The sequence below is a fragment of the Schistocerca americana genome, chromosome 2 (genome assembly GCF_021461395.2).
Source record: "Schistocerca americana isolate TAMUIC-IGC-003095 chromosome 2, iqSchAmer2.1, whole genome shotgun sequence".
In the NCBI taxonomy this organism is placed as follows: domain Eukaryota; kingdom Metazoa; phylum Arthropoda; class Insecta; order Orthoptera; family Acrididae; genus Schistocerca; species Schistocerca americana.
Window position 1 is genome coordinate 872,435,290 of NC_060120.1, and position 72,089 is coordinate 872,507,378.

Sequence of the window (72,089 nt, forward strand, 5' to 3'; positions counted from 1 at the left end):
TGTGACAGTTATGTAAAGTAGGCTTGTTTATGAATACCACATGCAAAATTCCAAATTCCCTGTATCCACCAGGCGGCGTCATCTGACACTGACTATTGTTGTTTCTCTGATAGTTATGTGAGTGTGCGTACAGTGCAGACGTGAGATGACAAAATCGCTACTTCTTACGAACAACATGCGTCTGTAAAATTTTGTTTTTTATTCGGCAGGAAAACAAAGGAACAGCACTATAAAGAACATGCTCCTAGTTAAACTCAAGTGTACGAAGGCAAGTCGGAGGGAGTCAACTTTAAAATTTCAAATGGGAACCCGTAATGAAAAATTTAGAAGCGAATTCCTGTACGATTAAGGGACTTCTGTATCCCCCATCCATGAAAGTTACCGTTTTTACCTGAAGGCCGTGCCGTTGAAGATATAAGGGCTGGGAAGTTTCGGCCTCTAGAAATTTGTAGAACATTCCAGAGTATTCTAGAATATTCCAGAACATTAAAAAAGTATTCTAGAACATTCCACAATGATCCTGGATGTTCTGGAATGGTCAGGAGGAGTCTTGAACATTCGGGAAGTTTCCAGAATGTTCGGAAACATCTCGGAACATCCCAGATGATTGTGGAACATTCCATGACACTCTTGAATGTAGTGGAATGTTTTAGAACGCTGTGCACCACTCGAAGCCTTTTGGTATGTTCTGAAATTCGCCACTGGTGGGGCTACTCATTCGTAGAGGTATATGAAGCAAGACCCATAGTGGTTTGGAACGTCAGTATCTTGTCAGTGATGAAGGGAGGAACCAAAAAAATAGTGCAAGCAGTGAATCTAAAAAAGACAGTGAAGTGTTAGTAGTTAAAACGATGCTGTGACTGAATATAAATCGAAAACGAAGTGTGTAAAGTGTCCTTAGCGTATTTGCTAATATAAGGTTGATCTGATTTATATTTTAGACAACGCACAAACGTAAAAGAGGGCGAGATTTTGCCAGTGCTAATTGAAAACGGCGAAAACTTAAAGAACAGCAAAAAAAACGAACCACGTTTAAGTTCCCAATAAACGAGAATGAGCACCGTAAGAAGCAGAGAAACCGAAGAGCAACGAAATGAACGTATTGAAGGATCAAGAATTGAGACTCAGTCTTATAATAAAAGATTGCGAACCCAAGCTTGCTATGAAAATATCACCCTACGAGAAGTGCGGACGAGGACAAGTAAACAGCACAATCTGAGGAACGCAGGGCACCCTAGCTAGTTACGAATAAGTTTTTCACAGGAGAGAAGGGGAAAACCGATTTTGATTGGTCCAATAGCGTTACCATAGGTTAAATTAAGTACGCACCTCTGTAATAGCCTAATTATTTGTTTGCACCTCTTTAACGTTAGAATTGGAGCCGTTATCTGGAGACTGATAGAACTTTGGGGTTGCAATTATTTCGGTATTTCACAAGACAGCTGAGATGTAAACAGAATTACATTACATTAAAATCACTGCATAAAAATACTCTTGGATTTGCCTGTGTCGCCCAAATCAAAGAGAATATCGTCCAAACATCGATGACAGCATTTCTTTAAAAAATTTGCTCAAAATTCTATCACTAGTAGCCGAAATGGCAAAATATCGGCCAACTTGATCACCTGGGAGCTCAGTTATGAAAAACATTTTCGATACGGAACGATGGGAAGGATTTGTGGAGAGCAGAAGGGCTATGTGATGATAGCACATTACATAGTTCGTTCGTTTGTAAAAAAAAAAAAAAAAAAAAATTTCAACGGACTGCTTCAGTTCATCCGAGCCGACTGCGCCCTGCATCTCTCCCTCTGTTAAACAGGTGTATATTCGTCTTTTTGTGCTCTGTTAGAAACATTTTTCCGCTGGTAAACAATAACCCGATTTCCCCTCATTCAGGCTCATGCTTTTATCGGTGGAAAATGATCTTCCTCCATCTCAAGAAGTGGCAGTCGAATACTTGAATGAGAAACGTTGGGGAATAGTAAAGTCGAATAATTCGGGATCCTTTGCATTTTCACCACCGAAAATTGTTCTAGGTTCTCTGTCGAACAAAATAATATCAGATCCGTTTATTTCAACAACCATGTCGGTAATAATCATTGTATCCCAAAGAATTCGTGTTCGTTGATTCCAGATCACTCCCTAAGCTCAGATCTAGACTAAAAGAAGATGAGTGTATAATAGCCTTGGAGGGTGAACGGAGATTAGGGCATTACAGCTTTTATGGTTTGCCATAATACAGCACTACAAAGTAACAAGATTATATCTCTGCTTCGTGCAATCTCAGGAATCGTTGTCGAAGAAAAAGGTTTCTCGTTTTTTGTGGAAATTCCATATTTTATGGAGTACAATTGAGAAAACGCGCTATTACGCACTAAAGGCAGGAAAATATTATTAAATGCGGGATTAACTTGTAAAACATGTCATATTAAGTATAAAAAAACGAAAATATGCAGTACGTATGAATTTAATTCTTTTAAGATCAAAATATGCAACATGCACCAGAAAACTCTGAGGCTGCCTCTTGCAGTGAGATGATACGAATGGTGCTGGTTTGCTTAGAATGAGTGAAATTTTATCCGACCCACATCTATGACTCCGCCCGATACCGTGCCATTTACGATGTTCGGGGAAGTGGTAGTGAACATTATATTAGAAGAATGAAATGTGTTTTGACAGGAAAGAGGCAATACTTTATATCAGAATTATAATTCGTTTGGCTACAGAATAAAATAAAGAAATATATAATTGTGCATTTGGGCATTTCTTACGTATCGTTGAGATTATATGTTATACTTTTTTCAGAAAAGCTTTCCTTGCTTAATTTTGTAGACCAAACACTGTTTGTATGAAGGCAGTCCGAAAGCAAATTATATACACAAAATTAAGAAATATATAAATGTGTTTTCAGAATAAAAGAAAAACGTGAGAGAGACTTTTTAAGGTCCTCTTTAACAAATCGGACCCCCTCCCTCTGACAATATCCTGGCGACGTCCTTGATGCAGAGGACAAAGTAATGAATGAACACAGGTTAGGTTGCATCTCTTATGCCCGTGCCTTCTTCCGACCTTAGAAATGATTTAATTTATAGACGGCTTCGTACGTGGGCGCAGTTTGGTCTTTTCCACACCAACAAATCGTCGCCAGAGGTGTTTGAAGCGATAAGTGGAAAACAAAAGCTTACAACCGTTGCAAATTTTGATTGGGAAGCAGGCAGTTTCTGACAGCCACAGAGCCATGAGAGTTGCAGTTATTTAAACATCACAACACATCCGTTTGCTAGTGGGCAGCTAATAGTTACCATAGATTTTATGATACGTATGTGGAACCCGTGTTGGAAGGCCGACACTAAGGAACCAGAAATAGTTTCCAAAACTGTAACTGAGGTAGCACTTGACGATGCATTGAGTTGCTGCTTTACTTCATTGATGGTAGGGCTATCTAGTACCTATGTGTGGGAATACAGTAACATCGTGCAAACAATACCGTGTCCGTAGAGACATCTATCGGTACCGTCAGTAATCCAGGAGGCTCGTGACTGCTAGCCCAGATCACGTAAGAAACAGATTGCCCGATCGCTTGGTCTAGCAGGCAACCCTTGTCAGGGAACGGCCACCAGGCAGCAACAGCGTCACACCCTTACTTCTGGAATCAACCACTAGATGGCACTCCGTTCTGTGAAATATGTGGCAACATCGGCCGAACGCGTGCAGCTTTCCACTATTTGGCGTCCGTGAAGTACAGCTGTTTCTGACATACCGGTGGTAGAGGATCGAGTCGTCATACCGAGGACCTACGAGTATATCAACTGTGGAAGGAGTAGACGAACAAATCCTGAACTAAAAATGTTCAGATTTCCCGTCAAAGATAAAGAAAGGTTACGCGAGTGAATTTTAAATTCAGGCAAATCAATAAATTAGTTACGAGTAAGAATTAATTAAGAGCCATAAGCATTCGATCCTATTTAAATTTTGTCGATGTTATATTCGATATAACGTGGCAGCCCTTCCTGTACAAGAATCATATAATATAATTTTTTAATTAAATCTTTGCTGCGATGTGGACTTTTTAAAACTATTTATTCACTTCACGATCGTAATTTTGGGTGTAGAGGCATTTTTGTGTGCAATGTGAAAACTGAAACCAATATAACATATGGATAAAAAAATGCAAAGCATAGTGTGATAACATTTGGTAAACAATTTAAGAAGCATTATCTTACAAGACCTTTCCCTTGGTACTTGAAAATGGCTCTAGAGCTGAAATCGCAACAGTGAAATAAATGAATAATAGTCGTCATCTAACCGCTAGATCATCGGTCCCTCTAAATCCTGGTATATACTAGAGCGAACGAAGGGAACGAGTGTAAAACCTCGTTTACACTGCTGCAAAGGAGTATTCATAGATAATTCGCCAATGTTCACTGCCATTCGTTTATACTTGTGAACAAGCGTTCATACTGGAATGAAGGGAGGAGAATAGAAGAGAACGAGCATAGTATGCAAACTATAGACGCTGCATATTTTAATTTTTTTTTATCTGTGCGCTAATAATCCTCACACAGCTTTCACTTGAAAACAACACCTCTTATAGTAACAGGTCTGCGCGAGTGCGGATATCCCCAGTAATAACTGTGTTGCAGATAAAAGCGTACGTCTGTTGCGAATATTTGCGGGTTATCTTTAAACCGTACAAAGTAAATTTTTAACATAATTGTGGTTTGCCGTCTGTGGCTCTTCAAAGTTGACACCGCCAAAATATGCTCGAAAAACAAGCTTTCACTTGTATATTACCGCGTTTGCAGCCCCCTTTCAACAACAGTTCAAAATTCATCGTTTTGTGCCACTCTTATATCATTTACGATAAGTTACATGCAAAGTAAAAGAATTTAAATTTGAAATGACTGTCACTGAAACATGTTAAGCCTTAATTCGCATCATAACCGAGTGCGCATTTTGAAAACTTTCTAGTGTTAACCTGCACGTGGAGATCTTTTTTACCACCATAATCCGTATCAGAAGACGTGTATAGCAAAGAGGAAATGACGGCATGGAAGGCGAGTGTAAAACCCTTGCGACTGCAATACAGTCTGCATTTAAACAGTAACTCGCGAGAAATGTTTGTGTGTTACTTTTCATTTATTTCATTTCGCATATGATTGTGAGAAATAAACTTGGTTTGTAGAATTACAGGAGCTAATCTACATTCTCAGATTGAAAACTCGGGAAAAACCACGGCCGATCATGAGCTACAGTCAGCAGTGTGACGAATGCATTTCGCGCGCAGCGCTCTAGCCGAACGCAAATCAGCGTCAATGACGTCACCGAAGATGCAGCGTTGCCAATTCCGCGACATGGACAGGTCAGTTAGCATTGTAGCGTCGCCTGTGACATCTGTTGACCGACGGGAAAACTATTTTTACGGTTGCCTGTTCCGCCGTAAGGACGGTCAATCTGTTTCTTACGTGATCTGGGCTGCTAGTAACACTGGACCACTTCCCGCCAAAGACCTTGACGGTACGTCGTCACAGAAATCCCACACTTAGCGGATGAAGTAGTGTTACGAGTCGTCAAAAGATGGCAGACCAGTACAGTTTTACCAAAGAGAGTGAGCGTAGGAAGGGAGTGGTGAAATCTACGGTGATATGCTGAGAGCTTTTACCTTTGCTTGTAGTTACTACGGATGGAATAGTGTGTGCGGTGTTGTTGTAGGCTGATTTTAAGGCTCTCAGTACGTATTCTGTTTGATAATCATTTGCAAGTAGAAAAACAGTAGGTCTTGGTATACTTCTACATCTTCCGTCGGTCATTATGTGCAATGTACTGGTAACCCAGATGAAATATCGCATTGTAAGTCGAATCTATAATTTTAAAGACAACAGAAGCAACTCCAGATTGTTCTGCTATTAACTATGAAAGTCGTGGTGACGATAGCTTTTTCCTACCATTAAATGAAGAGAAACGTTAACAGTAGGTAGTTAAAGACCATTTACTCCTTCCCGTGTGAAGTAGGCCTTCTGTGCTGTGGTACGGCATTAGCAATGTCTGATAACAGTTCGTTTTATCTACTATTCGTCCAAGACTATTTGGTTGTGCAGTGTGCAAATAGTATGTCGTTAGCACAAGAGCGAATAAAATTAGCCGCCTTGTCGTACGATGATATTAGTACCCATGTCCGCCCCAGTAGCTGAGTGGTCAGCGTGACGGATTGCCGTCCTCTGGGCCCGGGTTCGATTCCCGGCTGGGTCGGAGATTTTCTCCGCTCAGGGACTGGGTGTTGTGTTGTGTTCATCATCATTTCATCCCCATCCGGCGTGCAGGTCGCCCAATGTGGCGCCGAATGTAATAAGACCTGCGGTATGGCGGCCGGACCTGCCCCGCGAGGGGCCTCCCGGCCAATGACGCCAAACGCTCATCATCATCATCAGTACCCATACCAACACTAACAGTCAATTAATGCATAACACACACAGTCTCAAACGTACTTATTGCCAAATTCTTATTTGTGTGTACCGCTATGGTGCCTGGATCCTGATGGTCTCGAGTTCGGATCGTGGTCCATTCACTCTTATTTTTCAGTTACTGCTTCGTTCATCTCCGGTAGTGGTTTGTTAATGTGAAAAAATCGTTTTGCGTTTCGTCAGAAATGTCTGTACAGTAGTAATTCATCCACTTCAGATGCCGCCTAATTTTTTAATTTATAGATTGATTTCCAACTGCTATTTATTGACGTTTCACAGAGCAAATTTTAGTTATGAAAAAATATAAGGCAATAAAAACCTTACTCTGTTTTTTCCCTAGAGTATATAACGTGGGTGAACAATTACGTGATTACTACTTCTGTGTCAGTATAGGAAGTATACTCTAAATATTTCGTTCTCGAAAATCAGCTAAAGTGAAATTATCTTTCCGAGATTTATGATTTAGTGTTTGTAAGAGTGAGTGAAAAATATGTGTTCTGGATTTGCCATCACGGTAGAGAGTTATCTGGTCCACAGAGACTGACTGAAAAAATATTTTACGGCGACGAAAAAATATATTCAAAGCTTAGAACTTCAACAATGGCTATTCTAGCAGTGAAAACTGAAAGGGCTTCAGAACATAACGAAATGAAGCAAAGAAACTTTATCCGACCGATTCACATTACTTTCAAAACTTCAAGAAAACCTACCTATAAGACGCACCTAAAGTTTTAAGCAATTTCTTTTTAAGATGACATTTTTAGCATTTTTGTTATTAGACTGCAAAGCCAGACGAAAAAAAAATCTTAGTTTACAAAACCGAACTGGCCCTTAAAATCCCTGTTCGTCTGTTCTTCTTCTTCTACTTCTTCTTCTTCTTCTTCGTCATCGTAGCCCTCTTCATGTACCCTGAAGAGCCAAACAAACTGGTACACCTGCCTAATATCGTGTAGAGCCCCTGCGAGCACACAGAAGTGCCGCAACACACGTGGCATGGACTCGACTTACGTCTGAAGCAGTGCTGGAGGGAACTCAAACCATGAATCTTGCAGGGCTGTCCATAAGTCTGTAGGAGCCTCTCCGTAGCAGTTCTGGACGTGTGGGGTGTCGCATTGTCCTGCTGGAATTACCAAAGTCCGTCGGAATGCACAATGGGCATGAATGGATACTATATTGGTGGTCTTGCAGCTCTCGAAGAACGAAATTAAAATGAAATCCATACCCTTAGCTGCTTCCAGGCGTTGATAAATATCAACGGGAACAGATGAAAAAGGGTGCCTCGGCCAGAACCGGACCCAGGGATCTCCTGGTTACGTTGCAGACACTATATCCATCTGAGCCACCAAGGACACAGAAGATAGTGTGACTGCAGTAACTTATCTCTGGCACACTACCTGTGAGACCCACATTCCCAACTTACTGTCCACACTACATTTGTAGTGCCCCTGCCCACTATACTCATTACTCGCGGCAGTCAGTCTACCGATTCCGAAAAGAGTTCGGGCAATGTGAGTGCATTCGCACTGAAGAAGCTCACCGACCGATAAGCCTTACCTATATGAAGATGGTATCTGTTCTTTCGGACAGTTCAAGTTCACTGGCACCATAGACTGCAATGACGTAACGTATGATACACAGTGTTCTGGGTTTGAGGTGGCGGGGCGGGAGGGAGAGACTGTTATCAAGCTTGTGGATCACCACCAACGTATGTACGCCGCACGCATCGGTGCGCTGGTGCTGCCAGTTGAATCCAGGGTCGCCAGATACAGGTTTTCTGCGGCATAGAATATATGGCCATTCTAAAGAATGGCGGGAACTTTGTATCAAACACTAGACACTTTTATATTAATTTCGAGTATAAGACGTGCCTGAATTTTGGAGGCAGTTTTTCTATACGGTAATAAATGACTAATATTTCGTTTTCCATCGTTCGTCCGTCGTACACAGCTTCACGCCAGACTGTTCAGAATACAGTACATGAAATGAGTAGTCATTCAAGAACGGTATTCGCTTTAGCCACGAGCAAAATAACAAGGTAGATGTGCTGTTTTGGAGCCGCTTGTCGGACTGATGCCTTGTTTATAGCCTGTAGACGACTAAGCACGCACGCAGTCTGGGAAATACATGCCGGTTACCCTCCCTCATACAGCGAGATTCTTATTAACGTTTAAAAGTATCCAACGCTGAGAAGTAATTTAATGTAAGAAATTATGTGTAATGTGTAATGGGGCCGAAAATATCGGGAAATACCTCAAAAGTGGTTCAACATGTGACGTCAACAGATGACGTACATCGCTACACGTGCAGCAGTTGAGCTTGTCGGTCTGCCGCACCTGATCATCGCAACCGAAGGCTAGCATTCATGTAGGCGCGTCTCTGGGCCCACGTGTGTGACTTGAGTGCGTGGATCGCGGGGTTCGTGTCTTGCGTCTGGCAAGTAGTATTTTTTTGCATTAGAAAGTTATGTGTTTACATTGATATAAGAATTATTATTTTATTTACCGCTCTCGCTGTCCGCTGGTTTATTGCAAAGTACAGTACAACAAAAACCCACCGTGTACGTCACAAGTAAAAGAGTACAAGCTTCCGAATTGTGTATTTACCTGAAGATGACCTACGTTTTCGTTACTGCGTAAAGTCTGTAAACAAAAAAAAGAAGGTACAAAAGGAAAGAAACAATGAAACAAAATAAAAACAGCTTTTGATTTGTTACAACGAGGACAATAATTTTGTAGCTTCTACTTTTACTACAGTTCATATTTCGAAAGGTATTCGAAATCTGCGCCGTTTGTTCGATTGCAATTATTGTATCGCTGTGATCCCTTCACACCCACCCCCAACCGCTGCACGTGCGACGAGATGCACCTGCTGGTGACGTCTCATTGCCATTTCTCATCCATTTTTTGGCTGTTCCAGACATTTACGACTCCACCTGTCTTAAATTACTACATCACATTGGGTTTTTTAAACGACGTTAATAAGAATCAGCCTGTGTCGTCACTCTACTCTCTACATAGCAGTGGCGTCATCAGCTGGCGCCACTACGAACGACAAGCGTTTTGAGTTTCCACATTAATAATGTAGCTGTATATGGGCGGAAGAAAAAAGCGTTAATCGTGCAATTTTGGTACATACGCTCGTAGAACAAATAGATTTTCCACTGTATCAAACAGGCTTGATACAATGGAGCGAACATTTAAAACTGAAATGTATGCTTCTTTGTCTTTGAAGTAAGGCAATAGATAGGAACACGAGTTGGAAATTTTCAAGAATTTGGAGCCAGCTAGTAAGGTTTTCTCTTTTACGCGTATATTGTGGCGTCATGATGTCTATGTCATTGGTGACAATGACGCAGCTCCTTCAGCGGTATAAAGAAAGCGGCCGTAGCCTATCAAGAAAGAGGCACCGTGGAATTCCACAACACTCTGCAACCAGACGCCATGTATGTAAGGTAATGTTCGAACACTCACTCTCCTAATTAGCGACACTAAATCTCCTTAGTGCATGACAAGTATAATTAAGGGTTTCAACGATAGTAAACAGTCACAAACTTGCTTTAAAACTCCTGGTTAAGGAATATATATACTGGTTCAGAAAGCAAAAATCCGTTATCAGCTGGTGAACTCATGACGAGGTCTTTAGACACAAATCTGTTGACGCACTATACTTTGATGTTACGATGAGTGTTGGCTTGAATATAACAGAAAGTTTGTTGTTAAAGTGGAATCACCAAACGCAGTTGGATTGCAGTCTGTAACAGGTTTATAGGCCTATAACATACTTGACGGGAAATAGATTCCCTGGCGACAAAATCTTTTTTCAGTTTCCAATTGTGGAAAAGGAAGTTCTCAAGCATATCGAGATATGTGCTTCCTGTAACAGTGTAATGGGCAAAGAAAAATGGACCGTACACCTTCTTCCATGTACAGAACAAATTCAATTTTGGAGAGTCTCTCTCATGTTGTACAACTTCATATGGTTTTTTCGTACCCCATATTCTCACATCATGACTGTTCACCTTTCCATTTAAATGTTGCTTCGTCACTAAACACTAAGTGTGGAGCCCCGCGGGATTAGCCGAGCGGTCTAAGGCGCTGCAGTCATGGACTGTGCGGTTGGTGCCGGCGGAGGTTCGAGTCCTCCCTCGGGCATGGGTTTGTGTGTTTGTCCTTAGGATAATTTAGGTTAAGTAGTGTGTAAGCTTAGGGACTGATGACCTTAGCAGTTAAGTCCCATAAGATTTCACACACGTTTTTGAACTAAGTGTGGAAGAAAACGGTCATCCTCCATTTTGCCAAGAACGAAATTACAGAACTCCACATGCTGTTGTTTGTCACCGTCACTAAGAGCTTGCAATAGCTTAATTACCTTTGGTTTCATGTGCAAACGTTGACGCAACACACGCCAGACTGACATCAAGGGCATGTTGAGCTATTAAGCTGCACGACGAAAGGATTTCTGCGGACTCTTTGTAAAAATATGGCGGATGTGCACCGACGTCTGTGTTAGGCACTTGGGAACGGCCCAGCGATTTGCCTTTACTCAAACAATCTGTTTCAAGGAATTGTTCGTACCATCGTCAAATGCTCTGCGCTATAGGATGACCCACACCATACCTAGTACGAAAGTCACGATGAGCAGTTATTACTGACCCTTACTGTGTAAAACGTAGAACAAAAAACCCTTTCTATTGTCCCGACACAATTTTTACTAGAACTGAATTGGGCGCACACTGATCCCACCACTGGAAACGTTGTAAAACTCGAGAGTTCGCTATTTCCAACAGTACGTTTTTCGCTCACATATATCAAATAATATAATAGTTATGATTTTTTGTAAATCGGATGATTCTTTTTGATACACCCTGTATATTGGTGTGCAAAGCTTAAGGATGGAAGTGACTTTTGCTTGATGTGTCACTATAATGAAGCATAGCTCAATGAAACTTGAGCAGTCAGAATTAACTGCTCACTATAGCATAGATGATAACTGAAAGAAGTACGCAATGAGACGTGGAGAAATGACACTTATATTCGAAGACAATAATTACACAGAAATTACTGCGATTCATGATGGTTCCCTGTGGGACGTGGTTCCTAACGTGATGTGTGATCACCGAGGACGGCAATGCACGCTCTGCAAACTTGCTCCCATGTGGGCCAAGAGTTCTTGTGCTGGGCCGTTCCAGTCTTCCACCAGCACCGAGCATGCTGTTATACGTCTCCCCAATGCATCTCACAAGTGATCCATTGAATTTAAGTAGGGAGAGGGGGGGGCAGATTAATCCATTCGCTGAATACCCTCTCGTTTCAAAAGCTCCTCCACCTACACTATTCGATGCCGTCACGCATTTTCATTCGTAAAGGTAAAGTCATGGTCAAATTCGCCCCTCAAAAAACGCATGTGGGGAAGAATCAGAGTGTCACAATAACGTTGACCACTGAGTGCACTTTGTAAAAAGATTTAGAGTTCAGTACGCTCATGTAACATTATGCCTCCCCTGGATAACCAAAACGATCATGCTCGACAATTATGGATGTACTCTCATACGACGAGAGATGGGAACATTGTCGAACACGATCGTTTTCGTGGTCCAGATATTAAGGTGTGGTGAGGCATGTTGTTGCACAGGCGTTGAAACCTCCCAACAGTAAAATTATATAATTATATTTTTTATATTTATATCATTCACATTTAGTGTAACCTCCCAATAGTTTATTAATTCCATAACCTCGCAATAATACCGTGACTAACCTCCCAATAAAAAATGTGACTCATACATAACCTTTCAATAATTAACTGACTGTGAATCTAAACTGGTAAATTTGGACGTCAGCAGTGCTGCATCATGGCCCTGAAAGATAATTCTGAATAAATTGAAAATTCTTACCTCAATGAAGTCGCCGGATAACGTGTACATATGTGTTCCTATAAGAAATTTTTCTGGCACAGCTCATTGCAATGCTGGCCGCTAGATTTGTCATGTAAAAAAGAAACAACTGATTTTTCTTTACGCTAATCAGGATGACCATGGACTGGAGAAATTAGTAAATTCTTTAAATTCAGATGAATGATTGTCAAAAGTTACTTTATAAGAAAGCTTATTATCAAAAGATTTTTAAAAACATTTATATGGAACTTCATATGACACTAGTACAAATTTAGTTGTAACAAATTGGATATGCGCGCGGCTATTCTACATCGCTGAGGCACAACCGACCCAACCGCCCGACTGCGACCTACCACTACTACTGCCGACACTGCTCCTACTGCAGCCGACTCTGATCTCTGGTCTGCGATTCTATTATAGCTTACATATCGCAGGCAGCGCGTGAGCAATCCATCGAAATTACATCTGCTCGAGTGCGCTAGCAATAAATTCCTTACTCATGGACATCTTACAGCGTACTGACCTCCAAATCTTTATACACTGTACACTCAACGATTAACGTTATTCTGACACACTACTCCTTCTCAGTGTGTTTCTTTTTAGGGATTCATTCGGCCCTCACTTCGTTTTTATGGATGACAATGCGCGACCGCATCGTACAGCGCAATTGGAGAAGCGCTGGGAACAGGAGGAAACTCGACGAATGGACTGGCCTGGCCGTTCCCTCGACTTAAGTCCCATGGAGCAAGTGTAGGATATGTTGGGGCGACGTACCACAGTACGTTCACATTCACCAGCGACCATCCAACATCTGTCATCCGCGCTGTTAGAGGAATGGAACGCCCCACAAGAACTCCTTACCAACCAAGCGCGCAGCATGGGAGCACGTCGCTCAGCGTGCCTTGCTGTCTGTGGTGATAACACACCGTATTAATTACCGTTTCGCGCCGTTTTTAATGTTCAGGGGCCCGTCATCAATCACGATGACTTCAGTATAATTATTGCCTTTGAATAAATGTGTCATTTCTGTTTGTCTCACTGTGCATTTCTTTCAGTTCAAAAAATGTTCAAATGTGTGTGAAATCTAATGGGACTTAACTGCTAAGGTCATCAGTCCCTAAGCTTACACACTACTTAACCTAAATTATGCTACGGACAAACACACACACCCATGCCCTAGGGAGGACTCGAACCTCAGCCGGGACCAGCCACACAGTCCGTGACTGCAGCGCCTTAGACCGCTCGGCTAATCCTCTTTCAGTTGATTTCTGTACTGTAGTGTAGCAGTTGTTTTTATTTATGCTCAAAGACTCATCAAGTTATGTTACGTGGCAGTCACACGAGATGGGACGCACCAATTTAGTTATTCTCTACTTTGCCTCTATAAAATACGCTGATTATTCAACTGTAGCTTTTGCATTATAACTAGGATATTTATGGACCCCATTTAATTTTAAATATAAAGAAAAGACAATATTTATATCCATCACTCAGTCCTTCTTTCATATTGTATAGCCGCGAGGGGTAGCCGCGCTGTCTATGGTGTCTTGCCACGGTTCGCGCGGCTCCCCCCGCCGGAGGTTCGAGTCCTCCCTCGTGCATGGGTGTGTGTGTTGTCCTTAGCGTAAGTTAGTTTAAGTTAGATTAAGTAGCGTGTAAGCCTAGGGACCAATGACCTCAGCAGTTTGGTCCCATAGGAACTTACCACAAATTTCCGTATTTCATAGTGTTTCAAAGTGTTTCAAACAAATAGAACGTATACAATTAACTAGAGGAAATGATGCAAATTACTTATATTATTGCTGACATTAGCAGCATAAAGGACCATTATGAAAGAACTGAACTGTAAAGAAGCCATAGGTATGACGTTCATTCCTAAAATTTTAAGAGTTAAAATAGCCAAATACTTTGGTATACATGACTGGCTGTCGTAATGGATCACGTAATGCCTTAGTGATTTTGAAGTTCGTAGCTACAGTAATCATGGTCACCAAAAATCAAATTGCATTCACTGCCCAGCTCTTCTAGCACTCGTCCGCAACTCGTGGTCTCGCGGTAGCGTTCTCGCTTCCCGAGCACGAGGTCCCGGGTTCGATTCCCGGCGGGGTCAGGGATTTTCTCTGCCTCGTGATGACTGGGTGTTGTGTGTTGTCCTTAGGTTAGTTAGGTTTAAGTAGCCCTAAGTTCTAGGGGACTGATGACCATAGCTGTTAAGTCCCATAGTGCTCAGAGCCATTTGAACCATTTCTTCTAACACTCACTGTCTTACGTCACACCTACCTACGATTGAGTGTGTGTTCACTAGTGTAAGATCGTATCGCTTTTCTTTTTCATGTTGGTATTCCGGTTGCTATGGGTTTATTTCTCAATTGTCATTTTTCATTTGTAGTTCACTGTTGCTTTTTCAGTACACATTTTGCCATTTTGTCATCTGGAGATAGTGAGTTGACGTGTGGACGCTAGAAAATGGAGTGCCAAGTGGAGAAAAAGGAAATTTACTATTTGTTATTCCGTTTGTGTTCAATAGTGGAGTGACAGCAGCGGCGGCAGCCAGAAACATTTGCGTCTTGCATGGGGATAATGCCATTGGACAGAGCACGGAAAGAAAATGTTTGTATCGTGTTAAGAACGATCGTTTTGACAGTAGTGACACTCCACATTCAGGAAGACCTTCGGGTTTTGATTGTTTAAACGTATTAATCCACAATGACCCACGTCATTGTGCTCGAGAACTGGCAAATGGGATGAACTGTGATCATTCCACCACCGTCTGACAGCTGCGTGCTATGGAAATCGGGTGTATGGGGGTACCGCATGCTCTAAGCCAAAATCACAAAAATCAGCAAGTGGCCATATGTGCATCTGTGCTTGCTCGTAATCAGTCGGCTCGTGAACGACATCAACCATTCCTATCCTGTATTGTTAACGGTGACGAGCAAACTTAAGAAAAAGAGAGCCACCGTATTCACCTGATCTTGAGCCCTCAGATTTCCACTTTCTCCACTCTGTCTCGAGCAAGCTTCAGGGAACTTCCTTTATAGATGAAAATGCGTTCCGAACATAGCTCGGCAAGTTATTCACCTCAAAACCATGTGATTTTTTTCAGTTGCGTTGGCAAACTGTTGTAAACAGTAAAGGAGAATATATTCTTGATGATTAAAATCTCCAGTTGTGTTTGTTAAACTTATGGATGCTGCGAGCTTATGCACCAACATTATACATCTGAAAATATACCTACGGATCTTATATAATGACGAGCCAAACATTACCATCACCTGCTTACTTATGTATTGCTCGTCTTTTGGAACCCAATAGTGCATAGATTCGAAAACTCCTTGGTAAGATTCCGTAGATGGCACCAGACGTCCACTCACACTGTATGCGATTTTCATAAATTACGGGCCAGAAGTTTCTGGGCACGTATCTGGTGCCCAGTAAAGTTTTAGATGTCTTCCATTGGGCGCATGTTTCGAGGACCCATTCATCTGTATGACAACATACCCTAGCATGACTGTCTACCTGATGTAACAAGGAAAGTGATTCCTCTAACCGGTGACATACTTCCATCGATCCATGGTACAGTCTCGATGTGTATTGCCAACGATTACGTTTAATCAACATGGGAAGACACAGGGGTCATCTACTCTTGAGCCCCACGTTCAACAATGTGCGCTGAACAGTTTGCCCCGAACCCCTTGTACTTGCACCAGCACTGTACTCTCTCATCAGATACTGTTTTGCAGAGTCGACAACCTTCCGACCACAATGTTCCGAGATGAGGCATGGAGGTTCAACATCTTGTTGTTTCACCGTCATAAACTCACTTTCCATAGATGCTCATGGTGCAATTTCTGTGATGCTGTGGCCCGTGTTTTTGCTGGAATGATAACCTATTCGTCTGTGTTATGTTTGCATAAGCATTTTCCTTACCTTGTCAGGTGCCCGCAACCAACAGGTGACAAGTCTCGCAGTGGGTAGTGGTCACAATATTTTGGATCTTTGGTGTATTTACAAGATGACTGTACTTTGTACTGCCATATCATGAAAACAAATTGTGCACACATCAAATTCTAGTGTTGTCACATGCATTAGATGCATCAAAAGGAACGTCAGTGGGACATAAACTCACTGAAGCAGACCTTAGTTTCTCAACAATATTTGCAGTATTCTCTGGATGCACAATAATGTTGACCGTCTAGGAGTGAGACTGAGAGATTGCTCTGTAATACTGAGAACATCAAAAACTGTGGAAAAATATTGCGCTGCCTGGAATTCTTCTGCAGTCTGTGGGCAGTGTTCACAATATCGCTAACACTCTCGTGTGCTGCACACGCCAAGGAGGTTCGGTTAGGTTACGTTTTTTTTTGTGTAGAAAATGAGTTCAAAACAGGACTAAAGATAATAACCAGCAGAGCATATCGAAATGTATAAATAATTGCGGTATTTTGGAATGTTGGGGCAGATGAATACAAAAAATACGAGTAATCGTATTATTTGTTGCTAAGGAAATATAAGAAAAGTCAACAACGGAAGATTTTTTCAAAAAATTTTATTAATGCGTAGTTACGAATAAAAGTGTATACAGACATTTATCTCTGTATGTACATGATTGATCCAAATGTAATTCTCAAGTGCACTTATTATTGCATGACACGTTTCCGTAATTGTCTGAAACAATGTAAAGTGGAAGTGCATGTGTAAATTTAAAGTCATCGAAAGAATTACAAGTGGCAAGGTGTCGTAGCGTAACAGATAAACGCTGACTTGATGGAACGTTTTACTGTTTCATTTGTTGCTGCTGGGAAACCATTTACAGTCTTTTATCAAATGTTGGACCATCAACACATAAAAAATCACGATCTTTTTTTCGTTCAACCTCAATTCTTTCAGCAAGTTTTCGTGAGTAACCTCCTTGAACCAGTTTTTCATCTACGTTTTTCCTCTGCTTGCAGTGAAGTAGAGCAATTATCACAGCAGCGTCTCTATTATCCAACATTCCGAACCAAAGTATTATTACACAATTTATTGACAATATTATTGAGCAGTCTAAGGAAACCATCAAAAAACATCACAGTATTATTGTGGAATATTATTGACCGTCTAGGTGCCGCTTAACAATTTTTTTCATTGAACATTCTGTGCAGGGTCATTGCTTGTTAATCCACACGCATCTTCTGAAACATTTGATATACCTTGGGGAAGCACTTAGAAGTAAGAGAATAATACTGCTCTCGCACAGTGTGGTGTTAATATATAACCAAGGTCATTATCTTGTCGCAGACAGTTAAACTGAAGGTATGTTGACATAAATTAAACGTAAAATTTATGTACAATTACCAACTAGTTGTGATGTTTCTTCAGGATAATTTGCGCCACATCTACTCGTATATTTCGTGTTTTGTTAATAAAGTCGTTAGGGTAAGAAAAGTTTCTTTTATTCTTATGTTTATGCACAGCCCACCAAGTTGCAAATTGCGTTGGGGAGGGGCTGCTTCTTCAAAAGTTAATTATTTAATGCTCAGTTTATTTTTCAGAAGGCAATATGGCTCCACTGACTCTTTACAACTTTCACGTGCGCCCTCCATGTCGCCTTGTGCGACTAATTGCTGTTGTAATCGGTGTTGATCTCAGGATAGAGGATGTAAAGAATGTGTTTAAGGATATGAAGACGCCTGAAATGTTGAAGGTAATGATGCGTTAATTATTACATAAGTTTCCTAATTTGGTGTTTATAGGGTGCAAGAAAATACATTTGCATACCGTCAAGGACAACAGTGCATGTAGAAGGAAGCTACTGAAATTACTTTTTATGAAAAAAGGAAGACTCAAAGTCTTTGGTGTGAAGTCTAGTTAAATCGACGATTCCATTTAATAGGAACCACCAGTTTGAGTTGGGAATTCATGGAAAACCTATACTGACATGACACTCGATGAATTTGCAACTTTATTTAGAGATGTCTGGGATCATTCGCAGTGTAGCTTTCTAGTTCTCGGTAAAATGAGGCAGTAGAATGTTGGTTGATACCGTCGGAACATTCAAGATCTTTTTAAAAGATTCTGGTATGCCTATGTACAGTGAAACAACAGAGTTTTTACGTGATTTTACTTTATAGTACGGACAATTTCGCGAGATCATTCGCTCACAATCAGTCTCAGAGGGGGAGGTAGAACATTCGTCTATACCTTGACGTGTAAATTCAGATAAGCTGTGCAATTAACTCTTGTCTACTTTTCAATTACATCAATGCTTGCTATCAACTTGTTGATTAACCTTAGAATGGTTTGAAAATAAGTGTTTATTGCCTTGATACTTTTGCTGAGGGCTTCAAGTCGGGTAGTATGATGTTTAATACTGTCGTTGAGCATCTGAATTGTCACGGCAACGTACGGACGAACCTGTAACAATCACAACTAACAATGAGATGACCTCAGCGGTGTCCTCGTTTAAAAGTAATTGATGAAAAAAGATTCGAAATTTTGTGTGACAGTCAGTAGCATTAAAAAGTTCCATTTGGTGGTGTTTTTGCGCGGTACAATGAATAGTATAACAACTTGACATGTACAGGGTTGAGAGTTCAAACCTCGGCAGGTCCACTATTTTTTTTAAGTTTAAAATCTTCATCTAAATTACTTCAGTCATTATTTTAATTCAATTAATTGGTTTAAATGTACTTTTTAATTTCTATTCCTTTGTTGTATCATTATAATCACCGTATGAACTTTTTCATTTGTTTCATTTTTTCTTTATAACATTCTTTCTCCTATCGTAATTTTTGTGTATATTAGTTTAAATATATTTATCTACATAATATTCAATTAATTGAAAATTCCGATCAATCAATTGAAAAAGATGTGTAACTTTTGCATGGTAATCGTCATACAAACATTTAAAACATAACCTAAAAACCCCTTGCACTGTTTACAAAATAACGCAGATGAAAATTTAAACGAAAGACGGATTTATAAGTAAAACGTAATTCAAGCAAAATGAGAAATAGATAACTAAGAAATGAAATAATGTGGACGAAAAAAGAGAGTAATAAAACAAAAGAAATTACATCGAAAGTAATGCATAGAATTATGTAAAACACAAGAACAAAGATTTCAAGTGGGGAAAGAATAATAGGAAGAAAAAAGACAGCAAATGAAGAAGTTAATATTATGACTAAAATTATATGACAAGGAATTAAAAAATTATGTGATGCGGTTCAAACACATGACCTCTTGCATATGAAGTTGTTATCCTATACATTACATCACGCAGTCAGGCAACATAACGCAACCTTTTAACGCTACCGAGTGTCACACAAAATTCCGAATTTTTTTCGTCAAGTACTCGCAAACGTGGGCCCAATAGGATGAATGGCTGCAGTTTGTGGTACCTGAGATCTAAGCCTACATCACCGTATAGATAGCTTCCAAAAGTTGATTGCACCGTTGCCGATCTCTCCTTGTAAGGTGTTTCAAGTCACTCCCAATTCACTAACAAAATACAGAAAGCTGTTTGGCTAGTGTATCTACCGCAATATGTATACACGATTCTGCTACCTGTAAGAATGCAAAATTCTTTTTACGAGCTAATCACTGGATTGGTGTTACTTATCCTCTTTGTATTGTTGTGCACTTTTTTTTTTGCTCAAAAGCTATTATTCATAAGAAAAGGGAGAAAAAGAAGCAATGAAACGTGTAAAAGGATGTGTGATAAATATTTTAATGTCAAAAATACCCACAATATTGGCACCATCTGGAAGAGCATTGAGTGGGAAACTGAATTATAAACATCACCATAACAGCACGTAACACACACATATAGTGAGGACTCCACGTGGTTCTAGGTGAATTGAGGAACTAGCAAACCACATGACCACACAACAGCTGCCAACTTCGCGGAGAATATGTAGAGCAGGATCCAAAGCAACTACAATCCTCTCGGCAAGCACTGCAGATGAACTGAGGAAACTAACTAGCACTGACACTAGGAAATCACAAGGATCTAGAATTCGCCTTTATTATCCTGGAGCAATCGTCGAATTTCATTGATAAAATTCGGAAAAAAAACTGATGTGTCATTGGCTTACTGAACGTATTGTCCCCGAAAGTGAAGCTGGAGACAACAGATACACGTAATCCACCAGTAAATTTCTGTACTGTCACGTAAGTAGATGCACGAATCATTGTTTCTATCCATATGTTGACTGTTTCGACTGCACTACATATGATGAGCAAAACACCACCTACAAAACTTCGGAGGCTGTTCAGGGCGACTTTTCCTAGATGTTTCGTACACAGGTAGAGAGGCGTTAGTACACATTCCGTTTAGCCCTTACAAAGAAGGCTATAAAATCCAATCACAGATTGATACAGAACAGAATTAGGAATCTAATGACGGCAGTCACGGGTTGATTGCGTGCACGTTAAATGATCTGGAAAACTTACTATGCAAAATCAGTTTTGAAGTGTTTCTGTACCCATAGATGTGTTACTGAAGTATAAGAGTGTCGGATGATAAAGTGAGTAAAATCTTAATACGAGCATGATATTAAAAGAAGTCCCAAGAGAGCAGGGATGACTGAAGGATAAACTGGCTTCGTGGCCACGCTGGCACAAAGGGAGACCTTTTTTCTCGGTGTGCTCGAGTGGTACCGTTTCATATCGGACTACCTAAGAGCCTGAAAGTCGCCCCATCATATAAAAAGCAGTAGGAGAGGTCAGCACAGCCTTTCCTTTAAAGTTAGCTTCACGGTGCACAATTTTACTGGAAAGCTATTACTCATAAGAAAAGGGAGAAAAAGAAACACTGGAACGTGGAAAAGGATGTGCGATAAATAATGGAACCACACAACCTGTCCCAGTAGTTCCCAAGGCTTCTGAGACCATTACCCCTCAGTGCAGTCAGATATTAGCTGGTAACCCTAGGCCCTGTCTCTCCCCCTCACCCTCCCTCCCATAACCATCCTCAACAATAGCTCCTAACAAAACGTTAGAAGGAAAAAATCTTTCCTTGAACAATGACATTTTTTAAATAACAGTAAATAAAAGCTATCCAGTTTTACTAAACAACCAACTATTGAACTCTCATCCATTATGGATGTGGAACACTGCGACGCTGATGAATAAAGTTTTCCAGAAACAACTAGCACCAGTCGCTTTTTCTTATTTTTCAATTTTGATTTATCAGGGCTAGTATCGAATCGCCTGGTGCTTCATCAGCTGGTACACATTTAATGCATATCTGGAGCATTGTGGGGGTCGTGTAGCTCTGTAAATGTATAAAAACAATACAACAATACAAATAAGCACTGAATGTGGCTGTAATTATTTATGTCATGAGATTAGCTTAAAGGCATTACTTACAGTTGTTAGCATCCACTGTTTTATTTCTACTGCACACATTACTCTGGAAAACAGAACGCATATTTTCTAGTAATGCTAATTCTATACTACTACACAAATTTTGACGCTGGTAGCATCTCTCAAGTGCTCCACAGAAAGTAAATAAACCACAGAGCATAAAGTTATTTCCAAAGAATCTGTGTCAGGGCAGAGACTTTCTGTGCTCAATATTAATACTGCACACATTCATTGTTATAAAGGTAGCATGTATTCAGATCGCAAAATTAATACGTGCTGTTCATAAATTTTATGATACTAGCAGTCCGGAATGACATTTAGTCTACAAGTTTAGTACTTAAATTATGTTTGACATGTTCCTTTTTTCTTATCAGACCTTTTTATTGCTGATGAATTATGCATCTGAACTTAGCACGTGGAGTAATTTTTTTGCGTGTTTAGCTTCAGTGTGATTTTAGATTTAGTAGTTTAAAGATTCTTCAAAATTTTGAAAAAAATGCGTTATTTGCTAAACCAGTTTGTTCATTTAACGTGATGTTGAAGTGATTGATTGTTATGAGTGAAATCCTCTAAATGTTTCGGAGATCCATCTTTATTTCTTTGTTCACAGTGTGTAGAACAACGCTGTTGATTTTTTGTCCGTATTTGAGTGACTATTTTGTGCTGGATTTATTTGAAATTTTTAAACAGAATGCGTCGGTATACTCTGTACCGAATTTCAAAGTTTCTTCCTGTTTGCCCTATGTAGTAGCAGGAGTAGTTGACACAAGTTAATTTCCATGTAGCCAATTTGTGAAAAGTTATATTGGCTCTTTTAGTGTTATGATCTATATCATTTTGTATTTTGTCATTTTTATGGAACCATATTTTGACTCTGTGTAGTCTAAACTGTTTTTCCAGCTGATATGAGATGTTACCGAGGAAAGGTATAGAGACATATGTAGTCTTTACTGTTGCTGAGGACTTGTTTATTGGTGGGTTAGTTGATAGCTTTTCGTTCTTGAATCTAATTTGTCAGTTATGGGTACATCGTAAGCATTATTGTAGGTCATTGTTTTTAAAATATGCTGTTCTTTGGTTTTTACGGCAAATTCAGTATGACCACTCTCTCTCTCTTTTTGCACATGCACAGCACCACAACCAGTCCACCTGTGGAAAAATAGCATTGGCATTTTTAGTTCAGCTTGCATCATGTAGTGTCATAGGCGTTTGTATGAGTGTACACATGTGTGTGTGTGTGTGTGTGTGTGTGTGTGTGTGTGTGTGTGTGTGTGTGTGTGTGTGTGTGTGTTTTACTCTGTCTCGTTAAAGGAGCAAGTTTTCTTTCTTTTGTGTATGCTTATCGACAACTCAACGTTTCTGCTTTTCGGCTAGCGGCTCTTTCAATGGAAAAGTAATTACGTTGTACATGAACTTTCCTACAACAAATAATAATTTAAAATGTATAGTAAACAACTCCCTTACTCCAGAAATGAAATACGTTCAACTGACTTTTGATCCCATATAAACAAATGGTCGAACTAAGATGTTCAGGAGATTGGTCGCCCAGACTTACTCGTAGCCAGCCATCTCTTGGTACCAACGAGTAATTCGTTTATCTAGCAGACCTTTCTCGTGTTCTAGCAGCCAGTGGTGATGATCCTGCGCAGTATTGATTGTTGCGTTCAGTAATTAACACGTAAGCAAAGTATGAGGTGGAGAATCCATAATGAGGATATGGCTCTTGCTCACTGGAAACGAATTGTTGAGGGACTCGTTTCTCAGCAACACATATAACACCTGTTCCAATCTTTGTTAGGTAGTGACATCGGATTGATGCTGACAGCAGCGATTTCTCTCAGGTCTAGGTATTCACTGCCTACCAGTCACTCACTGTCCGTGAAATACTCACATGCTGTGTAAGGTGAAAGTGGCATTCGCCTGGTTCCGATGATAAAGTCACTATAAAATGCGCTAAAAGACAGGATTCGTTCGGACTTCAGTGTGAGTCTCACACAAATGAGTTCATGGTCACTAGCTGTGCTAGAACTCTTTCATTGACCTGTGTTTTACCTGAAATTCCGTTGGCCTTCCATCTTTACATGTACTGTAAAAATGATCGAAATATGAACGACGAAGTTCATATTTACGGTAGCGTCTGTAGACCAATATAATATTCTAGTCATTAATGAAAGTTACGCAGTTCTGAGTGAATTCGAAAATAGCTAGTTGTTATTGTTGTATTAAAGAATTTGACTTGTTTTCATATTTTGAAGCATTCGTTTACTATAAAACAATGGAACATCCACGATGGAATAATGATAGTATTATGGGAAGGATAGTTGCTACTCGCCATATAGCGGAGAGCTGAGTTGCAAATAGGCGCAACAAAAAGATGCTGTCAAACAAGTGAGCTTTCGACCACAAAGGCCTTCATTGACTTTAGACAACAAACAAACTCACGCAGACGCAACTCACACTCGCGTAACCAATCTCTCACTGCCATTCCGGTGAAGGCCTTTTTGGCCGAAAGCTTATTTGTTTGACAGTCCGATACATGGTGAATAGCAACTATGCTTTCCATAACGTTGTCGTTTTATATAAAGATATATACATTAATAACCAAACAGACTGCTTTCTTTGTTAGTTCCTGTCTTCCTCGTTTCAGACATTACAAACACGTACACTTAACTCCATGTTTGATGTATTTTGTATTTCTCGATCGTTTCAGAAAAATCCGCAACATACTGTTCCTACACTGGAAGATAATGGTCTCTGCATTACTGAAAGGTAAGCATTAACTATGAGTTACAAAATACGCATCAAATCTCTGTTCACCGTTATCAAATAACTGATGCAGATGAACAAAAAACAAAAGCACTATTTCGGAAGAGAATCAGATGTTATAAAAAAAATTCTGAGTTATGAAATATATTGAGATATTATTTGACATTCCAGCATTAGCGTTAAAAAAAGAATCTTTGGTCAGGTAGGCAGATACATCGCAAGACGAGGTACTGACAGACGTAAAGCTGTGAGGACGGGGCGTGAGTCGTGCTTGGGTAGCTCAGTTGGTAGAGCACTTGCCCGCGAAAGGCAAAGGTCCCGAGTTCGAGTCTCGGTCCGGCACACAGTTTTAAACTGCCAGGAAATTTCAAATACATCTCAAGTAATGACATATGGTTGTAGGAGATCGCGAGATTTTAGATGAATTATGGTCTGACGATCAGAGAAGAAATTAGATTCGTATACCACAAAATAATGAAATGAAAACAGTATCAGTAAATTGGCAGACTAGCTATAAACTCTTTTCTTTTAAATATTTCTGAAAACAATCTAGTACACAACTGGAAAGGGCAAGCTTCGTCTGTGATTTCTTAGTAGTATATTTCTTAAACTCGCGAGTGTTTTTTCCTCTATGTAAGAGGTTTAGTCTCGCGTTTTGTAGGTGTAAAGTGTTTTCAGGCAGTCTGTAGCGCGTTCTTATTTCTGCTGAACAACCTGCTTCACAGTTCGTAAGGTGTGAGCTTCCAGCCGGCCGGTGTGGCCGAGCGGTTTTAGGCGCTTCAGTCTGGAACCGCGTGACCGCTACGGTCGCAGGTTCGAATCCTGCCTCGGGCATGGATGTATGTGCTGTCCTTAGGTTAGTTAGGTTTAATTAGTTCTAAGTTCTAGGCGACTGATGACCTCAGAAGTTAAGTCGCATAGTGCTCAGAGCCATTTTTTTGTCAGCTTCCATTGGTGACTCAACAGGAAGTTAGCAGGTTTCACGTGTAGGTCTCTGTGATTTTATAGTCAATTCTCAAGTTAGTAATGCTGGGATGGACAGGATGTGTGCACACTTTGTGCAGAAGCAGGAGGGGGGTGGCCTCAGGTCGCTAACAGCTGAATGTGCTTTTAGATGCGGTCAGTCGTCCTCAGGCTGCCTTGGGACACAGTGGTGGCGGAGAATCTGACCCAAGGGTTCTGCTGCCGAGGTACCTCCCTGTGTATGGTAGATCCGACCTCAGAAGTGCGAGTGATGGGTGGTAAAGCATTTGTGTCGCTCGAGGCGGAGGGCCAATGTGGAGGCTGGCCGTCTGGCCTCGCCCATTCACCTTGTGAGTGAGCGGGTGGCCGTTCCTTCAGCAGGGTGTGAGGAGGCACAGCCTTCATGGTCGGGAAGAAAGCCAATGTGAACTTGGTATAACTGCGGGGGAGCTTCACCCAATGTGTGGACGAGACATCTCCTGTGGCTGCAAGTTGCGGCTCACGCCGGTGCCAATGACGCCTGTTGTTTGGGTTCTGAGGCCATCCTCAATACATACAGGCAGCTGGTGGAGGTGGTGAAGGCTGCTGGTCTCGCATGTGGAGTGCAAACGGAGCTCTTATTGGCAGCATTGTCCCCATAGTCGATCCTGGTCCTTTGCTGCCACGTCGTTAAATGTCAGGCGTAACGTTGCAAAGTGACGTGAAATGGAATGAGCGTGTAAGGATTGTAGCAGGGAAGGTGCGCGGTCAACTTCGGTTTATTCGGAGAATTTTGGGAAATGTGGTTCAGCTGTAAATGAGACCGCATGAAGGACACAAGCGTGACCTATTGTTGAGTACTGTTCGAATGTTTGGGATCGGCACTAGATCAGATTAAAGGAAGGTATCGAAGCAGTTCAGAGAGAGGCTACTAGATTTGTTACCCGTAGTTTTGAACAACACGCAACTATTACGGAGCTGCCCTGGGCACTGAAATGGTTATCACTAGAGGGAGGACTATTTTCTTTTCGAGGAGCACTAGTGGGAAAAATAAGAGAACCGGCATTTCAGGCTGAGTGGAGAATGATTCTGCTAGCGCCAACGTACATTTCGTGAAAGGACCATGAAGATAATATTAGCGAGATTAGGGTTTATACGGGTGCATAAAGAAAGTTGTTTTTCCCTCGCTCTATTTGTGGAACAGGAAAGGAAATGACTAGTAATGGACCGGGGTACCCTCCGTCACGCCCTTATACGTTGGTTCGCGGTGTATGTATATAGATGCAGGTGTAGAAGCTATGAGATTAGAATACTTTTTTTCCAAGTACGGAACAAAGAGAACGTTGTAAATAGAATACCCTATGCACTAGAGAGAAAGCAAGGTGATAATAATTTCGTTCTACTCTGTCAATATGTAAACTACTATCGTTTCAACTGAAACGTTAAAAGGAACATGAAGATGCCGTACATGTTAAATGCTAAAATTAAATTGAATTTAGATTAATTACAATAAAAATTAGGTTAAATATCCAAATATTTAACATGTATACTTATGGAAGTGTCTATGTAACAATACCTTCGTAATTCTGCCGACAATGTACCCCATGTGTTAATTTCAGAATTAAAACAAGCTCTGGAAGCATGGTTTTAATATTATGATTTTACTGTTAACAGAATCTTCCGTCGGTTCTTGGTGGAACCACATTATAGTAAATGAAAAGCACCAATTTGCTTTTGTTCTACAATATTACTTTGATTGTTAACCGGTTTTCGGCTTACAAGGCCATCTTCAGACATTTACTGAGAAAGATGTCCTTGTAAGCCGAAAACCGGTTAACAATATAAGTGATATTGTAGAACAAAAGCAAACTGGTGCTCTTCATTTATTATGATTATTCTTTTATGGTAGACGAAATCGTTACATTGTTAAATCTTAATGAAAACCTAGTTTAGATACCGTCAGTAGGTCACAAAATAATTCAGGACAATCACTACACCAGTTAACAGAAACCAAATAGACATAACATTAAAATAATTTTATTGCGCGACGCTAATACTAGTTTCCAACTAAGGCGGGTAATAAGAAGACTTCTGTAGTACATTTATTTTGCTTCAAACAATATTTACTGTCTTGATGGCATTCGTGAAGACACTTTCTGTAATATAATACCGTTACTGGGCTAAAGATTTCTGTAGAAACATGATTCAGTGCAATTTGGACATTTAGAAAGTTTGTCCAAATTATTTCAGTACTCAGTAGGGGACCTCATACTCATAACAAACGGTCACCTTGATCTCAAAAAGTGCCAGAATCTACACTGATAGCGTTAAATACGTGTTTGAGCTTGTTTGTCGCTAACGTTTTGGTCTCTTGTTAACAGCCGTGCCATCGCCATGTACCTCGTCTCAAAGTATGCAAAGGATGATTCTCTCTACCCGAAGGATGTAAACAAACGTGTTCTCGTCGACCGAAGACTATTTTTTGATCAAGATTTGTATCAGAGAATTGCGAGTATTCTTGTAAGTATTACGTCATTAACTTTCTTACAAATGAAAAAAAATCTCTGTGCATATTTTAATTCTGCTTGTGAGAAAACTGAAAGCAGTTGTTGGAACCACGCTGTTTGCGTTAGCGTAGATGGAGTCAAGTTTTGCTTCCTTCATGATTTCTCGTCGATACATTCCCACAGTGTTAGAAAGAAACGCTTTTCCCGTCAACAATGTTTGCTTGAAGATGCTAACCAGGTTACTTTGCTTGTACACTTGAGTACATGAGTATTTGTTAAGATGTTTATATTCGGGATTTCTAAGACAATGTAAACGTGGCTTTCAGTTGCCACTAATTCTCACTCTCGATTTCTCAGCATTAAGAGGACAGTCGCCACCGGGATTAAATCAGAAATTTGTGTTTAGAGATGAGCGATGTCCGTAAACAAATTCTCCAATCATCCACCGTCTTAATTGATCACTCCTTAACAATGAGCACTCACAGGCATGTCAAATATCCATGAGTAATTAGTAAACAATCCTGGATCCTGGAAAAACATTCGGGCATTTTTTTTTGTTGGGTGTTGTGCAAGGAAGAAGTTCATTAAGTTCTTATAGCCTTCGAGGCGTAATTAGTGTCACGTAAATCTAAGTGGAAGAATCAGCAAAGATCAGCGGAATGAGGACACAAAAGACAATGGAAACCTCTGCATTAAAGACACAAAATGCCCTGTTTGAGTTGTGTGTCACAACTTACATGAACAATATTGTTTATATGTTCAGAATTTTAAAACGATGTATACATCATGTTCATAATTTTTAAATGTGCTTTGGTGCTATTTAGTGATGAGAAGGTATGTGGGCCCAGAGTATAGCAAGACATCATCTATCCCAGGACAAGCCTGTGTGATGTGGCCTATATTATGTTTTCATGCCTTTGATGTCTTCCTCTTTTATATGCCATGTTCTTGCCAGTTCGTTGCAATTATTTACATCTGAATCGATTTTAATCTCACGCCAATAGCTGCCAAAATTGCATGGCAAACAGCCAATATTGCATGGCAAACAGCCAATATTGAAAAAGTGAACGACAACTTGGAAATGTTGAATCGAATGTTGGCTGGCAAACAGTGGCTAGCAGGAGACAATATTACACTTGCTGATTATGCTGTCGCAGTTTCCTTGTCAGCATTGGAGGTGAAGTGGAATTATAAAAATGACTTTCAGAAACTGAAAAAAATATGAACGACCCCTAAACTTTTTAATTGTAATGTCGAAAGGCTATTTTGTTCTGACGACTTATTGGAAATATTCCATTTTTGCTTTCCTAATCATATCAACTAAGTATAATTTATGTTCCTTCAGGTAGTCCATTACATTTATATAGCTCTTCTTAATGTTTCCGGTTTTAAAAATTGAGACTTTTCCAACACTGGATATCTTACAAAGACTCTGAAGTGCTGGGTTGTAAGAGGCTCAGCTAAATTATCGTCATGGTAGATTGTCACGATCAGATACAATGCCTGAGAAATTCAGAAACAAAAATTAGTTAATTTATTCAATCCATTTGATAATATTCATGAGTTCTTTTCTTTTCGAAGTTGTTACCGTTATCTCTTTTTCTAGTTTGATCTCACGCAAAATACGGAGAGAACCTGAAAGAACTTCGCGAAGCGTTGCAGAAAATGAGGCAGAAATAATTGCATTTAATATGTACGAATTTTGTGTATGTGCGAAAATAGTAAAAATGTTAAAACAATTCTGTCTAGTAACGTCATTATTTCATTAACATGCACCATTACATCTAAACAGTGATTCTCATCTCTTCCTTATTTCTGTCAGCTATGGCAACGTCCAAAACAAAATCTGACAAATTCTGTGTGCGATTAAATACAGAGAAGTTAGCATTACTTTCTTATTCATTGAAGGGGCCCTTTGAATGTGAAAGTCTCTTGTAATTGTTCACTTCAATAATTTTCAAATACAGTTCCGTGTTAGATAGTTCATATCCATATTTTATCAAGTAATAAACAAACGTAGAATGGCTTTCATACTTCCTGCTTCTTATGTGTTCTTTATATCTAGTTTTGCAGGCATTATAAGATACACTGATTTGCATGTTTAACATTCTAACTGTATGTACGAGCTACTTGATGTTTGTATGGTTTTGCCTGTAGATGTTTGTAAATACGACGACAGTGCGTTTTTTGTTGTGTCGGCTATGTGTAAGACCTTTTTCATCAGTATAACCGCTGTTATGTGAGTTGATTGGTCTTAGCATATTAAATTTCATCATTTCTTTTTGTTAATCATGTCATGGGCGTTACTGTTTTTATGTTTGTATGCACTGCACTATCTGTCTTGTTTGTGGTGTTTTTAGTATTTGTTTTCTCTGGTTGTTTTCATTTTTCTTTAGTTGCGTTTTGATTTGGGATTGATGTTTGATTACAAATTTGCGTAGTAACTGAAATAAAAATTTATGGTTCTTTTATCCCAAATCAAAAACAGTGTTCTTACAAAGCTAAATATTCGTTACTAGTCTAGAAAATTTCATATAGTCTAAAATGTTTCTAATTCATAGTTTTCGGAATAATGGTACGTCTAGGACAAAAATAGCAAGTTCATAGATGAGTGTTCAGCCTGTCTGACTGCCACGCGAAAGACCAGGGCTCATTCCCCGAACATTGCCAGGGATTTGTCCTTTCCTGAGGAATGAGATGTGTTTCTATCTAAAGAGTTACGTAACTGTTATGTATCAGCTCCAAGATCTTGAAAGCTGACCAAGACCAGGAGACTGGTGTACCGTTCCCATTCCTCCCCCCCCCCCCCCCCCCTCCCGCACATCACATACAAATGACACCACATGTATGGCAGAATGGCCGGTCGGTATTGTGTGGTCCTCAGAGCGTGACCGCGGAATTACTTTTGACATGAAAACGCCTGTCCGCTCGGTGGTCGAGTATTCTTGTGTGACGAAATACCGTCAGATTTGAATCGTTTATAACTATAAGACTAATAAAGGGTAAAGAACAGTTGAGCCTATACGGATACATCATGTCTGCATGTGTTTGTAGTGCAGCATTTGTTTCGCCTGTGACGTCATCCTACAAAAGCGCGTGATTGGTATGAGTCAGATTTGTGTAAAGTTATAAACTGCTGCAGTGTGGAAGTCATTTAGCTAGGAAAGCGATTAGGTTGTGGTTGTGAGGAGCTTTCGGATCACTGCTAGGATACAAAGTGAGATAATAAAAACATTTGCCACAATGTAAGTGGAAATCGATATTGAACTGAAAATTACAGAATAACGAACGTTAACGCCTGATAAGACTCGTAAATGTGCTCGGAATTATAGAAACACAAGTCAGAAGAAAGCTTGCGTCGAAAGGAATCCAAGAATCCTAAAACGTCCAGTGCCGATACTGCAGTGTCGAAAAATTAATGAAGAAACGGCGCAAATCGATTACGTAGCTGGCCGGCCCATCGGGCACAGCGGCCAGCGACAGCTCAACGGTCTTTGGATCATGAAGAGGCCACATTCGACGGCAATACAGAAACAGTGAAATACAGGCGTAGACTGAAACGTGACAGCGCCAGAATAATATGTATCATTACCATTAAATAACGTCGTGGTGCCATCCGACGCTGACATCTCGGGCATCAATCGCGCTCATCGATGTAGGGTGCTTCGGCAGACTTTGCTGTTATCGAAACCCAGCCGGCTAGGGTGGCCGAGCGGTTCTAGGCGCTAGAGTATGGATCCGCGCGACCGCTACGATCGCAGGTTCGAATCCTGCCTTGGGAATGGATGTGTATGATGTCCTTAGGTTAGTTAGGTTTAAGTAGTTCTAAGTCATAGGGGACTGATGACCTCAGAAGTTAAGTCCCATAGTACTCAGAGCCATTTGAACCATTTTTTTAAACCCACCACATATACACAGATAGATAATTGCTGGAAAGCGGCGGGTATTCGCTTCGCTAAGGCTTTCATCGTAAACGAGTTCAGTAGTCATATGGATGATGATTACTGAATTAACGTGAATATTAAGAAGTGGCTTACACACAGGTCATGATATCTCAGCAGAGTGGGTCGTGAAAATGCTGTGAAGAAATGGCTACAGTATCCCACCCTGTCGACATTACATCACGAACTACTGCGCTGCTTTGGAAGAGCTTAATGAGCAGGCGCCAACAAGGAGTGATGCGCCATTAGAGACGCTAAACAACGTAGTCAAGTCTGCGTGCTAACTGACCAGACGAAGGACACTTCTATGGAACGAGGAAACCATGACGGACGATGAACGTGAAGCTGTGCCCACTTAGGCTTCCTGTTCCTCGTTTGTGACAGTACATCAGCCAATCAGCGCAGCGGTCACAAATGTCTGTAGGAGGCATTGTTTTATATAAAGTATCAAATCTGCGGACAGTTGTCAAATAGTGCATAGACGTGACAAGTCAGTACTCATCCACAAAGGAGTCTTCAATACCGACGGCGGTAAAGCAGTGCTGAATGACTTGAGGCTGGCTGAGTTCAGTATGTTGCCCATGAGATTCCTGCCCCTGACATTCACGTTATGTTTCTCGCATTAGCAATGGCCAGTTTATCTGCAGTGCCTCAGGAAATCGTTGTAGCACCTTATGATAGTATTGCTGGTCATATGTGGTACCTAGGGGAACAAAATTACTGCACACCAATCCGTCCATGGTGAGTAAACGTCACTTCAACATTCGTCCTCACCTTTATTGCCTTTCCCGTTGTGACTGAGCAGTTCTCCAATGGCACCATTGTGGCTCTGTTTCTGTGTCATGTCCATATGGTTCCCGCCACAGGAAGCAAAATGTTATATCTCTGCGTTATTCTACCACGTTTGTAGCCGTGGGTTGGTCGATCACATGAAACAGAACTAAAATACCGTGAACCAGCTGAAACTTTCTAACAGATTACGGTTGCATTGACTGAGTCGGAAGAAAGAGTTACAGAGGCCTGTAACGGGAAAACGCAGCGGTCGCCGTCCAAGATCGAGCAGCAACAGGGAAGTAGGCAATTTTGTGACATTTTACGAGTTCCTAACCCGGAGCGAATAACATACTTTCATCCGTGTGCTTTGGTAGTGTAGCTTTTGAATTTCTGCAGTTCTCACGGTTTCGTTCATGTTGGAAATAAAACCAATTTTTATGGCATTTACAAGTTGCCAATCAGGACCGAATTATTTAGTCTAAACTGTGTACTTTGGTATCTTAGTTTTCGAATCTGTGAGTGTTAATCTAATCTATTAGACACAGTTCTTTCGTCAGCGTCTACAGTAGAATTAAGCAGCTTGCGTTGACAGTCCTTTCTGCTCTGTAGTGTAGTTTTCCACCGTCTTTACTATGGATAGGGACTGTGAATGTTGTATGTGGATGCGAGCTGAATAGGTAAGACTCCACTCTCAGCTCCAGGCTGTGTTGGCTTCCATTACCCACAGCTTGAGGCTGCAGTGGATCGGTATCACTATTGGGGGGGGGGGGGCAAACTGGCGTCCAGCAGCACGACCCACGAGTCCGCCGATCGGTCCGCACCAGTGGCCAGCCCAGTTACTGCTCACATGGAGGCTGATCCCTCACCTGCGGTCGAATGGGAGGTCGCCTCGGGGCGTGGCAGACTGCAAAAGACTTCCCGGGGGCCGAATGTTAGGCTTTCCCGTTTAGTCTGCCAGGTTCTAGGTGCTGTCTGCGGCTGGCGCTATCCCTTTGCCGGATGCAGTCGCTTGCCCTGTTTCAGAGGAAACCTCTCGGCCTGCAAGATCAAGGCAGTCACAGAAGGTGGGACTGTTGGTAGTTGGGACCTCCAACGTTAGGCGCCTCTTATGGAATTGGCTGCCAAGGAGGCGAGGTAAGGCGATGTGAACTCTTTGTGCATACTGGGTGGAGTCATTCCAGTCGTGGAATGGATCCTTCTGGCTGCCATGAAAGGCACAGGGTGCAGCAGACTGCAGGTGGTGGCTTACGTCGAAACAATGATGTTCGTCGCTATGAGTTGGAAGAGATACTCTCTGGGTTTGAGAAGGCTATCTTAAGTGGCTAAGGCTGCCACTTTTACTTGCAAAATGAAAGAAGAGCTCACCATTTGCAGCATAGGCGACACGACTGGTTACGGACTTCCGCTACCAAGTCGAGTGGAGGGTCTGAATCAGACGTTCAGACGGTTCTACGGCCGTGTAGACTGCAGATTCCACGACTTACGCCATAAGGTGGTGGGTTTTCAGGTTCCGCTAAATAAGTCAGGAGTCCATTTCACGCAGAAGGCGACTAAACGGTTATCGCGGGCTGTGAGATGGGAACTGGGCTGTTTTTGTAGGTTAGAGGGTCTCGGGGAAACATAAAAAGAGCGTCAGTGTCAATGGGCTCAGGTCGAACATGGGAAGAACGTAGATGTAGTAGCCATCGGTATAACAGTTGTAAAGTGTGGTTATTTGTGTTGCAAAAGTACCAGAGCTCCAAGCGCTAATAGAAAACATTGATGCTTAAATCGTTAAAGGCATTGAAAGCTGGCTAAGTCGGAGATAAGTACAGCCGAAATTTTTGCGAAGGACCTAATGGCGTTCAGAAAGAATAGGCTAAATACAGTTAGCGATGGCGTGTTTGATGCTGTTAGGATTAGTTTATCTTGTAGCGAAATTTAAGTAGATAGTTCCTGTGAGTTAGTATGAGTAAGAGTCATTCTTGGCAACCGGCATAAAATAATAACTGGATCCTTTTACCGACCACCTAACTCAGATGACTCAATTGCTGAGAGGTTCAAAGAAAACTTGAGTCTGATTTCAAACACCTACAGTTACAGTTGGTGGTGAGTTAAGGTAAGTGTACCCTCGATATGTTGACGAAAATACATGTTTAACTCCGGGGATACGCATAAAACATCACTAGAAATTGAGCTAAATGCATTCTCTCAAAATTATTTGGAGCACTTAGTTCATGGGCCCACACGAATAGTAAACTTTTGTGAAAACACACTTGATCTCTCAGAAACATATAACCCTGAACTAACAACGAGCATCAAAACGGGTACAGGAATTAGTGTACATAGAGTTGTCGTAGCAAGACTGAATACTGTAACTCCCAAATCCTCCAAAAATAAAATGAAAAATATATCTATTCAAAAAAGCAGATAAAAATTCGCTTGACATCTTCCTAAGACGCACTCTCCACTCCTTCCAAATTAACAATGTAAGTGTAGACCACATGTGACTTGAATTCAAAGAAATAGTATCAACAGCAATTGAGAGATTTATGCCAAAAAAATTAACAAGCGACATAGTTGATGCCACGTGGTGCACAAAACATGTCACAGCACTGTTGCAGAAACAACTGAGATGCATGCCAAATTTAAACTAATGCAAAACCCCCGCTCGATATTTAGCACGGACTTCAATGAGAGATGGTTATAATAGTTTCTACAATGAAACTTTGTCTCTCAACCTGGCAAAAATTCGAAAGAGATTCTGATGGTACGTAAAGTATGCTAGCGGCAAGACACAATCAGTGCCCTCTCTGTGTGATAGCAATGGAAATACTATCGATGAATGTGCTGCTAAAGCAGAGTCACTAAACACAGCCTACCGAAATTCCTCCATCAAAGAAGCCAAAGTAAATATTTCAGAATTCGAATCAAGGACAGCTGCCAACATGACGAACTTAGAACTAGATATCCTCGGAGTAATGAAGCAGCATAGACCACTTAATAAAAGCAAATCTTCTTTCAGAGCATGCTGATGTAATAGCTCCATACGTAGCAATCATATACAACCGCTCTCGACGAAAAATTCGCACCAAAAGACTGGAAAGTTGCACAGGTCGCATCAGTATTCAAGAAAGGCAATAGGAATAATCCAATAAATTATAGGCCCATATCATTAACTTTGATATGCAGTAGAGTTTTATAACGTATATTGCGTTCGACCATTATGAATTACCTCTAAGTGAACGGTCTATTGACACAAAGTCAACATGGATTTGGAAAAGATTGCTGTTGTGAAACACAACTAGCTCTTTACCGTCAAAAAGTGTTGAGTGCTATCAACAAGGGATCTCAGATTGATTCAGAAGGCCTTTGACACTGTATCTCACATGCAGCTTGTAATGAAATTGCGTGTTTATGGAATATCGTCTCAGTTATGCGACTAGAGTTGGTATTTCCAATCAGGGAGGTCACAGTTCGCAGTAACTGACGGAAAATCATCGAATAAAACACAAGTGATTTCTCGAGTTGCCCAAGGTAGCGTTATAGGCCCTCTGCTGTTCTTTACATATATATAAACGATTTAGGGGACAATCTGAGCAGCCGTCTTGGGTTGTTTGTGAATGATGCTTTCGTTTATCGTCCAGTATATTCATCAGAATATCAAAACTAATTCCAAAATGATTCATATAAAGATATCTGTGTGATGCGAAAATTGGCAGTTAACCCTACATAATGAAAAGTGCGAGTTAATCCACATGGGTGGTAAAAGAAATGCATTAAATTTTGGTTACACGAAAAATCCACCGAATCTAAGAGGTGTAAATTCAACTAAATACCTAGGAATTACAATTACGAACAGCTTAAATTGGAAAGAACACACATAAAATTTTGTGGGGAAGGCGAACCAAAGACTGCGTTTTGTTGGCAGAACACGTAGGAGATGCAACAGATCTACTAAGGAGACTTCCTACACTACACTTGTCTGCTCTCTTTTGGAGTACAGCTGCACGGTGTGGGATCCTTATTAGATAAGATTAACGGAACACATTCAGAAGTTCTTAGAAGAGTAGCACGTTTTGCATTATCGAGAAAGAGGAGAGAGGGTACCACGGACATGATGCAAGTTTTGAGGTGGACATTATTAAAACAGAGGTATTTCTCGTTGCGTCGGGATCTTCTCGCAAAATTTCAATCACCAGCCTTATCCTCCGAATGCAAAATATTTTGTTGACGCCGATCTACATCGGGACGTTCAGTCATCATAATAACATAAGTGAAGTCAGAGCTCGTTCGGAAACATATAGGTGTTCGTTTTTACGCGCGCTGTACGAGATTGGGATACTAGAGAATTATTGTAAAGGTGGTCCGATGAATCCCCCGTCAGGCACTTAAGTGTGATTTGCAGAGTATCCATGTAGATGTAGATTAAGTGTAGATGTTTACATTTGCTGTTGGATGTTTCAAATGGTTCAAATGGCTCTGAGCACTGTGGGACTTAACTTCTAAGGTCATCAGTCCCCTAGAACTTAGAACTACTTAAACCTAACATAACCTAAGGACATCGCACACATCCATGCCCGAGGCAGGATTCGAACCTGCGACCGTAGCGGTCGCGCGGTTCCAGATTGTAGCTCCCAGAACCGCTCGGCCACCCCGGATTCTAGGTTTACCTATTTGACATTGCAAAAACATAAAAACTCTGTAGCATTGCTACGGAAAGTTTTCCAGTAAGCGTAATATTTACTTTGTGCCTCGTGGATGAATCTGTGGCGGCGATAAGAAAGCTGAGTTCCTGGAACAGCCACATGATAACGCTATCTCAAGAAGTCACATCCAGTTCCGGCTCGGAATCCTTTTGATACGACAAATAACAGAGATAAACTGATGTACTGTTACTTAATGTAGGTCCATATATCAATCCAGAGTGTAACAGCTTTAAATACACTTGCGTAACGCTAGTCGATTGGAAATTCCACATTAGCTATGAAGACCGAAGAAATAGTATAATTGGCAGACGTTTTTGTTGCAGTGTGTTGTTTTCGTCATTTTTGAATAGAAACAGTAATCAAGTTACTCATTTTGAAACGAATCTTAAATTCAACAAAGAGAGAGAGAGAGAGAGAGAGAGAGAGAGAGAAAAGAAAGAGGAAAAGTAAGAGATATGCCTTAGGTCTGCAACACAACCGCGTGGGTCTGGGAATATACAACGAGTTCTACGCTCAACGGCTGGTCGGCTTCTTCCTAAGGCAGTGTTTAAGTCCTGCCGGTGTGGCCGTGGCTCTGAAGGCAAGTGCTCACCTTACAGGACCATTTTTAGCACTGATGAAGGAACATTAGGAGATTTTATAAAGTTCACAGCTGTATTTATTTTGAGTATATTCCGCAGCTACTATTAGTATGACTACGATATTAATATAATGTTAATGGATGTATAAGGTATAACTATGCACAAGATGTCGTATTGATAATACTCATAAGGCATGAAAAAATTTCACTGATATGGAACAATTGCTTTAAAATTTTATTTTTTTATTTTACACTAATCTAGATCTCAGTCCTAGCAGTGATTATCGGAGTTTTACGTTTGGCTATTTCTTACAGTTGATTAGAAAGCACTGGATGGCAGCTCAGTCAGTTTCTCACCGGTGTGAACTAGGATATTGCTACACGAAGAATTGCAGACATTCTCGGCGTTGGGCCAGTAACAATGATGAATGCAGGGTCTTCATTCAGAAACAAGAAAATGTATTTGTTTAAAAATATTATTTTATTCCTCCCCGCTTTCACCCGTTCACCCACCCCCTTTTGTTTCATCGTGAACCATGGACCTTGCTGAGGTTGGTGGTTTGTGTGTCTCAGTTATAAAGTAATCCATACCGTTGGTGCAAACACATTGGAAGGAGACTGAATAACATATGGAAAGGTCAGATTATCCTGTAACTCCTCAAGAGTGCCAGCAGCCATTTGAGTAGTTGCAGCGGCAACAGTCTGGATGGTTGACCGATCAGGCATCGTAACCTTATCCAACATAGCTTTTCTGTGACGTTTCTGCGAACACCTGAAAGCAAGTGGAAAGCTCTACTGTGTGGCTGAATCATTAAATAAACTAGAGCTAAAATAGTCGCCCAGTCGGATCTCTAGGGGGGGAGCTTCTCAAGAGGACGTTGTCATCTGGCAAAAGGAAACTGGCGTTTTACGTGTCGGTGCATGGAACGTTAGTTAACTTTACGTAGATAAGCCAGACAGTTAAAAAATGAAAAGGGATAGGTTGAAGTTAGATACAATGGGAATTAGTGAAATGGAGGGGCACGGGGAATAGGACTTCTGGTAGGTAGGTGCAGTGTTATAAATACAAAATCAATTAGGGGTAGGTCTAATAAATGTTAACAAAACTGGAATGCAGGTAAGCTACTATGAACAGCATACTGACTGTATTACTGTAGACAAGATAGACACAAAGGCTACACTCAATACAGTAGCAAAGAATTATACGGAAAAAAGCTGCCCTGATGTTCAAGTTACTGTAAGACTGGATGTTTAGATAAACAAGTAATTCAGTAGTTAAAGGGGGTGAAAATTTAGTTGTGATGAGGGAGTAGAATTCGGTGGTAAGAGAAGAAATCATAGTAGAAGAACATGGACTTTGGGAAAGAAGTGACAGTGCAAGTCACCTGTTTGAGCACATTTTGTTTATTAATAACACTGGGTTTAAAAATCATGAAAGTAACCTGTGTATGTGGAAGAGACCGAGAGATACCGAAAGATTCAAGCTACATAAAGGTAAGGCAGAGGTTTCGAAACCAGATTTCGATCTGCAGAACTTTGCCAGGGACAGAAATAGTCCCTGACTGTAATTTATTGGCTTTGTATCACAAATAAATACTGAAGAAGTTGCAAAGAGGTATGACATTAAGTAGATGGGACTTGGAAAAACTGAAAGAACCAGGGGTTGTTAAGAGTTTCAGAGTGGGCATTAGACAACGATTCACTGAAGTAGCGGAAAGAAATACAACAGACGCTGACTGAGTAGCTTTGAGAGATGAAATAGGAAGCGGAGGATCAAGTATGCACAAAGACAAGACCTACTAGAAATCCATGGAAAACACATGCGATATTGAATTTAACTGACCATAGGAGAAAATATGAAAATGCAGCAAATCAAGCATGCAAAAGGAAAAGAAATATGTGAAAAATGAGACTGACAGAAGTCTAGGTAAGAACAGCCAGATTACAAATCCGAGGTTGTTAAAGCATACATGACTAGGAGAAAGGTAAATACCACTTGTAGGAAAATTAGATAGACCTTTGAAGAAACAGATATAGAGCTGTATGCATGTCAAGATGCCAGGCGAGCATTAAGCAAAGAAGGAATAGCTGAAAGGTGCAAGGAATGTATAGGACGGCTGTACAAGGAAAATGAGCTTGGAGGTAATATTATAGAAAAACAAAGGGAAGTGGATAAAGGTAAAATAGCGCATGTGATACTGTGAGAAGAATTTGATGAAGCATTGAAAGACATCAAGTCGAAACAAGTCTCCTGGTGTATACGGCTATCCATGACATTCCGCTTTGTGAATGAGACAGGCATAATAGCTTCGTACTTCAAGAAGAATGTAATAACTCCAATTCCAAAGAGCGCAGATGCTGACAGGCGTAAAAATTACCGAATACTCAGTTTAATAAGTCATGGTCGCAAAATATTGCGACTAATTATCTCCAGAAGAATGAAAAACTTGTAGCAGCTAGAGAAAGTCAGTGTGAATTCTCCAGAAAAATGGGAACATGCGACTCAATACTGACCCTGTGATGTATCTAAGAAGATACACTGAAGACAGTGAAATCTGCATCTACAGCATTTGTATATTTATGGAAAACGTCTGACAATTGTGACTGGAATACACTATTTGAAAATCTAAAGGTAATAGGGATAAAATACAGGAAGCGAAAAGCTATCTGTTAGTTGCACTGAAAGGAGATTACGAAAGCTTTAAAGGAAACCAAGGAAAAATTTGGTAAGGAAACAAAAGTTCAGGGATATGAAATAAGAACAGTGAGGTTTGCCGATGACATTGTAATTCTGTCAGCTACAGCAAAGGACTTGGAAGAGCAGTTGAAAGGAATGGATAACGTCTTGAAAAGAAATTATGAGATGTATATCAGAAAAAGTAAAACAGGAGTAATGGGATGTGGTCGAATTAAATCAGGAGATGCTGATGAAGTTGGATTAGGAAATGAAACACTAAAGGTGGTATATTAGTCTTGCAATTTTGGCACGAAAATAACTTATGATGGCAGAAGAAGATAGCATATAAAATGCGCATTGACAACAGCAACAAAGGCATTTCTAAAAAAACAGGAATTTATTAACATTGAATTTAAATTTATATGTTAAGAATCCTTCTCTAGAGCTATATGTACAAGTTTCAGCATTATATGGAAGTGAAACGTGGACTATATAAAGTTAACAAGAGAAGAAAAGATTTTGAAATTTGGTACAACATAAGAATGATGCATGGAAGGTGTGTAGATGGTGTAACCGATGTGCAAGACTTAAACAAATTGAAGGGAAAAAGGAATATATGGCACAACTTCACTTACAGAAGACATCAGCTAATAGGGCACATTTCTAGGCATCAAAGAATTGTCTATTTGGTAATGAATGGAGGTATGGACTGGGGGGCGGGGGGGGGGGGGCGTGAAGGGAGCTGAAAGACTGAATATAGTAATCAGGTTCAGATGGGTGTAGGTTCCAGTAGGTATTTGGAAGTAAAAAGTTTTTACAGGAGAGACTAGTGTGGAGAGCTGCATCAAATCTGCGTCTGGACCGAAGACCACAACAATATTTTATTTACACAAACTATGTGAATGTAACGTGTAATTAAGTTTTTATTTCACTAATTTGAGCGCTAACAGATGTTGCAAACTTTGATTTTTAGAGCATTATCCAACCAACATCAAAATAGCTCAGTGCACTAAAAGTGTCCGTCACAGCTGATTTAATTAATTTCATTAAAAAAAGCTCTGTTTACGAATAAGTCTCTCCATCACAAAGGTAAAATAAGGACAGTATGTTTTTACTGTTGTTTCCAGTAAGTGGGAAGAGTAAGGAGTCAATGTACCGAACCTTCACCATCTTTAGAGTTACCGACAAGCGCAACTGACAGCTAAGCTCAGTTGCAGTAGGTAACTTGTCTAGACCGTCTTGAAATCCATTGTAACCCATTACAACCCTCGTAAAAAAAGTAATATCCCTAGCATAGTCTTTCGCATACAGCAAAATTTCGCAAAATGGTCTATGGTATAAATTAAAATGCCGCAACACACTGGTTGGGAAAGCCTGATGTACGTTCTACTGAGTGGTGGAATCTCGAAATTTGTCACTGAGAGATCTCGGGAGAGGGACTAAGGATACTGGATTATGGGAAAAGGTGGAATTTTAAAGAATGCTTGAAAAATTGGCAAACAAGCTCTTCAGACTCACTGTAGTTGAACTCGAAATTTATGTAGGAAATGTAAACAGTATCACAATACCAGCATAGAAAAAGATTACTGTCGGCTATATGCTAGAACAAGGTCGTAATAAGACACAGCAGACCAATATGGAGTAGAACATCCATATAAATCCACTGTGCCATTTTGCAATACGACAAATGTGCTTTAATGAGGTAGAATGTTGGCGATTTTACACTTCAAACGTTCTAGCATACACACAGTTCTATGTCAACACCTGAAGAAGACTATTATATGGACATAATCCTAGACAGTATTATTATTTTGAATTCATTCCCTCAGAGAATCGGACAGTGCGGCTGCCATATCTCTGACACAGTGGGTCTCACAGCCTTTGATTTTCGGGTGGTTGTGCCGGCAATATAATGTAATGTAATGTGTGTCACTCTTTCCGTACTTCATCCCTTGCAGAGTGTAAACAGAAAAATAAAACCGACTGTTCCTCTCAACTCAATACCCCTGTCTTGTGTGAGGAGGTGAGGACTTACCTCATTCAACACTAGCGTTAGGCGTAATCAGAACGGTGGAGCATGTCAACTAAGCAAGATGTAGGAAGGTCATGGAGCAGTGTTAATCATAGGACATTTGGCAGGTAAGTGTTCAAAGCATGGAGGAGTATGTTTCTTAACGGAAGAAAGGCACATTAGAAAGCAAAAATATGAAAATTAGTAATGAAATTTGATTAACTGCGCTGATCGCGATTTCTCCACTACAGCTGAAGGGGTCAGTGGAAGAACGTGCTACCCAGAGATGAAACAAATAGCTGTTTGGGCGGATATTATTTGTCTGGTCATCCTATACGTTGCTGGAATAGTCTGTGCGTAATATTGAGGACAGTACTCAGATAAAAAGTGCCGCCAATGAGTAGAATGGAGCTTGCTGTTGAACAATGAAAGAAAGAGACATAGCCATCATCATCCACTGCATTGTTATTTTGCACATAAAATCCAGAAAACATTCTAAAAAATGTCGAAGATGAAGTAGAATGTACATTAAATTCGCGTGTTTTCACTGTGTGACAGCTAGTCAAAGTTCACTGTTTTCATTGTCAGAAAACCTTTTATAACAAAATTTATATCTGCTGTTCTTTTTTTTTGACTTTCTTTCGTTTCGTTTCCTCTGTAGTATATCGAAACTTCGTTGTTTAAGCATTATGATGATGAAGCAGGTGTGTAAATATCTTTTCTGAACTGTGCACACACATATGAAATGAAATTTAATGATGGGGTAGTGGTGGAAAGAGAGAGATAGAAAGACAGGAAATTTACAGAGCTGTATGAATCAGTGCTTTGATGATTACGAGGCAGATATGGAAATACTGTGTACACACATGTGAAATGGAATTCAATGATAAAGCACTGTAGTATTTACATAGGTAGAACATGCGCGCGCGCGCGCGCGCGCCCGTGTGTGTGTTTGTGTGTGTGTGTGTATGTGTGTTGTCTGCATGCATGCATATGTGTGTGTGTGTGTTTGTGTGTGCGTGTGTGTGTGTGTGTGTGTTGTATGCATGCGTCTGTGTGTGTATGTGTGTGTGTGCCTGTGTGTGTACGAAGAAAAGGAAAGGAAATAAATTTTTTGATGTAATCGTGGTCATCTGAGGGGAGTGAAGGCTTGTAAGTAGGCTGTTTAAGTTTTTGTGTTGGGAACGCCACGCAGCGCACTATATGAAAATCACTGACTGTGCTGTGTGAAGTCTGTGGCTGGTTGGCATTGTTGGAATATTTGCCATTGTAGTGTTGGGCGGTTGGATGTGAACAGCGCGTAGCGTTGCGCAGTTGGAGGTGAGCCGCCAGCAGTGGTGGATGTGGGGAGAGAAATGGCAGAATTTTGAGAGCGGACGATCTGGACGTGTGTCCATCAGAAAGAGTAAATTTGTAATATTGGATATCATGAACTGATATGTATATGATGACTTTAAGAACATTATGAAGGTAAATACATTGTTTGTTCTCTATCAAAATCTTTCATTTGCTGACTATGCCTGTCAGTAGTTAGTGCCTTCAGTAGTTAGAATCTTGTATTTAGCTGGCAGTAGTGGCGCTCGCTGTATTGCAGTAGTTCGAGGAACGAAGATTTTTGTGAGGTAAGTGATTCATGAAAGGTATAGGTTGTTGTTAGTCAGGGCCATTCTTTTGTAAGGATTTTTGAAAGTTAGATTGCGTTACGCTAAAAATATTGTGTGTCAGTTTAGTGATGATCAGAATAAGTAAAGAGCGAAATGTGTGAGTACGTTCAGTTCTGTTTCAGCTGTTTGAAAATTAAATAATGTAAGAGGTTTATTAGCACAGTCATTCATAGATTTTTCTAAGGGGACGTTTCAGGCTACACTGTAAACTGAACGTCGTCGCCTGCCTCCCCTTCCCCCTCCAGCCCAAACACAGAGGTGAAGCTTACATAATGTTTTCGGAAATGTTGCTTATCTTCGATCACAGCACCATTTTTAAGCAATTCAAACGAAGCTTTTATAATTTCACAGCTACATTCTGACTGGCTACCTACTATTGTTCTGTGATTGGGTGCCTCATTTTGACACTACACTGAGATTGGCTGGGGAAGGGAAGGGAAAGGGTGATGGAAGGGCATACAAAGCACAACTAGTGTACTTCCATCATCTTGAATTTGTTTCCAATTTTTTTTTATTTTCTTAATTTCCCTCTACCATAACCGGGTTAGTTCCTTCATCTTGGAATTTGATTGGCCATTACATTTTAATGTCTGAAGTTACACTGCGACTTGCTATTTCATTGTAACAGCTCCTAAAATACTAAGCTGTGTTTGGCTACAGAGGGGAGAAGGAGGTGTTGGGAGAGGTGGGACGATCAGGGGGAGTGGATGGTTGGGTGAGGGATGTGTTGTTTTGTTATGGTTATAGATAAGGAAGGTGGGGCCTGAGGGTTCCACTTGGTGAAGTTTAATAAGTGGGTCAAAGTCACTGTAGAAACACTGGAGGTAGGGGTGTAAATGTGGAAGCGTTTGGGTAATGTGGAAACGTCTAGTATCTGGCCTGCAGAGTGCTGCATTCTAGCAGGACAGCCAGAAATTGTTGCAATAGTTCCTATTTGTCACGGTAGAGGGTTAGCAGTCAGTTGAGCAACAGACGCCGTGACAAAGATGCAATTTACGTACGCGCATTTTCTAAACCTTTGTCTAGGTAAGTTTTGGTATTACATTTATTTACATACTTTGTAGTTATCTTTTCTTTACGTCTGATAGCTTATAAAGGGAGGTGTATATAAGGTTTTAGTAGTCGTTTGTCAACCTTAAATGGATAGTTGCTTAATGTAATCTACCGAAATTTGAAATGGACATTGTATAGATAATGTGGAAGCTTACATACGATGGCATTGTGGAAACATTTCCATAATACCAACATCAAATACATTACTTCGAATACGTTTTGCGTCTGTTTCTAGATGCCACGAAAGCTAACTGATCGGAAACCAAGAGCTATTGTGAAGAAGTGGGATGCTGGAAACATGATTAAGGCTATAATAGGCTTAAGGGAAAAGCAGATGGGGTTAAGAAGAGCAGTAAAAGCTTTCAGTGTACCTCAGACGACACTTCAAAAGTTTGTGCATAGTGATGTGTCACCTGAAGAACGTGTTTCTTTGAGACTTGGACGTAAGTCTGTACTACCTAGTACTATTGAGAAACAGTTGGTACAGTATCTCATTGAAATGGATAATCGCTTCTATGGCCTTACCAGATTAGATGTCAAGACAAAGGCATATCAGCTAGCAGAAAGAAATAATATTAATCATCCTCTTACTTCAAATTTTGCAGGTACAGCTTGGGTTGACCGTTTTCGTAGACGACACAGAAATAGACTCGCAATCCACAAACCCATGGGGACCTCATTCTCGAGAGCAAACGGGTTCAACAAAGAAGCTGTGGACAAGTTGTTTGATATTTTGGTAGCTGAGTACAGTAAACACTCCTTAAGTTATCTGAGGACTCAGATGAAGAGCCCAATGCTCCAACTGTCTCTTCAGGCGAGTCAAATTTGGATCTCCCAGCTGGGAAAGAAAAACCTACTGAAGAAGATGCCATTTGTATTTTTTGTGGAGGCACATTTTCCAGAGACGTTCGGGGAGACTTGTGGATTAAGTGTGTAGTGTGTGAGGAGTGGAGTCACTCTTTGTGTGCCGGAAACGAAGGAGATATTTACGAATGCAATTTTTGAAAGTGAACTTCGCTTAAGAAGCATTTTTCTATTACAGTTGCATTTAAAAATATTTTTGTGTAATTTAAATTTAATATAAAATAAAATAATTTCTAAAACTTTTAATAGTTTTCGTTTGAAGTAGTCAGTTTCCCACAAATATAAGGCGTTTCCACATTACCCGCACTTCTTGAAAAACTAATGAGTTGTTGTGCAAGCAGAAAATGTTTTTTAATTTTTAACATATTTAGTTTTTGTGTTTCATAATATTACATTCATTGTTAAACCATTATGAATTAGCTTTGGCTAATTTTTGAAGCTGAAAGAGAAGTAAACATTTCTTCTATACAGTAAAAACAAACTGCGTTTCCACATTTACACCCTTACCTCTACTATGCGATTTTATGAAGTTTTCATAATTTGTTCAAAATCTGATGTCTGCTGGACACTGACCTAGTATCTGGTATCAGCTGGATAGTAAAATTAGGCTATCTGGGCCACAAGGCGAATAGTTGCCAGATATCCGACTAGTGCTACCGCTTTACACCATATCTACTTTTGAATGATATGAGTTTGTAGCTGTTTTGTTAGCAGAAGAGCCAACACCGTGTTACTAGTTGAGGCCGAAATGCACGCGTTTTAGCTCACGCAGGCTGGCGTGAGGAGGGAAGGACTATACTGACGTGAGGTCTGGAACATGACAAGGAAATAGAATTCAGAAACAGGACGTAATTAGTTTGATACTTTAATCCATTGTCCGCAGCTCGTGGTCGTGCGGTAGCGTTCTCGCTTCCCACGCCCGGGTTCCAGGGTTCGATTCCCGGCGGTGTCAGGGATTTTCTCTGCCTCGTCATGACTGGGTGTTGCGTGCAGTCCTTAGGTTAGTTAGGTTTAAGTAGTTCTAAGTTCTAGGGGACTGATGACCATAGATGTGCTCTGGTGCTCAGAGCCATTTAATCCATTAATGATGAACGTCGCTCTTGACGGTACATGATTCACAATATTATCAGTTCAGAATACATTCTTGAAGAATATGGCGCCTTGCTAGGTCGTAGCAACAGTCGTCTCTGCAAATGAGAGCGTATGTAGTCAGTGAACCATCGCTAGCAAAGTCGGCTGTACAACTGGGGCGAGTGCTAGGGAGTCTCTCTAGACTAGATCTGCCGTGTGGCGGTGCTCGGTCTGCAATCACTGATAGTGGCGACACGCGGGTCCGACGTATACTAACGGACCGCGGCCGATTTAAAGGCTACCACCTAGAAAGTGTGGTGTGTGACGGTGACACCACAGTAGCATTGCTGATACGTGAAGCATTTATTTATGTGTTCATTATTTTGTCTGCATACATTTTATACCCTTCGAAATATTGTTTCATTATATTTGAATTCTAGTCCATAATAATAACTGTAGTAAGTACACAACACATACTTCTTGATTATTTGGGCCATATTATGTCACCACAGCTGACCAACGAAGCAATATGAAGAATACAATATAACCGTTATTCTGGCGTAGTTTACACCGCAGCATGTGGGTCGTCACTGAAGACATACAGGCCGACTACATGGGTGCGCCGGGGCTCGAGCACCCACATGCCTAATTCTGGGGGTGCGCCTCACCCACGAAACTTTAGTTTAATTGAAACAATACAAAATAAATATTTCTCACTTGCCTTGATCAAAACGTAATGAACTATTAAAACACTGAGATGGAATATAAATTTCTGATGTCTAAAACATATCTGTTTCACATATCTTTGTGCAAAGGCAATCAAGCAACACACCCCCGTTCCTTGCCATCCTCTGTCCAAGTCAAAGGCTCTCCCCACAATAACAGTCGCACTATACTGTGAGTGGAATCCCGCCTTTTCGGCTTGCTTTCATGTTTCCTAACAAGTGATACGATACAAACTGCACGCACCATTCATCAATAATTACTGCCAATAATAAGGAATAATCCGAGACACAAGGAAGCCAATTGTTACAGACTAGCTCTTGTTCATTTACACAATTTTTAAGAAGCAATGTCATCTGATACATCTTTAGCAAAGAAATGGGACATTTTAATGGCTGTTTCGACATCACTGTGGCCAAGTAAAACAGTAAACTTGAGGCTATTCATAATATTGACCATTTCTTGAAAAATATTTTCCCAAAACTTATAAAATCTTCTGCCGACGAAAAGATTCACTAAGCAATAGTAATTCTACAAAATGAATATGAGGAGGGTTTATCCAGTAAATTCCAAGACCAAAAAAGTTCTGAAAAAGGAAATAGTGCCATTAACCTTGGTATCTGATTAACAAAAATAGTGGCAACGGAGAATTCTGTTGTAGCTGTAGCGTACCAGGTTTACGCTCAAAAAGTTACATGTTTTGATTATCCTGTTCCTGAATGCTTATTTTTGGAGCCCATACTTATAAAGAACTACCTGTAGAATTCTATGACGCAAGACATAGCTAGTGAACCCAGCCTCCACAGTATCCAATATGACCTATTGATGCCAGTGAAATAATCAATACCTTCCATCACAGAAAGTACACCACATGGTCCAATTTCACTAGTGATCATGGTGAGTACAGTGTGGCTTTATCAGAACAAATGGTTCAATTGGCTCTGAGCACTATGGGACTCAACTGCTGTGGTCATCAGTCCCCTAGAACTTAGAACTACTTAAACCTAACTAACCTAAGGACATCACACACATCCATGCCCGAGGCAGGATTCGAACCTGCGACCGTAGCAGTCGCACGGTTCCGGACTGCGCTCCTAGAACCGCGAGACCATCGCGGCCGGCTTTATCAGAACAAATCAGTCAAATAACATTCAGAACTGTAGGCCTATGCTTATTGATAATGACTGTCAATATGTTTAATTTTCACTAACATTTGTCGGTATTAATAATTTTTATTTAATGCTTTGAATATAGTTAACGAATGATCTCTCTCTTCCTATTAGATGCGATTTTACAACATACTCCATTAAATTTCTGTTTCTACTTGCTGTAATGAAAGTTGCTTTAGTTAATGATAGGGGTAAGGATATTAATTTTTTGCAGGCGGGTCTTTATCGCTTTCGTTACGCTCTGGATCTGTGGGTAAGCCCAAGAAGATTTGAAGGCAAGTTTGATCTCTTTCCTGTTTCTCTTAAGTCAGCTGTGTTACCGACTGAGCTAGGGTAGTCTCAACGTATGCTTATAGCACAGGTGTCTTTTTCTTTATCACAGCACAGATCTTTATGACAAAGACAGTGTTAATTAAAGTGTGTAAATGAAAGGTAACATTTTTAAAAACACCTAGAATCCCCAGAAAACTTATACTACACCACGCCATTGACAAGCACCCACAGAAATTTTGGGAATTAGGTGCCACTGACTGGAGATGTATTACTTACTACCTTTGTGTTTGGTTAAACTCATAGACAAGAACATAAATACAATACGAAAACATAACTGGTATAGAAGATATTTGTAAATTCTTATTACAAACATGTGGCATATTTGAAAATACAACAGATAAACTGATCAGACTAATACTTACCAAACTGAAGGTTAGTGTTTCTATCGACCTCTTCAACTGTTGCGCTTTATGATGTTAAATCACTACCATTGTCATCCGAATTCCAATCACAGCTCCATCACACACTTCTCAGACATAGTACGGAAGATTCATTGTAACTAGTATTGTGGTTGTATTACTCTTCAACTACAATTGTTTCATCAGCTACAACTGTTTCATGTATTGTCGGATATTTCATATCTTTCACAGTATTTTTTACGGTAACTTTTTGTTTTGACGTGTTCTATTGCGACGACATTAATGTTGTTCTAGGAATCGAACGTCATTTAGGGAAGCCTGTTGGACAAATCTGGAATGGCAGTTCGTACCAAAGTGACAGCATAAGGAGGAAACGATAGTGGAAATCATCATATTGTTTCTCTGGTCTTTTTCACCTCTTGTAATGTAATGGGGCCTAAGAATCAAGATATAAGTGCCGTGGCTTTACTACAGCTATTATTGTGGAATAGAATTAAATTATCATGAAGCAATAGTTAGAAAAGTATAAAAAAGGAAGTAAACAAAAGATTAACATGCAAACAAACGCTTCAAGTTACAACTGTATTACAAAAGTGTTTTACCTAAAAGAAGTTTGTTCTCAGGTGCAGTAAAATGGTTGCCACGTCTGAGAATTAGAGGAGTGTTTTACATATATTTCCGTGTAATTCGTTTGAGTTCCAGTCGTGCTGGTACTGAAATTCGCAGGACTTTCTTAAGTCACCAAGTCATCTTATTCCACTTACTCCTAGTCCAATAGCTGATCCAGGAGAGGCATAGTACGGGCTGTGCATATTCTTTGGAAGAAGTGGTCGAATGCTAACATTCTGTTACAAAGGCCCAGGAATATGTCTGAGTTTTTGAGCTTCACAGGCATTAGCAGTAACCATCATGCTGGTATAGCCAAAAGGCACAGCCATATAATTCTAGCATTGTCGCTATGACGACCCTCTTAAGTGTGTGGCAGACATTCCAGCCATCCTGCTTCACAGTAATTAATTCTAACCCATGATTTCTGATTCTTCTTCCGATACTATACTTTCTTTCGTTAGTGTACTGCGTCAGTTACGGCTTGAGAAAGATATCCTTGAGATAATATATCAGGATCACAGCACTATGCATAACTGTGACGTGCCTCAGAAAACTGATGAAGAAGGAAGTGGACTATTTGAATTATGTAGCTGCAAATATATGGTAATGCTGGGTAAATGTAAATAAAAGGTGAAATGGGGAAGAACAAAGAACTTGTGCAAAACTATAGGAATGGAGGTGGTAAGGAATGAAAACACCAAATGAACGATGGAAATACATTTCATACTGGTATATCCATATGAGACGTGTGGATGGTAAACGAATACCTCAAAAATTGTAGCGCTTGAGGTGGCGCGGTGGTTAACACACTGGACTCGCATTCGGGAGGACGACGCTTTAAATTCGCCGCCGACCAACTGAATTCATATATTCCGTGAGTTTCCTAGATCGTTCCAGGCAAATGCCGAGATAGATCTTTCGACAGGGCATGACCTAGCTTCTTCCGCGTCTCTAATGACTTCATTGTCGACGGGACATTAAACTCAAATTTCATTCAATTTTTTTTTTCAAAATGTATGGATATGGATACTTCCAGCAAGGGGGAAGAGAGATGGATGTAGGAACTGAAGGAATTTCATAGTCTGTGCAGGGAAGATAGCTGGCGAATTTGTATACGACGACATCTAGGAACAAATTGTATTTTCCTTTACAGTAACGAAACAGTCTTTTGTGTGCTGCAACAAAGTTATTTGTAATAAGAAACATTTCACGCTTTATTATTCAGTTGATGCTCAGATACATTACACTTTCACTTTTACAAAACTAATAACAGATTTAAAGCAGTTCACATCTTGATTTGTGTGTAAAATGCTACGTTTTTAAAATTTACATTCACATATTCTGACGTTCTCCATGTGACCACAGGTCTACTTATACTATGCAGGAAAGTCGTAAGAATGAACACAAGAGATTTTAAAAGGTATAATTAATTTCATGTGATGAAAATGGCGCATTGCTTAGAAGAACGCTAAAATTCTCTTTAGAAGAAAGGTGAAACGCATCTGCATTAAATTTATCTGCTTTGTAGGTGGAAAAGTCAATTCTATTAATTATAAACCGATATGTAGTACATAAATCTGCTGCAGATAATGGCTAAGCCAGTGCATAGTAATCTACAGTAATAGCGTAACTGGTTGTGAAAGGAAGTGTAGAAGCAAAGTTATATAGCACCAGGCGATGATTACAAAATCTAAAACAAGTTAGCAGTGTTGCAAGGTGTGAGTGTATAGGTGAAGACATGAGGTCAGCATCAAAAAAGTTGAAAGGCTGATGAGTGATAAACGGCGGACTAAATGATTCACTGTCTCACATCCGTGTTCATAACGAAAATGTTCCAGTTAGTGGGGAAACTAAACGTGAAGTGAGTCAGTATGATTCGCCAGTATCTGTCTCCTTATCGCGTCAGTCCACTTGCAGCTGTAGTCACCGTGACGCTGCACTTTCACCGCTATTAAGGCAGGCGGTAGCCTCCCATCCACATACAGACTCCAAGCCAAGCAGCCCTACGCTCACCTCATCGCAGCCAGACGCCACACCTGGTATGTAGTGTGCCGACACTGATTTTTCTAGCTGTATCACATAAATAATTACATGTTTTAAGAGTGGTTGGGTTGTTTGGGGGAGGTGACCAAACAGTGAGGTCATCGGTCTCATCGGATGAGGGAAGAAAGTCGGCCGTGCCTTTTCAAAGGAACCATCCCGGCATTTGCCTGGAGCGATTTAGGATATCACGAAAAAACCTAAATCAGGACGTAGGACTGAACCATTGTCCTCTCGAATGCGAGTCCAGTGTGCTACCCACAGCGCCACCTCGCTTGGTTTTCAAGAGGTCATAAAAGCCAATTAAATCTTTTATATAAGACACTAGCTCAGCATGCGGAATTGCCCTGTTATGTATACTGTCGCAACAGGAAAAACTAAATAACGTAGAGTAACGAAATTTCGGAAATACAATTGTCTAGATGGGTTATATAAGTCATTAACATTACGAGATTACAGATTAATACAAGCGTGAAATATGCCATTGTAAATGTGAAATGCTGGTACATTAATAACCAGCGTTGCCACCAAAATGTTGAATGTAAGCATGCTAACGTGCAGCATCGCGCTGTACAAGTACCGAAAGTCAGTCTGTAGGATGCAGAGCCAAGACTGTTGTACTTGTCGGCCAATAAGGGGACACAGTTAATGCCGTTTGTGGATGACGCCGGAGTTGTCGTCCGATAATGTCCCATGGGCTCAATTGGAGACGAATCACGTAATCGAGCACGCCAAAGCAACATGTCGGCACTCTGCAGACCATTTTGGGTTACAAAAGCGGTATGTGGGCGAGCGTTATCCTGTTGGAGTACACCCCCTGGAATGTTGTTCATGAATAGCGGCCCAACAAGGCGAATGACTTGCAGTCAGCGTGAGTGGGATAACCACGAGAGTGCTCCTCATGTCATACGAAATCGCACCCCAGAACGTAACAGCAGGTGCAGGTCCAGCGTATCTAACACACAGACGGGTTGGTTGCAGGCCCTCTACTGTCCTTCTTCCAGCCAACACACACAGCCATCACTGGCACCGAGGCAGAACCAGCTTTCATCAGAAAACGCAACAGACCTCCACGCTGCCAGCCAATGAGCTCGCCCTAGACACTACTGAAGTCGCAAATGGCGGTGGTTTTTGGGACAAGTGGAGTGCACGCTACAGAGCCACTAGATCCGAGGTGTCCTTGAAGTACCCTTTTTGCATCAGTTCGTTGAGTCACTGTGATGACAACTACTGCTAAAATTGGTGCCGCAGATGCAGTACGATGACCCAGAGCCATACGCCGAATACAATCGTAGCGCGCCATGGCCCGGTCTTCTTCCAAACATACGGTCTCCTAATGACGGCTGCCGTCAATCTTGTGCAGTGGCTACATTCATGTCAAGCCTTTCTGTAATAACTCAGAAGAAACATTCAGCTTTTAGTAGCCCTATTACGAGACCTCGTTTAAACGCGGTAAGGTGTTGATAACTGCTTCTTTGTTGCGTTAAAGACATCCTGACTAACATCAACTAACCACGACCAACAGTCTGTATTTAAAGCAACCGTGATTTGCAACCTCGTCTGATTTGCACTACTAGCGTCACTATTATACTGTAGGCGCGAAATTTTAATAGATATAACCTTAAGACAGAGATTTAGGAACCAGTTTTCACATTGTAAGACATTTCCAGGGGCAGATGTGGACTCTGACCACAATCTATTAGTTATGAACTGTAGATCAAAAGTGAAGAAATTGCAAAAAGGCGGGATTTTAAGGAGAAGGGACATGGATAAACTGAAAGAACCAGAGGTTGTAGAGAGTTTCTGAGAGAGCATTTGGAAACGATTGACAAGAACGGGGAAAAAAATTTAGTAGAACAAGAATGGGCAATTTTGAGAGATGAAATATTGAAGGCTGCAGAGGAGCAAGTACATCAAAAGACGAGGGCTAGTAGAAATCCTTGGGTACCAGGACAAACGTTGAGTTTAACTGACGAAAGGAGAAAATATAAAAATGCAGTAAATGAAGCACGCAAAACGGAATACAAGAGTCTCAAAAATGAGATCGACACAGATGTGAGGATGTAGAGGAATACATCACTAGGGGTGAGATAGATACTGCCTACAGGAAAATTATAGAGACCTTTGGAGAAAAGAGAACCGCTTGTATGAATATCGAGTCTTCAGATGGAAACCCAGTTCTAGGCAACGAAGGGAAGGCCGAGGGGTGGAAGGAGTATATGGAGGATCTATGCGAGATCGATGTAATTGAGGCTACTATTATGGAGATGGACGAGGACACAGATGAAGATGAAATGAGAGGTATGATACTGCGTGAAGAGTTTGACAGAGCACTGAAAGACCTAAGTCAAAACAAGGCCCCGGGAGTAGACAACATTCCACTAGAACTACTGATAGCGTTGGGAGAGCCAGCCATCACAAAACTTTCCATCTGGTGGGAAAGATGTATGAGACAGGCGAAATACTCTCAGACTTCAAGAATAATATAATAATTCCAATCCCAAAGAAAACAGGCGTTGACAGGTGTGAAAATTACCAAACCATAGGTTTAATAACCTACGGGTGCAAAATACTAACACGGATTCTTTACAGACGAATGGAAAAACTGGTAGAAGCCGAGCTCGGGGAAGATCAGTTTGGCTTCTGTAGAAATTTTGAAACGCGTGAGGCGACACTGAGCCTACGGCTTATCTTAGAAGATAGATTAAGGAAAGGCAAACGTGCGTTTCTAGCATTTGTAGACTTTGAGAAGGCGTTCGACAGTGTTGACTGGAATACACTCTTTCAAATTCTGAAGGTGGCAGGGGTCAAATATAGTGAGCGAAAGGCTATTTACAATTTTTACAGAAGCCAGATGGCAGTTATAAGAGTCGAGGGGTATCAAAGGGAAGCAGTGTTGGGAAGGATGTGAGACAGGGTTGTAGCCTATCCCCGATATTATTCAATCTATATATTGAGCAAGCAGTAAAGGAAACAAAAGAACAATTTGGAGTAGGAATTAAAATCCATGGAGAAAAAATAAAAACTTTGAGGTTTGCCGATGACATTGTAATCCTGTCAGAGACAGCAAAGGACCTGGAAGAGCAGCTGAACGGAATAGACAGTGTCTTGAAAGAAGGATATAAGCAAAACGAGTGTAATGGAATATAGTCGAATGTGATGCTGAGGGAATTAGGTTAGGAAATGAGATACTTAAAGTAGTAAAGGAGTTTTGCTATTTGGGGAGCAAAATAACTGATGATGGTCGAAATAGAGAGGATATAAAATGTAGACTGGCAATGGCAAGGAAAGCGTTTCGGAAGAAGAGAAATTTGTTAAAATCGAGTATAGATTTAAGTGTCAGGAAGTCTTTTCTGAAAGTATTTGTGTGCAGTGCAGCCATGCATAGTAGTGAAGCATCTACGATAAATAGTTTAGACAAGAAGATAGTAGAAGCTTTCGAAATGTGGTGCTACAGAAGAATGCTGAAGATTAAATGGGTAGATCACGTAACTAATGAGGAGGTACTGAATAGAATTGGGGAGAAGAGGAATGTGTGGCACGACTAGAAGAAGGGATCGATTGGTAGGACATATTCTGAGGCATCAAGAGATTACCGAGTTAGTGTTAGAGGGCAGTATGCAGGGTAAAATTTGTAGAGGGTGACCAAGAGATGAATACACTAAGCAGATTTAGAAGGATGTATATTGCAGTGAGTACTTGGAGATGAAGAAGCTTGTACAGGATAGAGAAGCATGGAGAGCTGCATCAAACCAGTCCCTGCACTCAAGACCACAACAACAACCTTTCCACCTCTCTATCACCTCCTCCTCCTCCCCTCTCTGTGTCTTTGTCGATTTCCTTCTCACACCTCTGTCAATCTTCTAATTCCCCCTCCGTCGATCTCCTCATCGAACCCTCTAAGTCAATCTCTCCACATCTGTATTCTCTCCTCACCTCACGTAAATCCATATTATTATTTCGCCTCTTTCTATCCATGTCCCCCTCTCTCTGCTGATCTCTTCAAACTCCCTCTGTGTGTGTCCATCTTCTCCCACTCCTTCTCTCTCCATGTTAGCACCACATCCCCCTTAGGAGGTCGTTGATTCTTTCGCCCACAGTATTTCTCTCTAGATGGTAAATACTAAGTAGTATGCGTACCAAGTTTGGTTGAAATCGATCCAGGAGTTCAGCCAGAACTTTATGACCACCTACTTTACAGCCGGTATGTCCACTTTTGACAAGGAAAACAGCGGCCACACGTCGTGGCATGGAAGCAAAGAGGTCTTGATAGATCGCTGGAGGGAGTTGGCACCACATACAGGCACACAAATCACCGTGTTCAAATAAATTCCGGGGAAGTTCGACGAGTTCTAACGTCACATTCAGTTATATCTCAGATGTGTTCGATTAGTTTAAGATCTGGCGGGTTTGGTGGGGTGGGGGAGTTTACATCAATTGGAACTGTCCACTGTGTTCCTTGAACCACTCCATCAAACTCCTGGCCTTGTGATATGGCGCATTATCTTCTCGAAAAAATGCCTGTTCTGTTGGGAAACATGATCCTCATGAAGGGGCGTACATGATCTGCAACCAATGTCCGATACTCCTTGGCCGTCATGGTGTCTTGCACGAGCTCCACTGGATGCCCACGTGGAAGTTCCCCAGCATAATGGAGCCATCATTAGCTTGTCTCTGTCTAGCCGTAAAGGTGACAAGGAACTGTTCCCCTGGAAGACGACGGATTCGCGTCCTCCTATTGGCGCTTTGGCAGAGCGTTGCATGGTATAATGAATCCCAAAGCTATCAGGATTCATCATACCATTCAACGGTCTGCCACTGCAACAACGTCCAGCGCCGATGGAACCACGCCCATTTCAGTTCTAGTTGCTGATGGTGTGCTGTTAACATTGGGTCATGCATGGGTCATCGGTTGCGGAGGTTGATTGTTAGGAGTGTTAGGTACTCTGTGTGTTCGGACACATTTTTACTCTGACCAACACTAACTAATGTCTGATGTTAGTTCCGCCACAGTTTGATGCCTATTTTGTTTCACCAGTCTGCCCATCCTGTGGTGACCGACAAATGTAATGAGTGGTGGCCGCCCAACCCCACGTGGTGTCACCTTGGTTTTGCCATGTGTTGAAGACACTCGTAACACCACTTCAAATGGCTCTGAGCACTATGGGACTCAACTGCTGTGGTCATCAGTCCCCTAGAACTTAGAACTACTTAAACCTAACTAACCTAAGGACATCACACACATCCATGCCCGCGACAGGATTCGAACCCGCGACCGTAGCAGTCGCACGGTTCCGGACTGCGCGCCTAGAACCGCGAGACCACCGCGGCCGGCTCACAACACCACTCATCGGACATTCAAGTCGTGCAGTTTCCGAAATGCTTGTGCCGCCGAGACTCCGGAGCATCAAAATCGGCCCTCCGTCATATTCAGATGAACCGCACGCCGCCCTCATTTTACATACAGACAGCATACTCACTGATAATACACGCACCGTGAGTGTCTAACACTCATACCTCGCCAGGCGACGCTGCTGTCGCTTGGACGGTTTTATATCGATATTAGATCGGTGGTCATAATGTTCTGGCTCGTCAGTAGAAACTGGATTATATGCATCATAAAAACCTTAAAATATACTTGCAAATATGCATGAAAAATAAGCAAGTTCAAATAATAAAAAAAAAAAACATGGTGGTTAATGCCTGCAGTAATCCCAAAGTCGAGGCTGTGCATATCAATTACTAGGAAGAGCGCTGGCCGCGCGAGAAATCAGTACATTTAGAACACTTATATCATTTTCTGAATACTTTCTGGTAGAAGCTGGGAAGGACCTTTCTGGTATTATTATCTAAAAATTTGCAAAATGGGGGCACATGTCGTGTTTCAAGAATTGTTCCTGCTTTGCTATTGTTGTCGGTAACAAACGGATGCCATACGAGTGAGTCGCAGCGAAACCAACTTCGAGATACAACACACGGAGAGGGGCACGCTCAAGAGCTCCGTAATATTTTATTTAAATATGAATTTTTTTGAGCAGCATTAACTTTTAATTAATAATATTTGACCAAAGTATCATTTACAATTTATTTTACATTTTTTACTATTGTAAACATAAACGACGAAATACTGTTCCAAATGTTCGGTAGTAAGATTGTGTCTTTGATCACTCAAAACATTTTTGTAAGCAGAAAAGGACTGTTCTACAGATCTTTGTCCCGATAGTGTGTGGCAGTGGTTACATTTAAAACATGCCAAGAATCTTCACACGAGTATTTACTTCCACTCATCAACCATGTCGTATGTATCATGGACGGTAATGGTCTTATAACACTCCATACGGATAAGCCCTAAGCCGCTTTCGTATCTGAAGATGTCACCTCCCTGTCAAGGGACAAATTTTGCTGCTTCAATTAATACTCAACATTCTCAGCATAATAAATTTTAAGGAAAAAATTATAATAGAAAAGTGTTCGAATACTTTGAGTTAAAAAAGCTTTTCTGTCGGCGCTGGTGTTGATTAGAATTCAAAGACGGGAGTGTTAGTAACCGTAATTCTATTTCTGCAAATAGTCTTTGCATTTCTTCCGAGTACTCTCTGCTATGCTGCGAAAGAATGTGCTTGTCACAAGCACGCAAGTCTTAGAGGTTCAAGGAACGTCATTAGTTGTCCTCATTAGATGCGCCGTTAAATACTTTCCTTTATCTAGTAATGCCTTTAAACGTGGGTAGCTGAGCCCTCCGTTCCTCCATACATATAACTACAACCTGTAATGAGAAAACAGCTGAGTAACGCCTTTAAACGTGGGTAGCTGAGCCCTCCGTTCCTCCATACATATAACTACAACCTGTAATGAGAAAACAGCTGAGGAACTGTAAGTTTCATCATTCTGGAATTAATACGAGTACTTGGGAAATACTTTTGTTACAGGCTATCAGACTGGTGACAATGTGACGTAAACCAAACTGAAAATGTATCCACAATCACCGGCTTATTATAACGCTAATTCAAAATAAGCTTTACTCGGCCGGCCGAGGTGGCAGAGCGGTTCTAGGCGCTACAGTCTGGAACCGCGCGACATCTACGGTCGCAGGTTCGAATCCTGCCTCGGGCATGGATGTGTGTGATGTCCTTCGGTTAGTTAGGTTTAAGTAGTTCTACGTTCTAGGGGACTGATGACCTCAGAAGTTAAGTCCCATAGTGCTCAGAGCCATTTATTTACATTTATTCGTGTGTTTCGTATTTTCTTAACAAAATCGTTAAGCTCAGAAAACTTACTTGTATTCTCCTGTTTACTGCACAATGCGCCAAGTGACAATGTGCTGTGGAGATGGGGCTGTTTTTGCGAAAGTTAATCTTTTATTGTTCAACTTATTTTTCAGAAAGCAAAATGGCACCGCTGATTCTTTACAACCATCCCTTGAGCCCTCCATGCCGTCTGGTACGACTGGTCGCCGGTATCATCGGTGTTGATCTAAAAATAGAGGATGTAAAGGATCTCTATAAGGACTTGAAGACGCCTGAAATGTTGAAGGTAAACTGTGTGTTACTGTTTACCTAAGTTACCTAAGTCATTATTTATTGAGCGCAAGAATATGCTTTCACAAAAGTTCGAAGATGATAGTTTATATGGAAGAAAACTATTTAAATTGCTTCCGATGAGGGAAAGAAATTTCATGGGAAACATCCAGGCATTCGGTTTAGTTGTGTAGGGAATTAATGGAAAACATCTCTCTGCATGGTCTCCCAATATAGGATTCCGATGACTCACAGCTGCCTCTCTTCACTCGTATGCTTTAGATGAGAAAATGCTCGTAAACTATCGTTAGCTTTGACACCAGCGGTCTTCTCTAAGTGGGATCATCAGAGGAATTTGGTTTTTGAAAAAAGAGACAGCATTGGTCGTATATTTTTTACTATTGCAAAATCGATTTTCTGTCACTGAGTGACCATCTTCAGTGCTATATAGTGAAGATGGTCACTCAAATCGATTTTGCAATAGTAAAAAATATACGACCAATGCTGTCTCTTTTTTCAAGTATACCTGTTATCTGGTCGTAGTGCACAAGACAACATGGAGTCGCCAATCAATAGAATTTGGTTTTGGTGTATTCTAATCGCGTTCAGATGGTGGAAGATCACGTGGTTTGCATTTTAATGACATTCAAGTTTTTCAGCCAGAAAAGCAGAACTCAATAGATGCACTTACTGACTGTGCTGAAAGTAGACAAATCACGCCATCACCATTGTAATAGTGAGTAATAACAGAATGTTTCGGTGGTTAAGTGGGCACATGTTACACTAAATATTCAAATGTGTCCGTGGCAATGCTGAGATGACGCAAGAACGTTTTCCCATTATTTTTCGCTTCTATCACATCTGGCAGTGATTTGTAGATTTTGTAAGCGTAAGTTCGGTTCATGTGTACCAATGTGCACAGCTATTATTAATTCACACTTTAAACAGACAGAGAACAACGATCAAATTGAGAACACTTGAACGCGATGGGTGCGGGGCAGCGAGCGAAATTCGTTGTGGAAGAATAGAACCGGAAACTCCGTGAATCCTCACAAAGTCAGTATCGGGCATTGCAAGTAAAAGTCCGTATAGCAATCTGTAGCCGAAACCATTAGAGACAGCCACGTTCAAGTGCGTCATGAGAGAACTTCAACAGTCTTCGCTTAGCAAACACAATGTCAATGGAGCTCTTGCCCCCTGCTTATAAAGGCATTTTGGCCTCGAAGTAACGGCACCAGGTGAGTCACTACAAGCGACGTCAGTCGCATGCACTGCGATCTGTTTCACTCGAAAACGTCGATTTTTCTGTGGCGGGATCGATCTCATTATCCGTGAAAAATAGGAAAGTGCGGCGTGCTCCGGAGTGAAACAAAAAAGTTTCAAGTGGCTCTGAGCACTGTGGGACTCAACATCTGAGGTCATCAGTCCCCTAGAACTTAGAACTACTTAAACCTAACTAACGTAAGGACATCACACACATCCATGCCCGAGGCAGGATTCGAACCTGCGACTGTAGCGGTCACGCGATTCCAGACTGAAGCGCCTAGAACCCCTCGGCCACACCGGCCAGCTGCAATGTCAGAAAGTACGTTCCCCTTTTAATCTATGGGTAAGTCGATTCAGTGGTTGGACGATGCCAAGGGCATACCACCTCCAACAAGACAAAGCACTAGGGATTTTATTTTGAAACCAACCTTCAGGATAAAAACCTCAGTACGTACTTGTTTGAAGTGAAACAGCTACTACTGTCACTTCACTTATTCCTACCGCATCGTCATACACAGAGTGTTCGGAAGTTCCTGTCACAAACAAACAAATGTTCCATTTCCGGACTACGACTGTTTCAGTTCAGATGTGTAACACATCCACGTCTGCTGAGGGAAAGAGAAAACTCTCAGAGTTTCTTTTCCTGGTGTGTAATGGGGTAGACAGTGTAATGTGAATTATTTCTTGTGGGGTCGTACTTTTCGAGACTCCTGTAGAGACAGAGAAGGATCTGATGGCACGAGTTCTGGCCGTTGCGCCGGAAACAGGAGGGACCCATGTGGCTTGGGGTGGCGGGTCGTCGTAGACATTCTGCAAGCATCGATTAATATCTGCGATGGTCTGCTTTCGCATCAAAAGAAATTCAGTGATAGCTGTCTACTTAGAACGCACCTACTTTACAGATGCCATTTTGAAGCCTATGCTGAAGCGAAAGCGAAAATATTCATCGATGTCCCACAACAAATTCCGGAGTTTTTCAACCGAAGCTAGCCAAAAAAAGTGTTGCATTACATACTGAAGGCCCCTCGTAACATCATTAAAAAAAGGTGAATACAGCAGTGTCAACTATCTGGTTCGCGACCAACCAGCACCTCATACTGTGCAGCCTTCACAAAATATAGCTTTGTAAACGCATTGCAAGTGACCGTCTGCATCTGTCCCCCTAAGTAATGAGTGCATCATTTCACGTTTCATGTAGTTAGTTAGAAAGCATTATAAAATGTAACTCAGTGAGAGCTGTCTGCTTGGAAAGCACCTTGGTTAGAGACCTCATTCTGAAGGCCACGTATAGTGCCGCCACTGTCGGAACTTCATGGAATTATAGTGGCTGAAGTGTGAATATTCCACGGTGTCCCACAATGAATTCTGGCCGCGCGGTGTAGCCGTGCGGTCTAGAGCGTTGAAGCTTCGAGTCCCCCGTTGAAGGTTCGAGTCCTCCCTCGGGCATGGGTGTGTGTGTCGTGCTTACCGTAAGTTAGTTTCAGTTAGATTAAATAGTACGTAAGCTTAGGGATCGATGACCTCAGCAGTTTGGTCCCATAATACCTTACCACAAATTAATCATTAATAATTTCTGATTTTTCCAACCGAAATTGGTCGGGAAAATGTGTTTCTACTGAAACAATGGATATTTGGAAAACAAATCGGAGAAATAATAATTACACTATTACTCTGTAACCATGCATCGGATACCACGGGGGCCTTATAACAAACTCAGGAAACGTCCCTGAATCATCTCCAAGATTTTCTGAGTGGTGCTCGCGATCTGACAGCATTAGTACCCGTTTCGATTAGTCATACCCATCTTATGAGTAATGAAATTAACAGCTCTCACTGTCTGCAGGGAACATAGTACGTACTCTCTATCCGCTAAACCGACATTTATGGAGTAGTAGCATTGTTAATGTAAATAGTTAGACGTTTGTAAAAGATGTCAATATCGCTGAACCTCTCCAGATTATAGTAGTGCCATCCTGACGATAAGAAGATTATTTAAAATATTACACCGTTTTCATCGGAGAAATCATCTGAAACTTAATCTGGCTCTTTCACTAGTTCCAGTTATGAATATATCAGTGTTAGTGATATCCAACATTGCAGGAAGAAATAAACGAGATCGACTTTTCTGTACAATCATAGTGTCCAACTGGAATTTTCTTTAACTGTAGAAATGCATTACCCGAAAACTGATTTGCTTTCACCGTAATAAATTTGGTCAGGGTCACTGTTAGCTCTCCATGCATATAGACAAAAGAAAGACATTTTGAAAACAATTTTCGTTGAATTCAAGACGTGATACAAGCTCATTTTAAATAATCAAGAAGAGTTCATCTAAATACTCATTTCTCTTAACTGCCGCAAACTGTCGTTCTAAAAAATTTGAGATATATGTTCTTGAACCTAGCTTCGTTCTCCCGTCCCTCTTATTCAATATTACTGACCACAATTCTGCAGTGTTGGCACCATGTATTACCTTTTCAAATATTATGCAAGAGAAAAGAATAACGAATAACATTTTGAAATGTGTAACACATATCTGACTGACTCCAGGCCTGAAACATCTCTTTTGACATTTGATTCTATATAACCAGTCCTCCATCTGAGATGCTAGAGAGCTCGCTCACCCTGGCTTAGCTTCTAACTCACCATCACCATGTACCAACAAGTAATTCATTTTTCTAGCAGACCTTTCTTATGTTCTAGCGTCCAGTGTTGATGATTCTACGCCTGTGATGAACGCTGTGCTTAGTAATTAGCAGGTATACAAAGTATGAGGTGAACAATCCATATTGGGGATATGCCTCTTGCTTGAATTTTTGTTTTTCAGTGGCAGTGAGTTATTGAGGGAATTGTTGCTCAGTAACACATATATTTCCTGTTACAATCACAGTCAGCCGATGACAAACGAGGCATGCACGTTGTTTACCACACCATATAATCCTGACAGTGGTGACTTCACATATATGTAGGTATTCACGGCCTCCCAGCCACTCGCTGCCCATGAACTTCATGGAGATAAGGTAACAAGAAGTTACCTCTAATTTCGTTCGTCTTTCATACATCCATATATTGTATCAAATGATCGAAATACGAGCAAAGAAGTAAATGTATGTGGTAGCGTTTGTAGATCAAAATAAAGTTCTAATCATTAATGAAAGTCACGCTGTTTGGAATGTATAGGAAAATAGGAGGTTGTTATTTTTGTATTTAAACATTTAACTTGTTTTCATATTTTGAAATTATGACTAATAAGAATATTATATGACTAGCTAAACTGACAGCTAACTTTCTTCGTTCAAATTTCCATCTCTTTATTGTTTTAGGTACTACTAACACTAACACTGAAAACATCTTTAATTTGTTACATTTTCTCGATCTTTCCAGAAAAATCCCCAACACACAGTTCCTGTATTGGTAGATAATGACCTGTACATTAGTGAAAGGTAAGCATTAATTATGAGTTACAAGTAAGCATCAGATCTCTACTCACCATTATCTAATGACTGATTCAGATGCAGTAAAAATGTAAGCACAATTACTGAAACGAAACAGGTATTGATGGAAAGTTATTGCTGAATTCCAAAACGAGATATTATTTATCATTTCAGTAGCCATGTTAGAGACAGTCTGGTAAGTACATTGCAAGGAATCACCTGTCGCTGTTACAGACTGCGACATTTATCTGAGTTATTTTCGGGCTATCAGAGAGTAAACTACAGTTACGTACTAGAACATGATAAAATGAAAACTGTATCGGAAAATTGATGGAGTAGGTAGTAGCTCTTTGGTTTTAATAATTCTGGAAATCTAGCAATGTGCTTAGTATATTTTTCCAAGTTATCAAAAAGGAGAGCGTTATATGCAAAATACACTATGCCCTTGGTGGAAAGATAGGAGACAATAAATGAAGCAAGTTTGTATCTCAACTTAAGTTTCGTTCTGCTCTGCAAAAAAAAAAAAAAAAAAAAAAAACAACTATGTTCATTTCAACTGAAACAACTAAAGGAAAATTGGAGATGCCGCCTGTATTAAATGTTAACATTAAATTAAATTTGAGTAAATTAAAGTTAGCTTAAACAATGAATTTGTACACTTGTGCAATTGTCTAGATGACGGTAATCTCACTATTCTGATGACAATGAGTTCCATGAGCTAATTTCAGCACTAAAACCGAAGCACGTTTATAATATTATGATTATAGTTTTACGCAGTAACGAAATTTTACGTTGTCATTTGTAAATCTTAGATATCGTGAACAAGATTGCGCAACTAGTAGATCAATTACCAGAAACTAAGTAAATGTAACGTTGAAATAATTTTATTGTGTGACACTACCACTGGTTTCCAAGTGAGGCAAGAAATAATCAAATGGCCGCAGTACATTTATCTGCGTCAGTTGGTTGCAACATCGTTTGCTGTCGTCATGGCATAGTAACTGTTGCTGCATTTTCTGTAGTCGAACACTGCTATCAGGCCAAATCTTTCTGCAGAAACAAGTTTCAATACAGTCTGGGCTTTCAGGAAGCCCATCAGAAAACGTTTCAGTTAAAGCTCTCAGTAGGTATCCACAAACCTATAGTAACGATCTCACAATGTGTCAGAATGTACAGTGATATGTCTGAGCTTGTATGTCACTAATGTTTTCGTGCCTTGTTAACAGCCGTGCCATTGTGATGTACCTCATCTCGAAGTATGCGAAGGATGATTCTCTGTACCCGAAGGATGTAAACAAACGTGTTCTCGTCGACCAGAGGTTATTTTTTGATCAAGACTTGTTCAACAGAATTTTGAATGTTTTCGTAAGTATTACGTCATTAAGCTTCCTAAAGTGGATTCTCTTATATATCGTTACATTCTTTCGATAGGGCAAGGACTTACTGAACATCGATAAACAGATCGTGATTTTCATATGGCTTCCTCTCTGTCAGAAACTGCAGCATTTTTATATTCTCTGTGATATGGTTTACATTTTCATTCTGGTTTTACCTCTCTGAATGTTTTAATTCTGCTTGCGAGAAAGCCGCAGTTGGAACAAACCGTTTGATGTTAAGGTTTATGCCGATAAGGTTAGCTTCCTTTACGGCTACTCGTCAAGATAGCCACATAGCGTTTCAATGAGAAGCCTCTTCACTCACCAATGTCCGCTTGAAGATGCTAACCAGCTCGCTTGTACACCAGTATATTGAGCACACGAGTGGGTATCGGGACGTTTATAATCGGAATGTCCTTGATCACGTCCGACGACATACGGGTCTTTGGAATGTGCAAGTATCAGTGACTCCTCACCTTTTGTATTTGTTACAGAAGACTTCATAAGGCAAAGGAACACATGACTCCCAGCTGCCACTAACTGTAAGTCTCTAATTATCAGCACTAACCCCAGAGTAACCGTGAACGAGATTAGATTAAAAATTACTGTCTGGAGATGAGTAATGTCGGTGAACAAATCCTCAAATCATAGACTTAAAATATCAGTGCCTAATAATGAACAATCCCAGGCTCCCCATATCCGTCAACCATCTACGAATAACTGGGACACAAGTCCGGAAAAACATTCGCGCTTCGGTATTGACTTCAAACATCAGAGCTATATGTTATGCCATAGTCTAGGAAACATTACCAGAAACTGAAAGAAAATTTAAACTAAAACTGATGTCGAGGTCATTTTGTAACCCTTGCAACTATTTCCCACAAATTTTGTGTGAAGAATCTAAGGTAGGTGGATGAAAACATGGAACCCCCAAACACACATTACCCTGCCTAATATGGTGTAGGAAAACAGCTGGCATTCAAAACAACTTCCAGTCGTCTTGGAATCGATAAATATAGGTTCCGTATGGTTTTCAAATTCCAGTGGAATCGTATACCATTCTCCCTGCAAAATAGTGGCGAGCTTAGGTAACAATGATGGAGGTGTATAGCGATCACGCACCCTTCTCTTCAAAGAAGATCACAAAGGCTCAATAATATTCAGATCTGGTGACTGTAGCGGCCAGGGCAGCTGCAACAGTTCATCCTCAGTCCTGGGCGATGCGAGCTGTCTGTACAGCGGCCCTGCCAGTCTTGGGACACAGCTTCACCATTAGGGAACAAACACTATACCATAGTAGACCTGATCAGCCAAAATTGTCACATAATACTTGGCAGTAATGAGATCTTGCACAGAACCCAAGGGGCTCATGGAATACCGCGGTATGGCTGCCCAGGTCGTCAACGAAGCCCCATCGTGCTTCACTCTTGGGACGTAAACTCGGCCAGAAGTTGGACACAGTGTGCAACGGGACTCATCCGACCAAATGACATTCTTCCACTGCTCAGTACTGCAAGATCTATGACTTCGGCTACACGTTTTCCTGTTACGGGCATTTCTATCACTGATGAGCGGTTTTGGAATTCCAACTCGCCCTTGAGCTCTCTGCTTTGGAGCAGACCTTCGAGTTTATTTGGTGTTGAGAGGATTCGTGAGTGCAAATTCAGTTATGCAGCGATTTTTGCAGCTGTCGTGCTCTTATTTTTCCTCACAATCCGCTTCAATGACCTCCCGCCACGATCACCTAATACACACTTTCGTCAGAACTGTGACTTGGCGAAGATTGTTTTCCGCCTTCCCTGTACGCAATAGAAATCGTCGATATGATTCCCTTGGAAACACTGAATACTTGAGCTATCTTGGTTACGAAAGCACTGACTATACGACCACCAAAAATTTACTCGGTTCGAATTCACTTGGCTCCGACGTAATGCACTCACAACTGCATAGAACATTGTTCTGACTGTGGCTGACACTTGCAAAGTGTTGAGGACATTTCAGTAGTGCCGTTCGTGGTCAAATACAACAGTGAAACTTGCAGGCTTGGCTAACATATGCATTTATGTTATAGCATGCATTTCTCGCGATGTGTACATACAGTCTTAAGGCCTACCCGCCGTAATAAATATTCGGGCATGCAACTGGATGACGAGTTGCGGATGAGCCGCCTAGCTAGTTTTTGGTACAACGTCAGGGACGTGTACAGGCACTCTCCAATGGAAAACTCACCTGAAGATGACTGAATGCTTGTCAGCCGGAATGTGGTGGCAAGAGGTCTACATCCTCGGAATTTAAGCCCGAAACCTCTAGGAATGATGAAGAAATTTGCAATGACAGCAAGGGCGACTCCCCTCAGGACACTGGGATCACGACCGTGCTACAACTAGACTGGAAGTTAGTTATATCCAAGCGCAAAACATGAAGATGCAGTTGGTTGGTAGGATTCTACCTCTACTAAAAGCTGAACATAATACACCCTTTTAAGTAGGACTACCAGGGCTATCACTTTGAGAACAGTTGGATACTGAAATGTCAGTTGCATGACAAATATAGTGTCACCTTACAAAAATATCTGCCAATAGGACTGTCAGAGAGACTGCACATAAAGTTTCTCAGAATAATTTCTTAACTTTTGTCACGGAAGAGGACCCATCAATAAGAATTTTAATTTTATTTTTATAACTTCTCTTCCTTTTACTTAAAGGTTTTGTATGATGTTTCTGTTCCATCATGGACTGATCCACATTTTTTAACTATCCTTACATCCTTATTCGTGGACGAAGAAGAGACCTACAGCGAGTTTTCGTCAGAGTTCATTTTTAAGTGCTCCAAGTTACGGTCGATGTAGTGGAAGAAGACATATTCCTTAGAACACAATTTTGTTTCCGAGTTGATTAGAATGGCGAAGAAGCCGACAATGACGAGAGAGCGGCAAGGCTTTATTTGACTGCTAATCGAAACATCCTGGGCCACGGTATCGATCTTAGTTCGACCTTAGATACTTGATAGAGACCATCAGCAATGATCGCCGAAGAAATATGGTGTATAAGAGATCACAACCTTGTCAGTGACGGAGGAGGAGTTGAGACATCAAAAGGAGGAACGATCGGCATAATCAACTGAAGGAGAATGCACAAAGCAATGAAACTCATTTAATGAAAGTTTTTTTTTCAAATTATATTCCACAACTTGTATAAATAATATTGTTATGTATCAAACACCACACTGCTGCCAATATTTTGTGAAGCTAGTTTCGACTGAGTCATCATTTGATAGATTTTAGGATTTTAATGTAATGTGTATACTATAATTTTAATCTGTGCCGTATGTTTATTTAATGGTGTGAAGATAAGTGGGCCTTGTGTATAGCATATCATCTTTTAGCCCACGACACAAAATTGTGATTTGGAGTGTATAGAGCCATGCTTTCGATGGGTTGCAATTTTGTATTCCAACTTCTTACTAGTTCGTAGCACTTACTGACGTTTCCATTGATTTTAATTTCATGTCTACAGATGCCAGTATTTCAAGGCAAAGAAGTGGAACCCAGCAGCATTGAGAAAGCGAACGACGGTCTGGAAACTTTGAACCGAATGTTGGACAGCAAACAGTTTCTGGCAGGAGATAAGGTTACTATTGCTGACTACGCCGTCGCTAATAGTCTGTTGGCATTGGAGGTAATGTGAAGTTGTCAGATTTACAATTATAAAGTTGAGAAAATGTGATGTAGTCAAAAACTTGTCAATTGTGATGTAGAAAAGCTTATTTTGCTCACTTACTTGAAACATTTATTCCATTTTTATTTTTCTTATTACAACACACTCTATACACAAAAGACTGACTGACTCATCCTCACCCAGCCCAAAAGCTGCTGCTAGAAACTTGAAATCTGGAGAGAGTGTTAATATTATACTGTAGGGATCATTTAAGAAAGGATTTTGCGAAATTCCGCGTCTAAGAACGTGAAATAGGGAACCAAAGGATTTTGAAAATATGACTCTATGAAAGCATTTTTTAATCTCGAACTACGAAAATTGGTATTTGGTTTCACGGTCAAAAACGAAGAAATACATATTTCAGCATTTTTGTAAATTTAGCCCCTTTGGGGATGAAATAGTTGGTGATAATTATTATTAAACAACTACTAAAGCATTTTTAAAGCTATATGTATGAAAATACGTTTTCGACTTCTCAGTTAGTAACAGACACGTAAGCGTTTCAATGTTTTTGGAAATTCTACTCCCAAGGGATAAAAAATTTATGGAAATATTTGAGAATGAATTTTTTTTCTAAATTAAATCTCTAATGCGGGTGAACAGGGGATGAAAGTGTTCATGAAAATATTTCGTTACCGGTATATTTAAAATATATCTAAAGCTAAGCTAAATTTACCGTATTTGGTGTTTGACGTCTTAGGAAATTAGAAAATAAGTGACAGGAATGAAAGTTTCTATGGATATGTCACCACAAGAAGTCAAAAGGATGAATTAACAAAGATCTCCGACACCAGCTACCAGAATTTCGTTTTGGTCGGAAGTATATTCGAAAACGACAATGCTTCCATGGCCTTAATTAGCATGAATAGTTTAGATGTTGTTGCAATTTGTAAACAACATGTAACTTCGATTGAAGAAAAACAACAAAAATCTGTGCAGACCATACAGTCTGCAGCGGACGTTAAGCCAGTAAAAGATATTTTATGTTCCCTCGGGCAGTGTATTACATTATATGTGGCTCTCCTTACCGTTACCAGTTAAAAAATAATTAACTTTCCCAACACGTACTTATAGAGGCTGAAGTATTATGTTGAAATCTGAAGCCGGCCGAAGTGGCCGTGCGGTTAAAGGCGCTGCAGTCTGGAACCGCAAGACCGCTACGGTCGCAGGTTCGAATCCTGCCTCGGGCATGGATGTTTGTGATGTCCTTAGGTTAGTTAGGTTTAACTAGTTCTAAGTTCTAGGGGACTAATGACCTCAGCAGTTGAGTCCCATAGTGCTCAGAGCCATTTTGGAATCTGAAACTTCCTGGCAGATTAAAACTGTGTGCCGGACCGAGACTCGAACTCGGGACCTTTGCCTTAGGCGGGCAAGTGCTCTACCAACTGAGTTACCCAAGCACGACTCACTCCCCGTCCTCGCAACTTTACTTCTGCCAGTACCTCGTCTCCTACCTTCCAAAATTTACAGAAACTCTCCTGCGAACCTTGCAGAACTAGCACTCCTGATAGAAAGGATATTGCGGAGACATGGCTTAGCCAAAGTCTGGGGGGTGTTTCCAGAATGAGATTTTCACTCTGTAGCGAAGTGTGCGCTGATATGAAACTTCCTGGTAGATTAAAACTGTGTGCCGGACCGAGACTCGAACTCGGGACCTTTGCCTTTATACTGAAATTTGTTGAACTAAATCATCTGGGAAGGCGGACTGACACCATTAGATATAACGTGTGAAAACGCAGAAACCAAAAGTAGCTAATTTATACAACACATAAGATTATATTCACCAACTATTTAATGTACGATATCGGTACCTCTTTTTCAGTTAAACCCAAAGAGTGGAGTTGATGCTACGAAGCAACCTAACGTTAAGCAATGGCTTCCACGTGTGGAAAGTTCTCACCCAGTATACGGGAAGATCGTCAAAGAATATCATGAAGCCCTGAAGAAAATGATGCAGAAGTAAATGCATTTAATATGTACTCGTATTGTATATGTGTGAAAATAGTAAAAGTGTCAAGACTTGTAATCAAATAAAGTCATTATTTTATTAACACGCGTCATTAGATCCAAATTGTGACCCTCATCCTCTCCATGTTTCTGTCATCTAAGGGAATGTTCAAAACGCGTGTGACAAGTTATTTGTGCTATTAAAGATAAATACATTCCCGCCTGACAGAGTTCTCTCTCATCATTGTAATAATTCCATATATTTACTACAACGAAGGGCTGAAGTGCTTGTCTCTACTTGATATTCGATACTGGTCTCTGTTTACTGCTCCATTCTTGTTAGCCTTTGCCACAATGTTT

General features: G+C 40.7%; 1 protein-coding gene and 1 pseudogene across 1 annotated transcript; both read left to right on the forward strand.

The window, feature by feature from the left end:
* The first annotated feature begins 5,647 nt into the window (after window positions 1-5,647).
* LOC124594505 lies at window positions 5,648-29,142 on the forward strand (annotated as a pseudogene).
* Window positions 29,143-52,409: 23,267 nt separating this feature from the next.
* On the forward strand, window positions 52,410-71,774 carry LOC124595891 (glutathione S-transferase 1-like). The gene is made up of 6 exons (XM_047134799.1): window positions 52,410-52,472; window positions 59,855-60,006; window positions 64,641-64,699; window positions 65,917-66,055; window positions 69,582-69,743; window positions 71,605-71,774. The coding sequence occupies exons 2-6, from the start codon at window positions 59,863-59,865 to the stop codon at window positions 71,743-71,745; spliced, it is 645 nt and encodes a 214-aa protein (XP_046990755.1). The 5' UTR covers window positions 52,410-52,472; window positions 59,855-59,862; the 3' UTR covers window positions 71,746-71,774.
* The last annotated feature ends 315 nt before the right edge of the window (window positions 71,775-72,089 follow it).

What these genes read in the sequence shown, in the direction of transcription:
- LOC124595891 (XM_047134799.1), top strand. Translation starts at nt 59,863, where the DNA reads ATGGCACCGCTGATTCTTTACAACCATCCCTTGAGCCCTCCATGCCGT. An exon ending in GACCTGTACATTAGTGAAAG is followed by an intron (nt 64,700 to 65,916) that starts GTAAGCATTAAT and finishes CCTTGTTAACAG; the next exon opens with CCGTGCCATTGTGATGTACC. An exon ending in ATAGTCTGTTGGCATTGGAG is followed by an intron (nt 69,744 to 71,604) that starts GTAATGTGAAGT and finishes CCTCTTTTTCAG; the next exon opens with TTAAACCCAAAGAGTGGAGT.